The sequence below is a fragment of the Rutidosis leptorrhynchoides genome, chromosome 2 (assembly GCF_046630445.1).
Source record: "Rutidosis leptorrhynchoides isolate AG116_Rl617_1_P2 chromosome 2, CSIRO_AGI_Rlap_v1, whole genome shotgun sequence".
Lineage (NCBI taxonomy): Eukaryota > Viridiplantae > Streptophyta > Magnoliopsida > Asterales > Asteraceae > Rutidosis > Rutidosis leptorrhynchoides.
Window position 1 is genome coordinate 634,226,613 of NC_092334.1, and position 72,089 is coordinate 634,298,701.

At 33.7% G+C, this 72,089-nt stretch overlaps 1 long non-coding RNA gene, 1 other non-coding gene and 1 pseudogene across 2 annotated transcripts; all 3 read right to left on the bottom strand.

The window, feature by feature from the left end:
* Window positions 1-11,494: 11,494 nt before the first annotated feature.
* LOC139890101 (uncharacterized) lies at window positions 11,495-43,902 on the bottom strand (annotated as a pseudogene).
* LOC139894869 (small nucleolar RNA R71) lies at window positions 28,578-28,684 on the bottom strand. Its single transcript, XR_011775348.1, has one exon. It is a non-coding gene; the product is annotated as a small nucleolar RNA R71 (small nucleolar RNA).
* Window positions 43,903-51,116: 7,214 nt separating the features above from the next.
* Window positions 51,117-52,142, bottom strand: LOC139893655 (uncharacterized). Its single transcript, XR_011774645.1, has 2 exons — window positions 51,516-52,142; window positions 51,117-51,371 (listed from the first exon to the last, which is right to left on the bottom strand). It is a non-coding gene; the product is annotated as an uncharacterized lncRNA (long non-coding RNA).
* Between the last annotated feature and the right edge of the window lie 19,947 nt (window positions 52,143-72,089).

The window sequence follows — 72,089 nt, forward strand, 5'->3', positions numbered from 1 at the left end:
CTAACTATTCCTAGCTAACTGTTCCCAGCTAACTTTTCCTAATTCCCTGTTACATTTTAATTATCGCAATTTAATTATCGCAATTTAATTATCGCAATTTTAATTCACGCAATTTTATTTATCGTCATTTAATTTCGGTTATTTATTTTACGCACTTTATCAGGACACGTATACAATGTTTTGACATATCATATCGACGCCATCTATATATATTATTTGGAATAATCGTAAGTCACTCTATATGCTGTAATGTTCGAGTTCGCATATAAAGGGTCGAGGTTGATTCTCAAATAATATATATACCTTGAGTTGTGATCGAGTCTGAGACTTGTATACAATGGGTCACGACATGTATTAATTAATTCGAATATTATAGATTATATATATATATATATATATATATATATATATATATATATATATATATATATATATATATATATATATGAATTATTGAATTGCTAACTGTGGACTATTAACTGTGAACTGCCAACATTGGACAATTAAAATGAATTAAAATATTAATTATAACATATGAAACTAAATAATTCTTCAAGTTTGCCACTTGATTTCATCTTAAACCTCATTTGTATCTTGACGATTACAATCTGCGATTCAAACCTTTCATATTTCTTGAAAACACTTCAATCGATAGGATGAACCAATCGCATTTCATCTACGGAAGAAGACATTGATGCATATAGTTATGCACCTGAAAACACTCGGAACCTGCGTAAACGTTTAACATGTGTCTGTGCTAGCTCCTTTGGCATTGTTATTACCGAAAATAACATTGCAACTCTTTTTCAAATTAGCCAATTTTTGTCACAGCTTCAACAAATCAACTTCGACTTCCATTCGAATTAGCCTTATTATAACCTCGATATATAAGTTGCCTGTCGTCATCGTTACTGGGAAACCGTTTATATTCCACCACATTAGCAGAAAACTTACCAGCAACTTCAATGAATTTGGACTTTTCGAAAAATCATTATATTCATTGAAACCCCATCGTGTATTCATCTATACTCTGTAACAATAATTGCCATACCAATTACCGAGAATCAGCAATCAGTATTTCAAATCTCGTAGCATTTCTACATCAATAGTTATATGTATACATATAACAATTATCACCTAGAATTACGATCTTCAATTCTGAACTTTTAAAAAGCACCCAGCCTACGAATCAATACATTGAACTTTGAAAAAGCTGAATGAAGCAGCAGAAACTGTAGACAACCGTAAACGACCTTAACAGCCAAAAGTTTGATGATAAAGAATGGAGTGTTGGAAACACTCAATGGAAAATTTGTACTGGAAAATGAATTAAGCAAACCATGAAGGAGACTCTGAACAAATCACAAGTACTAAACTTGTACACAAAGAATCCCGATGACTCTATTTCTGATGAAATCTTTAACGAATACCTTGCTCCTGACTCTACACTTTTACGGACAAATCTTCATCATCATCCATCGATATTTGAAATTCAAAGATATCATCGTATCTTTCATTATAAATATCCTCGATATTTCTGAAGATATTTTCATAACTATTCTTATCTGAAATCATCTATCTTCTCGCAATATCAGTGTTACATCAGAAAGGAACCTATTTTAGTTTCTAAATTCTGAAGAATTCGAATTTAAAATATGAATGTTATTGAAGTAGTGTTGGGAACTGAAGCATGAGTTAGTATAATATAATGACACTTGATCAACGTGATTATATTACAGTAAGTCATGCTGAGTTTTTAATGAAACGTGATGATTCACAGACCATAACGTCATCATGTGCCATGTTACACGACTCTTATATTCTACCTAATCATCGAACATATCAAGAACATGTCTTCCTGATCGTTCTATCTTTCTCTTGAATTCTGGTAATTTAACCAATCAAAATCATGCTATTACAATCTCTCTCTTAGAACATTAGTCAGATTCATTCGAAACTTCATATTTACGAACTCTGGATCATTATTCGCTTGACTTAAAGTCGGGAAGAGAAAATAAAAGGATGGAACTCCAAAATATAAAGGAAATGAAGAGAGTGGATTTATAGTGAAATATCCAATCGAGCAATCAAGATAGATTATTACATTTAACCAAAGAAGATCCTAATTTTCTTAATCACCGAAGAACCGAATCTTATATAGATTTCGAAGATTATCTTTAAATCCCTTGAATTCTGGAAAATAATCAGTGACTACGTCAGAAATTAAGACGAATCTTATTTACCTCATTTCACTCTTTTGTAATAGCTTCACCTATACTCTTCGAGAAATCGAATTGTTTTATCTATATTACTCAATGATGATAAAATTCTAATTTCTAGCTTGTATGTGTCATAAAAACATACTTATTGTCAACCATAACCATCCCAATCAAATTTCGGGACGAAATTTCTTTAACGGGTAGGTACTGTGACGACCCGGAAATTTTTGACCAAATATAAACTTAATCTTTATATGTTTCCGACACGATAAGAAAAGTCTGTAATATTGAAATCTAAAAACTTTGAACTGTGTTTACATATATACATTTGACCTTTGCCTATTCCCAACGATTCACGAACAATTGTTTGTAAATAAAATGTATAAATATAAATGTAGGTATATATAATAGTTCAAAATAATAAAATATAATTAAATATGTAAAATAAGATATAAAATCATTAAATTGTAATTAAAATAAAAATTTTATTTAAATATATGAATTCTATATAAGATTATAGTGATATATGTTAAATTTTAATATTCAAAATAAGTTATTTGATAATGCATATGATACAGATATGTTACATAATCAATAATATGTAATACTCATATATTAAATTTAAAATGGTTATTATAATATCATTATTATATTCAAAATTTATATCAATAATAGTGTTATGAATATTATTACTTTAAAGATATAATCTATAGATGCGAATTTGATATATATAATGTAATATAGTATTATTGTTGCTAATATTATTTATCATTAATAATAATTCACATTATTAGAATCAGTATTATTATTTTTATTAATATTAATATCAGTATTATTAAAATAATCAGTTGTAATGAAATTTGAAATATATAATCTGTTATGTTTAATAATGTTATTATTATTATTATCATTTTATATTAATATTATTATTATTCTATTATTGTTGTAATTAATATTAGTATTCTTATTATTATAAATGTTAACAATATTATTATCATTAATACATTAATAATCATTAATATTAGTTAAATTAGAATTATATAACTATATATATATGATTACAGACATATATATAAATACATATACATATATAAAAATACAGTATATATATAAACATAAATACATATACAGGTACGCATATATATAAATACTGTATATACGTAAATAAATACACAAAATTTCGTAGCCTGTTTTCAATCATTATCAAGCTGTGTCATAAAGTGTTTCCTACATACAAATTGGTACTAACGATTTCAATTAAGTCATACTAACTAAAAAATTCTGTTAGAGAGGAATCTGCTTTTTATTTTTTTATTTTATTTCTGTACTGGACAAATTATTCTTGTCGACTTGAATCCCTATTATAATTGATCAATTCCAGTGGTAACCAATTCATACGACTTTCTAACATCAGACATAACTCATACATTTCATTTATTCAACTCACACTGAACGAATTAAATCAAAAATTGAAGAACACAGGCTTACGGCCCTGTTCTTACTTCATCTTTCAAATCAATCGATTTCATAATCAGTTTCAAATGTGTAAATGCCATGTTGTTAGGAATCTTTACTTCAAACTATCTGGAAAGTTTCATTTTCCAATTTCTAATAACGAACGTGAATTTTTGAGTCAAACTTTTATTTTAAAAAGTCAAACGGATTGTTCTTGGCAAAATTCGAAGTCAATTTGATGTTTTAGTTTCAATTGAGTTTACATAAAGTTTCTATGATGAATTTGAAACCATTCTCATTTAGGAATCGTGGTCTAAAACGTATTACAAAGTCGATTTTGATTTTGAGTCCTTGAGTTCTTCATAGGTCTGTTATAGAATCGAAATTTTAAATTCCTTCTTTTGGTTTCTGTTGATTAAAACTTATTAAACACAATTGATTCTGTTTCTTTGGTGAATTTAAAACAATAACAATATATGTCTGTACGAATAAAGAATTATGGTCGATGGATATTAGATGAAGAAGATGAAACAGTGTAATGGGTTAAATAAATTTGGGTGGGGATTAAATCAGGAAAGACAGAGGTAGAAGAGTGGTTGTGGGTGTTGTCGGGTATACGAGAGGTCACGGGTTTGAGCCCGGTCCAGGGCAATTCTTTTTAAATAAAGCTTTTAAGGGTATACACAATTCCTTTTATTTTTTTTATTATTATTATGATTATTATTATTATTGTTATGATTATTATTATTAGTTATTAAGGTTATAATTATGATTATAAATTGTTATTGTTACTAGTGTTATTATTATTAAAGATATTACTAATAATACTAGTATTATCATTATAATTATTATTATAAGTATTATCATTATTATTATGATTTTGATTATTATTATTATCAGTAATATGAAAATAATAAAATTTATTATTATTTTCTTTAATTAGTATCATTTTTTATAGTTATTAGTATTATTATTATCATTAGTAACAATATCATTACTATCAATAGTATTATCATTATTAATAATGTTATTATTATTAATAACTCACTAATGTAAAAACTATCATTTTTAACAAATAAATAATTTTGTATATAAAATGTATTTTGTACATATACAATAACTATATTGATATTTCATATAACTACATATTAACATTATCTAGATAAACAATTATATGTAACAAACTATTAACTTTCAAACATAATAATAAATATACATATATATATATATATATATATATATATATATATATATATATACATATATATATATATACATATATATATATATATATATATATATATATATATATATATATATATATATATATATATATATATATATATATATATATATATATATATATATATATAACTAAATTAATAGATATTAATCATTTCAAAATATGTATATACAAAATATATATATATATATATATATATATATATATATATATATATATATATATATATATATATATATATATATATATATATATATATATAACATATAATTTAAGATATAATATAAGTATATGTTTTTAAATGGAATTTAATATAAATCCTATATAACTACAAATATATATAAATAATAGATATTAATAAGTAAAATTATGTGATTTCCATTATATGTTTTAATAGATATATAAATAATATAGGTTCGTGAATCCGAGGCCAACCCTGCATTGTTCAGTATCGTCGTATGAATATTTTTACTACAAAATATTGTAGAGTGAGTTTCATTACTCCCTTTTTAAATATTTTTGCAATATATATATTTTTGGGACTGATAATACATGCGCTGTTTTATAACTGTTTTACGAAATAGACACAAGTACTTAAAAACATTCTACGATTGAGTTATGAGTACACCGGATATCACCCCTTTATAGTCTGGTAATCTAAGAATTAGGAAACCGAGCTCCTAATTGACGCGAATCCTAAAGATAGATCTATGGGCACTTACAAGCCCCAGTCAGAGAATTTGAACTACTTTAGTACTTCAAAATAGGTATACAACCGCCAGCTTTAAAAGATATGATCTATTTGTGAGGTGTACACAACCATCATATTTAAAAGAGTGGCCTGTTTGTATGCTTTTGCATGACCGTGCGGAATGCCGGTATGCGGGGGATATTCTATATGCATCTTGTTAAGGTCGATTACCAGGTGTTTATATATCGTATGAATGATTTTCCAGCAGTGAGCAGACCTGCACAGATTGTTTTCGAAATATGAGTATCTTGTGGTCTATTATACTATCTGAAATGATTATTTATGATAAACTAATGAACTCACCAACCTTTTGGTTGACACTTTGAAGCATGTTTATTCTCAGGTATTAAAGAAATCTTCCACTGTGCATTTGCTCATATTAGAGATATTACTTAAGGTCATTCATGACATATTTCAAAAGACGTTGCATTCGAGTCGCCGAGTTCATCAAGATTATTACTAAGTCAATTATAGTTGGATATATTATGAAATGGTATGCATGCCGTCAACTGTCGATGTAATGAAAGTTTGTCTTTTAAAAACGAATGCAATGTTTGTAAAATGTATCATATAGAGGTTAAGTACCTCGCGATGTAACCAAATGTAATGTATTCGTCCAGATGGATTAGGACGGGTCATGAAAAAAATGACCCACCTTTTTCTAATGCATCGACATATAGGCACCAACTTTATTCCATCTTTCTTCCAAATTCATGCATGTGGTAATATAAATAAATATTATATGTGCACTCTTATTTCCTTTTTGAAAAACAAGAACTGGGACAAATTTATATCTTTACACGTGAAAGTATGATGACTAGTACAAACCGATAGCTACCTTATTATTTTTTTTATTTCACACGTTAATATAACATATATTTCTATATTTCTATCTTTATGATGTGAAAAGAACATACACATATTTCATTTTTATTTTAAAACCACTCATACACATATACAAGTTCATAGATCAAGTTCATGTTTTTGTGGCATGCACGTCAAGACTTAACCCATTTGTTTATGTGTTTTGGATACAAGAAGCAACACAACAAACCATAACTCTTATCATCCTATTGTTTGATCAATCCCTTACAACCACCATTCAATCACCGAAAACCACCATAACCATCATTTCCATTAAACTATCATTGAACACCATCGTTACTGTTACACGCTTACTAAATCCTTTTATTCGATGAGACCCAGAACCAAAACCAACGAACCTTCTGTTGTGTGCATGTTCCTGTTCCGATCATAACAAACAACCACCACCTACGAACCATCTCCTTCATAAAACCATCACTAGCTATTTTCCTTTTCCATTTCCTAATCAAAGTCATCAAAGAAGTCACCATTTTTCCAAGATCAAGAAAACCTTCGATTGCTTGCTCGTTTGCTTGATCGTTTATATATTCGTGATCCTCTCATCGTGCTCTACACATCTATACCAACAATTGTATGATTAGGGTATGATTTAAAAACTCTATTTTTCCAGATTTAATTGTTAATTATAAGATTTAGATGTCCTATTGCTCAATTGGTCACGTTTGTACATGTAATTAGTCGTTATTTTGTCCGATTTGCGAGTTAGGATTTTAAAAACAAATTGTATTGCTATGCTACTGGTTTTGTGATTTTGTTTTCTGTAATTGAAAAGTGTTTAGATGGATAGCTATTGAAAAACTATTGAGTTTGCTCGCTTGAATTGCATGATTTTGTTTAGTATAGCTTAAGTTATGATCGTTTGAAGTTTCGGTATGTAATTATGCTATAAATCGAAAACCGTTATTTTGTGTTTTAAATTGGCTTATGAACTAATTCTATATGGATATAGAATTGAAAAACACATAAAATGGACTAAAATATCATAGTAATTGGATTTGTAAAAATCGTTTTATGACTACTAGAATGTTCGTGTTACAACGTGTTGACTAGTGAATTGTTCATGGACCAAACGACCATTTAATATGCTTTTTGCTAACTAAGCTTTGTATTATGAAAAGTAAATGATTAGTACTTGACGTTTCATATAGACTTAACATGCTAATTATTTCTAGACATTTGTATATTCGATCCCGAAAATGACTACTTAAATTGAATCGAATATGTCTAGTTTTCACAAATAATTGTCTAGCATGAAGTAGAAGTGGAATTGGACCTTGTGCTTCTGATATGATTTTAAATGTATGTTTTCTTAGCATATCTTGTTTGTATGTCTAGCCCTGAATGCTTTATTTTTCTATGTGTTGTATGCGTGCCGAAACCGAAGGTCTGAATTCTGTCTAAATTAGAAAATCTGATTTATTGGCCAAAACTGTACAAATTGGCTACATGGTTTTCTTAGATCTTTTTACCACTGATAATTGGAGGTGTTAAGAACCATCTTCAATTGGCCGTTTGTTAATTGCTATTTTCTAGATTAAATGAGAATTAAAATGAAACTGATGCGCAAACAGAAACTGAACTTGAATGTTTTTCATGCTACATGAGTTCTAGGAAACATATGATAGCGTGCTTGGTCTTTTTAGAAAGCTTATGACATGAAATTATGATCTTGAGCTTCTCATAGTTGTTTGATGTGTCATTTGTAAACTATGCTTGTTCAATTGCATGACCGTTGCGAAAACGTACGATAGCTAAACTAGTAAACGTTAATTGGCTAAATGAATGTGTGAAACTCACGAATTAACCTTGGTTTGGCTTTGTGACAACATTGACATGACCTACTGATGTAGTTGACTTAGGTTGACCAAATTGACCATGTTTGACTTTTGTTGACTTGCTTGACTAGTTGACTTCTGTGTTGACTTTTACTATACAATGGCGTCGGTCTGAGCAATAGGACAACTGTACTGTGAGTCTGTCTTTTGAAACATAAGTGTGTAACTATATAATGGTACATTTAGGTTCCATTACTCGATCGTTGTAATTCGACTACTATTTGCTTGTGAATTGTCAAGTGCACTCAAGGTGAGTTCATAGATCCCCTTTTAAACGCTTTAAATATTTTTGGGCTGAAAATACATACACTTTATTTTATATGCAATGGACACAAGTACATACTTAATTCTACACTGAGTTTGAACCGAAAATCCCTTAGCTTTGGTAACTAGTAACTACCGGTTATAAGAACTGGTGGGCGCGAGTAGTTGTATATGGATCCATAGGGCTTGACATCCTCGTCCGTTTCAGGTATAGAAACCCTAGCCTGAACTATAAAGCGGACGTATGCTATTTGAGTTTAGTACACGTTGGTTTGCGTGTATTGTACATCTTAGTTACATGTATGTTAAAACAAGGGTACTTATTATATATTACGTTTAGTAACCAGGGTGCTCAATTTAGTAGAATATTTTGATAAACGTTTTGGATGAAACAACTGAAATCTGTGTTCCACCTTTATATACAGATTATGCGCAACATTAAAATTATGAACTCACCAACCTTTGTGTTGACACTTTTAGCATGTTTATTCTCAAGTCCCTAGAAGTCTTTCGCTGTTTTCTTATACGTTATACAAGCTATGTGCATGGAGTCATACATGCGTTATTCGTGAAAACTTTGCATTCACAAAATCATCACCATGTATCTTATTTTGACTGTATTGTCAACGGATGTATTATTAAAAAACTATTATTTACGGTGATTGTTTATACGTAGAAATCATCAGATGTCGAAAACCTTGGATATATATATATATATATATATATATATATATATATATATATATATATATATATATTCAATTGATAGTGTACCTTTTCAAAAGAATGCAATGTTTACAAAACGTATCATATAGATGTCAATACCTCGCAATGAAATCAATGAATGATGTACTACGTCTAAAGGGATTTGGACGGGTCATCACAGTAGGTATCAGAGCGTTGGTTCTAGGGAATTAGGTGCATTAATGTGTCTGACCTGGACCGTTAGGATACATTAGTGATCCAGTCTAGAACTGTATCGTTACACTTATATGTGATTATGTGCATATTCTGATAATAATATAATATTATTATTACTATCGGTGAGAAAGTATTTCTCCTTTTGATTACAAGTCTTCTCCTACTCAAGCGAGTTCATTTTCAACACCCCGATTATTGAAAAACCAGGAAGCGTCATTCAGGACTTTCGAAATTCCCGACATTCGTATGTGAGTTATTACTTATATAATTTTATAGATATCATATGTGTTATATTATGTGCTTATGTGCTTCGATTCAAAAATTCCGGACATCTCGAATTGTGAATTGGAAGAAGTCTTTTCCGACTCACGAAGATTCTCAGTAGTTTCAAAGACATTCTTTCGACATTCCCTTTCAATATTATTAATTATAATATTATATTCCCGTACTATTTTTAGTACACCTTTTTTTGAAATCATTTTGATTTATAAATTCTAAAAAACGACACTTGTTTCATATCCATAAATATTTTGGAGTAGTGTTGGAATGGAAGCATAAGTTAGTGTAATATAATGACGCTTGATTAACGTGGTTATATTACGGTAAGTCATGCGGAAGTTCTAATGGAACATGATGGTGGTAATGCTTGATCAACTTTACCTTCACTACGTACCATGTTATATGAATCCTTTATTTTCTTTGCTGTCATCTGAATATATTGAGACTCTATATGTGACATCATCGGATGTCACACATAATTTCTTTCTCATCTTTGTTGTATCATACTTGTGCTCCGAGTGGTTTGTTTGAAGGTATTCGTCTTCAAAGAAATACAATCTCATTTTGCCAAACTCTCACACCCAGCTACAAGATGCTCGCTTCTACTACATCAAGACGGACACTTCTATCCTCATTATATAACACAACGTCGTCCTATCATACCAACCAAAATTTCGGGACGAAATTTTTATTAACGGGTAGGTAATGTAATAACCCAACTTTCTCCGTTAAATACTTAACAACCATTCGTTAAATTCAATTTTTTTTCACGCCAAATTGTTTATTTTTTTATTATTATTATTACACTAGTTATATAGGTGTTAAATAAAACACTATGTTAGTAAAAACTGGGAAAAACGTCTTTTAAGACAACGTAACAAACGATAATTTATTTTAATAATTATATATATATATATATATATATATATATATATATATATATATATATATATATATATATATATATATATATGTGTGTGTGTGTGTGCATGATATGTCCAAGTTTATATTATTTACATATATATTAAATGAAAACGTGTGTAAACAAGTAGCCTCATTTAACACTTGTTGCCGACACTTTACTTTTTCACTTGAAAACAAATTCGGGAGATGTAGTGTTAGTGTACATAACACTAGTAGTAGTAATGATAAAGAAAATACATAAAGTGAATTACTTGTGGATACATCCATCAAGCAAGTTGATTCATTGATTGTTCACCTAGTAATATAAAATTCCCATATGAAACTATGTCCCACCCCTGTGAAATGACAAACAATTCCAAAGTTCTTGTGATTTTAATTTGTATTAACATGATGAAACTATCACCTATATATATTTATATTTATATTATATATATATATATATATATATATATATATATATTATATCAAATAGGAAAAGTTGGATGATTATGGATGTTTGTGTGTGTGATATCTTGTTCAATGAAAAAGACATATATAAGTGTAGTGTATTTAATTGCAAGTTGTGAAGGAACAATAATTTAACTAGCCATCTATTCAGTGGCGAAGCCAGAAATTTGAGTGAGTGGTGTCATAAAATAATATCAAAATGTATCAAGTCTCAAAAATTTAAATGGCATAGTATGTCAATAAATATATAAAATAATTAAGTTATCGTCTATCACAAATGTCCTCTACGATATTTCTGTCGCTGAAAACGCTCCATAATTGCTTCATATGTAACACTAGCTAATGCATCTCTTTCTATGGCACCAAGTAGACAACCATTAAGGAATTCATCATTCAATCTATTATGCAAATCTGATTTTACAATCTTCATTGTCGAAAAACACCTCTCGACCGTTGCAGTTGCAATAGGTAAAACCAAAGCAAGCTTTAATAACCGATAGACATAACGATATGAAAGATGTTTCTCATTTTTAATCATCAGTTTTGCAAGCTCGGCGATCCCTTTTAAGTTAGCAAATGTTTCATCTCGTCGCGCAACCTCATAGTAGATATCAAGTTCACGCCTTAGATGATTCCTTTCTTCTTGATTAAAATCCATAGGATACATTTCACTCAGCTTCATTAACTTTGATGCATCAAACATAGAAAAAGAATTACGTGGGCTTAAAGCCGCCATATTAGTAAGCAATTCGGTGCTTACCTCGCTAAACCGATCACCAAACTCATGAATTATCATATCCAAAACCGTATTAAAAATGTCAAACTTGAAGTAATGATGATTGGTAATATTCCTCTTTCGATTTCTTGAAACAACATATGCTTCATCCATGTTCAACATTTCAAGGCCATATTTTTGACAAAATGAACATACATCCTTCAATAATTCATCAAACCCATTCAACCTAAAGTTTTGCAATGCCGATTTTGTTCCTTGCACCAATGAAACCGCTTCTAAGATATTTTGATCCTTTCTTTGAAGAGCTCGTGACAATACATTTGTGAGCCCTAAGATGTGCAACATCAAATGCAAATAGAACACAAAATCAAATGTGTCAAAATATATTAGAATACCAGATGCTTGACACCGACTCAAAGGATTATCACCTTCTTTTTTAACATACTCGAGAACCTCGACAACTTCTGGAAATAAGGATTTCAAACTCAACGTCGTTTTATGATGAGAACCCCATCTTGTATCTCCTGCTCTTATGAGAGAAAGTTCTTGATTTTTTCCCGTTCCTGTTTCAACTTCAGCATCTGCAATCTCCTTTTCTATTCTAACTTTATGAGCGTCTCGGATCATATCCTTTCGTTTACACGAAGCAGAAACCACAGTTACCACCAATGCTATTTTATCAAAGAAATCCCTAACTCCATCATGGTGCTTCGCGACTGCTACAACCACTAATTGGAGTTGATGAGCTAAACAATGTATATAATAAGCCGAGCTATTATCTCTCAAGATCAAAGCTTTCAAACCATTAAACTCTCCACGCATATTGCTTGCTCCATCGTATCCTTGACCTTTTACCTATTCAGTAATAAAAAGTTAAGAGAAGCACAATATATTTACAAAAGAAAAGGTAAGAGATAAATATAAATAACTTCATCTTCTTACCTGTTTCAAACTCACGTTATGTTCAGCAAATAAGGAATCGATGGCAGACTTCAGAGTTAAAGAAGATGTGTCTTTTACATGCACAACACCAACAAATCTCTCCTTGACAACCCCACATCGATCAACATATGTCAAAACGACGGCCATTTGCTCCTTTTTAGACACATCACTAGACTCGTCAACTAACAAGCCAAACACGTCGTTACCGATTTCTTCAAATATAGATTTAAGTATTTCTTTCACAAAACATTCAACAATGTCTTTCTGAATATCGGGTGAAGTTAGTTTACAATTCTTCGGAGCTTTTTGCATAACCTTACGAGCATTCTCATTTTGACTTTCAATTAACTTTAATGTTTCTAGAAAAAATCCTCTATATATAGAATTTTTACTCTCGTCATGACCACGAAATGGTAAGGCATTATGCATTAAATATCTAACAGCATCAATGAAACCTTGTAATCGAACTCGATACTCTTGCTTCTCAATATCAGATTGACTATGAAAAGCAACAGCTATAGATTGCTTTGGTTTCATCAAATCTTCACATTTTTGATGTGCTCTATTGTGAAAGCTATTAACATCACCCTTATGAACATCAAATCTATATATTTTGTTCCAACTAGAAAAGCCATCGGTCACAAATGCATCACTTCCAAATTGTTTTCCAGCTTGTTCTCTACATAGATAACACCACAAACAAAATGCCTTGTCTACTTTTACGCTATACTCTAACCACTGATACTCATCAAACCAAGTTGTAACAAAACGCCTATCTATTGACCCTACTTTTTTTTGACGGAAATGTATGACTGATGTGTGAAATCTAGTATATAATTTATCTCTGGAAAAATGCCGGTTTAAAGATTACTACACACTAACGGGCAGTGTACCCGATCGTGCAATAGTATAAAATTGGTAATTTCAAGTATCGTTCCAAGGACAGTTTAACGTGAGAACTAAGATTGCAACTAATAAAAATAAACTAAATTAGTCTATGAAAATCGAAAGTACGAAATAATTTATTTTGTGGCTATTTAACGATTAGCCAAATCAAAGATAGATTAAAGTAAAAGATAATGTTTTTGTGTTTTTAAGTTTATAGAATGTAAATGCAGACTCAACGAAAAGTAAAGATATTTGAATTCAATAGATAAAAGAATGTTCGCCTAGATCTCCAATTCGCAGTGTCGGATGATTTGTTATTAAGCACTAGTTCAATTTATCAATACATGCAACTACAGAGTCGGTTTACCCAGAGTTCTCTTTTAGCAAACACGTCAAACTAGGAATTATTGGCTTAGGGTTCCCTTTCACCAAAGACCTCTTTCGTTTGTGACTTAGTAATTAGCTAATTATAATATTAAGATTCAATTGGTTACGCGTTCGCTCCACACAATTCACCCCTATTTTGTTCAATCTATGTTACCCGGTTTACCCCCTTGGTCTAGTAAGCACCCAATTGGTTAAGACAAAGCAATTGGAAACTAGTGTACTAAATTGAAACAGGGTTCCCTTTGTTCAAACCAGATCACTAATCAACCTAGTAACAATAATCAACACCCACAAGAATGGTTCTTAATCAAAACTCATAATTATCATGCATTAATCAAAATAAACATTAAAGTATCATCCAAACACATACGAATATTCAATCTAGACAAACATTAAAGTGCTTAGCCAACAATCATAGCTAAAGCCAAAATCACAAATAAACAATTAAGAGTATTCATTATGATGATAAGAATTAAACCTAATGAAAATTGTGTTCTTGAATGATGAACGGATCGAGAAGCGTTTCCAGAATTATTGATGTGTTATAATGATCTTGGGATTCCCCAAAAATCACCCTTTTTCGTCAAAAAGCTGCTGGAATTCGTCTGGATGCAATAATGAATAATTAGGGTAAAAATTCGGCCTTTAAATAGTAAAGTTCTGAAACCGACAGAAAGTGGAGCGGCGCTCCATATAGCTGAAATTTGATTTCTGGACTTCTGAAAACTCTCGAACTGAAATTCCTGCCTACTGGAGCGGCGCTCGATGTTTCTGAGCGGCGCTCCAGGCCCTTTTTGCTGATTCCGGACTGTAAAACTCAGTAAAACCACCCAAACTCGAATCGGACCAATCACTTTCACTCGTTTACATAGAAAATCACTAAAACCATCAAATAACTTCAAATTTCATCTACTTGGTCTTAGAACTTGAACTTTCACAACACTTATCGAAATAACACAAAATCGTATCCAAAAGGACCAAAATGTGCCCGATATCGCTAAGGAAAACGTGTATAAAATATGCGATATCAAACCAACCCACACTAGAGTTTTGCTTGTCCTCAAGCAATAGAACTCAAAATTAATCTTCTACCATGAATTAACATCTTCAAAAGTATATGTAGAACCAAACGAACAACCAACAAACCATCATCTAACAAGGGCACGATTTAGAGTAATCACCAACAATACCTCCCACTTGCATTCCCCCGAAATTAACTTCCCAATCCTCAAGAAATATGAACAAAGTAGCTAAATAAAGTCTTGAATAGCGTACCAAATAAAATGAGGCAAACAATCTCGAACCATAATGTAAGTCTTCAGAGGAACCGGGAATCAAGTGGGAGCCAAACACCAAAGATATGACAATCGAACGCATGTGCCAAAAAGAACACACGGGCTACCCCGCAATTGGTGAAGCCAATGCCTCCCACAGTACCTAACATCGTGAGATGTCGGTAAGAAAATAATGTGCTTAGGAAGATACACATTACGTCCAGATATCATCGATAATCATGAGGTAATCATCTAATCCGTTAAGTCAATCATAAAGATTGAAGTTCATCAGGCTTAAAAGCTGATATCTTACCTTTCCGGAGGTTATCCAACTGGGAATCTGATCAATCACAGAATTGTGTATCATGGTGCACTTCCCATTTGACGAGACAGATCTCCCTCATCGAGATAAGTCTGACTAACAGTTTCCTTGTTTGACGTTGAGGCCTGGTAGATTTCCAGTCGATTTTAGCAATGACTTTTCAAGATTTTTCGTCACCCTACAACTGGTCTGGACTACGACTTCTGAAATAAATCAGCAAATGTGTTGATTTGGAGACTTTACTCCTCGGGTTATATAAAGTGTTCGGGTGAAACATTGTCCTTGTTAGGAGAAACAATGAGGATCGCCCTATTTAAGTTTTCGATCTAGCGCATGGCCCGATTTTGACCACACGATACAATCACCGTTCATACGGTTGACACCTGCCTTGGTGCAAGTGACCTACGATTGAATTCCTAAAGAATTCGTAGGATTTCACATTCAATGGTAATGAAGGTGATTGGAATTAATTCCAAGTTGCCTACTTCCCACATGACAAGCTTTTCTGCTTGTTTTCAGAAAGGTATGAAGTAGATACTTCCCTTCCGATAAATCCCAAAAACCTTTGGGTGCCATAGCTTTTGGCTATGGGTTGTGTTGTCTAAGTAAACACAAGCACGTAGCTATTGTTCCTAAAAAGGACAACACTGGCCAAAACCATTAGATGATGTAATAATAAAATGATATAGTTTCAGAAGTCTGCTATACCAAGTAACCAAAAGTTTTTGATCCGGCACGTGATTCGGTCACAATCACGCTATGCAATCACCGCTCTCTCACGGTTTACACCCGTTTTGGTACAGGTGACCTACTATTGAGTTCCCCGAACTCGTAGGATTTCATGTCCAAGAAAATGAACATATGAAACAAAGGTTTTGGCTTCTTTGAAATCACGAAATATGCCATAAAATACCAAGCCAAATCAAAACCAATTTTCATAACAAAGGTTTTGGCCAAATTTTCAATTGTTTTTCTACTTTTTTTTAACTAACTTTTCTATTTTTTTTATATTTTTACCCTAACTTTTCAATTTTTTTTACGACCAAAACCCGTGAAATGTCAAGTCTTTTTAAATCAAAACTAATATGATGATGATTCCATTAACAACCAACCCGAGAGATTTTACATCCCCCACCCCACACATGAGATCAAGTAATGTCCCCATCACTTGAGATCAAAAATAGATAAAAATCGAAAGGGTTATGTGAGAAAGAAAATATAAAAACTTATCGAGCTTAACCACTGATCGCGGAATGCCAGTGACAGATGGCGCTGAACTGACTGCCAGCATAAGAACATCGTCCATTCCCGATCATCACACCAATATCATCAATCATGTAGTTTTGCTGAACTTAATGCCAGACTTGAAAAATCGTTTCACCAACAAACCTAAGAAAAGAAAAACAAACGAACTACATAACAGGACAAGGTGGCACCACCCGATGCCGAAATGCCTTGCCCCCCAAATTAAGTTTCAAAGTACATAAGCAGAATACATAATTATCCAAATACAGACCAACGAAAAGGAAATAGTTTTAAACAAATTACAACAAAAAAATGCGCAACAAATCATCTCACGGCCATAAATCTCTTGTAGGGTCCAATCCACACCATAGGTATCCTGGCAAGCCTGGTACGGGTCGTATGAAGGATCTAGCCTCGAAGGAGTAATGGAGTATAATCAGGGATGGTAGTCCGTGTCGGAATGTAAGCTTCCGGATTCTGACGCATTTATCTCTGAATTTGCCTCTGATGCATCTCCCACTGATTGTGAGCCCTAATACCCCTCACATCATACTCGACCCTATTAACACGCTCACCCAAGTTACCAACCACTGTTCCAAACTGTCCAAGCGCTGTGTTAATCGACGCATAACTGTTCTCATGCCAAACCCTCATATCGTCATTATGTCTGCGCTGCTCCTCCAGCATCCTCTAATTATGCACAACCTGATCGTTATACGCTGACCGACTATCCCGATACTCCAAATGCATCTCATCAATGCTGTTAACCAGAGAATCCCAACTTTCTTCACTGAAGGACCACATACCCGGTACATTTGCACTCGAACTACCTGCCTCATACGTGGATCAACTACCTCCACGTCCGCGTCTGCGTCCACGTCCAGCACCGTCACCTGGTTATTGTTGCTCATCCTCCCATAAAACCCAACCTGTTGGCCCTCTTCGGATAAACTCGGCTTTTGAGAAAAATAGAATATTAGTGGGCATCGCCTCAACCCCCAACATATCACACCTACTAGTCGGGACTAAAAATGCCCGAGCAAACCTAGTGACCAAATGCCCACCTAACAACGGGCGTTCCGTTCGTTTGTCCGTTCCAGTCTCTTGTAACCACACTCCTAACATACAAGGGACATCAATTCGCTCTCTCGATTTATTCTACTGTAGAATCCAAAGGTCAAGTCGCTGAATCTTATTCGCATTTCCTCTAGCCATGAACATATGAGCAATCATCTTGAAAATAATTCGGTCCTCTGGAAGTCGAAGCATTGACTGAACACTTCGACTTGAACTAAACGGACCCGCAGTTTCCTTCGCCACTGTTGGCCAATAATCACTCTCACTAAAAGCCTCTTGCCCAAACACTTTGCATTGAATCAAAAACCACTCTAAATCATTATCATTCAACTCGGGATACAAATCTAATGCCCGAGCTACCCCAATCTTACTCATGCTACGCTCCAACCCTCCTAACCTAAATGTCAAGAAATCTGCCTTGGTTGGAGAGGCTCACGGTCAACAACTCACCATTGAAAAGAACTCGATAGTCAACTGTTCAAAAATATCTTCACGAATATCAAATAACCTCTCGTATGGCCTCAACTCTTGACCCGCGTATGTTACCCACAAATACTGACGCAACCTTCTAACAATATTATTACCCAATGCTGTAAGTTGCGTCCAATCCAAATAATAAGTTCGTTCGATCGGACGGGCGCTAACTAGTGTAAAACGTTCTTCTAATTCCTCATCATTAGCAATTTGGGACAACCAAAGTTCTGGGTTATTTGGTGGTTGTCGTGGTTGTTCTGTGTTTCCTCTCGATCTCTGCACACATTAAACAAATAAAAAAAACAAAACACCAAACTCAAAAGTTAGTGTTAGTCAAAATAATAAACACCAAATTCTCATCACAACCAAAACATGTTGCACTTTAATCCACCTTAAAGACAATCACCAAATTAACCAAGTAACACATGTAAACATGCCAAGAGCTCAAATCTATGCATATTGCATTATCTCTTAAACATAGCTCATAACAACCATACTCTCATAACAACACAACCAAAACATGAGAAACATGATTTCATATCACTCTTTTAAATTTCACAAATCTAATAAAATTCATCATGTTTGCAAACTTTCACCAATTTCAAATTACCACTAACACAATACTCATCACATCACAAAATACATGTTATGTTCTCTCTAGCATGGCATTATAAATAAATACCCCAAATATAGCACAAGTCATTCAAACCAATATGACCCGCCCATATGAACACAACCCCACACTAGCTCAAAAACATATCAACAACTCAAGAACAAGAACAATTTCAAGCAAGCAACTCTTCTATCACTTACAAATTCGTATTCTCAAACACACAAACTCTAAGTTCAAGTATAACTTCTAAAAACACAAAATTAATCATGAATTCAAAGTAAACAATCATAATCTAACAAAACCCATTACTAATTAGAACACAAAACCCTAATTAGACAAACCCCACATTAATTCATCATGTAAATCAAAGATTAAGCAAGTAACTACACCTAATTAGATGAAATAAGCAAGATAGAAAACAAATTCGGACCTTAGTGGGAGCTATTCTTGCAAGATGTGAAAGTATTTAGATAAGAAATTGAAGTTTAGAAAATTAGGGTTTGTAGATCTAGGTGTTTGAAGGTGTAAGAAAGTTGAATGGAATGAAAAGAATGAAAAGGTTTGGAGTAAAATACAGCTGGTACCCATCCTTCTTTGTGTGGTTGTGAATATTGGGGTTTTTTTTATATTAAAAAGCAAACAGCCTGCCCGACAGTGAAATGGAGCGGCGCTCCAGATATGGCGCGGCGCTCAAAAAGCTCGCGGGCGCTCCATTAGGCATAAAAAGCATGTCGAGGAGTTTCAAAAAACTGGCACATCAGGTACGTACAATCTGAGCAGCGCTCCAAATGCTGAGACCCCAGTATTTCGCAATTTTAAGCCATTTTAACCCAATTTCTCAACTTAAAAACCAACAAACACCCCAAACAAAAAGCCGAGCACAATCACATTGCACATATTATCAAACAAGCACAAAAACATACAAACTCTACAACAATGTGAAGTTTATTACCGAGTCATTCACAAGACTCGTTACCAACTTCAAGTGACGTTAGGGTCGGGTTCGACGTGAACTCCATCATTAATCTCAAACGGACCATCGAAATATTTCTTCACTCGATGTCCATTAACCTTAAAGGTAGTACCACTCGCATTTTTCAACTCAATCGCACCGTATGGGTACACCTTAACAACCTCAAATGGTCCCGTCCACCGGGACTTAAGTTTTCTCGGTAAAAGCTTCAATCTAGAGTTAAACAAAAGCAATCGATTGCCCTCATTAAACTCTTTCGGACCCTTTAACCTTCTATCATGCCATTGCTTGGTTTTTTCCTTATAAATCAACGAATTTTCATACGCATCAAGGCGTAATTCACCAAGCTCATTCAATTGTCCAGCCCTTAGGCATCCAGCTTCCTTCAAATCCAAATTTTACTTTTTAAGTTCCCGCATCGCCTTATGCTCAATCTCCAATGGGAGATGGCATGCTTTTCCATAAACCAACCGATAAGGAGTGGTACCAATTGGTGTTTTGTAGGCTGTTCTAAACGCCCACAAAGCTTCATCGAGCTTATTCGCCCACTCCTTCGGATTCGACCCCACAGTTTTCTCAAGAATTCCTTTAAGAGCTCGATTGGTATTCTCAACTTATCCGCTAGTTTGGGGATGGTATGAAGTAGAAATTTTATGGAGAACTCCATATCGCTTCAATACCTTCTCCATTTGGGCGTTACAAAAATGAGTACCCCTATCGCTAATTAAAGCTTTAGGAGTTCCAAATCGAGAGAATAAATGCTGAAGGAAGGAAATCACAACTTGTGCATTGTTTGTGGCTAAAGCTTGCGCTTCGACCCATTTAGACATGTAGTCAATGGCAACGAGTATGTAACTATAATTATGAGATTTCGGAAATGGCCCCATAAAGTCAATTCCCCAAACGTCAAATACCTCACATACTTGGATGCTTTGTTGAGGCATCTCATCCCGTTTAGTGACTTTACCGGCCCTTTGATAAGAATCGCATGATTTGCAAATCAGGTGGGCATCCTTGAAAATTGTCGGCCAAAAGAAGCCGGCATCATAAACCTTACGCCCCGTGATTTGGGGTCCAAAATGCCCACCGGTCGGCCCACTATGGCACTCGGTTAAAATACGCATACACTCCTCACCGGAAACACACCGGCGAATAACCCCATTGGGACAACAACGAAAAAGATAGGGATCCTCCCAGAAATAGTACTTAAGGTCATTGAAGAATTTCTTCCTCTTTTGATGTGACCACCCTTTTTCCAAGAATTTCCCAACGAGATAATTAGCAATGTCCACATACCATGGCTCGTCCACCTTTTCCATCTTCATGATATATTCATCGAGAAAATCATCATGGATGCTCGACTCATGAAGGACTTTGAGATTTGGATTCTCGAGTCTGGATAAGTGGTCGGCTGCAAGATTCTCGGCACCCTTCTTATCTCGGATCTCGATATCGAATTCTTGCAAAAGCAAGATCTAGCTAAGCAGTCGAGGTTTGGCATCTGGTTTGGCGAAAAGGTACTTAAGAGCAGAATGGTCCGTAAAGACTATAGTCTTAGCTAAGACTAAGTAGGACCAGAACTTATCGAACGAAAAGACCACCGCAAGGAGCTCTTTTTCAGTGGTAGTATAATTTAACTGTGCTCCTTGCAAGGTCTTGCTGGCATAATGGATGGGTCAGAAATGTTTCTCGACCCTTTGGCCCAAAACAGAGCCAACAGCGAAATCAGATGCATCACACATAAGCTCGAATAGAAGGGACCAATTCGGAGCAATTATGATAGGAGCATTGATGAGTTTCTCCTTAAGAAGTTCGAATGCCTTTTGGCATGCCCGGTAAAAATCGGCATGCCCGAGAAAACTCCGAACACCCTTAACATCGGTGGGAGGTGGCAGGTTCTTAATAGTCGTTACCTTTGCGGGATCCACCTCAATACCGTTCCTAGAAATCTTGTGCCCGAGGACGATGCCCCCTTGTACCATGAAATGGCACTTTTCCCAGTTAAGCACAAGATTAGATTTCTCACACCTTACCAACATCCGCTCTAAATTAAGAAGGCATGAATCAAAAGTGTCACCGAAGACCGAAAAATCATCCATGAACACCTTCATGCAATCTTCTATCATATCATGGAATATGGCCATCATGCACCTTTGAATAGTGGCCGGAGCGTTACAAAGGCCAAAGGGCATGCAACGGTATGAGAATGTGCCATATGGGCACGTGAAAGTGGTTTTCTCTTGGTCCTCGGGAGAGATAGGAATTTGAAAATAGCCCGAAAAACCATCAAGAAAACAATAAAAGCTGTTTCCCGCTAACCTCTCTAGCATTTGATCCATGAAAGGTAACAGGAAGTGGTCTTTGCGTGTGGCGTCGTTCAACTTACGATAGTCAATACAAACACGCCACCCCGTGACTGTCCGAGTGGAAATTAACTCGTTTTTATCATTAGTGGTAACAGTCATACCACCTTTCTTAGGTACACAGTATACCGGGCTAATCCACGGACTGTCAGAAATTGGGTAAATCAGACCTGCATCGAGGAGCTTAATGATCTCTTTCTTCACGACATCTTGCATGTGCGGGTTTAACCTCCTTTGACGTTGCACCACAGGTTTGGAGTTATCCTCCATAAGAATTTTGTGGGTGCAATAGGATGGACTAATACCCCTGATGTCATGAATTTTCCACGCAATGGCCGGTTTATGGGCCTTTAGCATGGTCACAAGTTCAGTTTTCTGACCTGTAGTAAGAGAAGAAGAAATAATTACCGGGAGCTTAGATTCCTCCTACAAATAAGCGTATTCCAAATGATCTGGAAGTGGCTTCAATTCTAACTCGGGAGGTTCTTCAATTGAAGACTTGCTCCGGTAATCCACATCACGTTCGAGTTCTTTGAACTCCTCCTCAGTCGGCTCATAACCGTTTTCCATCAAGGCGGTTAAAATATCCACCTCCTCAACCTGCAACTCCTCATCAATTTCCACCAATGAGCATTCTCCTGAACCCTGTAACTCTGGGAATTCCTGCAAAACCTCAGACTGGACATCCACAGTGTTAAGAAAATAACATGTATCATCAGTGTAGGCAGGGTACTTTAAAGCATGGTCGATTGAGAATGTTGCACTCAAGTCATCTATCCTAAGGGTCAACTTTTGGCCATAAATATCGATGATACATCTAGCAGTATTCAAAAATGGCCGACCTAAAATAAGTGGAATCCTGTCATCCACTTCCATATCCAAAACCACGAAATCAGCCGGGAAAACTAACGACCCAGTCTTAACTAGCATATTCTCTATGATTCCATGAGGGAATTTAATAGAGCGGTCAGCTAGCTGAATAGCCATACGCGTGGGTTTTAACTCCCCGGGGTCTAGCTGTAAATAAATAGAATAAGGCATTAAATTTATGCTAGCCCCCAAATCTGCCAACGCCATCACACAGTCCAAATTACGAAGTAAACAGGGAATGGTAAAACTCCCAGGATCCTCAAGCTTCTCGGGAAGCTTGTTAGCAACTACCGCTGAGCATGCGGCATTCAACCTAAATGAAGACACGTTCTCCAGCTTCTTCCTGTTAGTTAGCAAATCCTTCAGAAACCTTGCATACTTTGGCATACCTGCAATCACATCAATAAAAGGCATATTTATGTTAACTTTTTTAATCAAGTCCATGAACTTGGACTTTTCCGCCTCAAGCTTCTCCAATCTCTGCTTCCTCGGGAAGGGGAGCGGTGGTTGATACTCTTTAACTATCGGTTTAGCGGCAACGGTTTTCGGTACCCTTACAACTTTCTCAATCACCTGTTCTGGCTCCTTTTCCCCTCCGGTTCACTAACAACAACCGGTTCACTATTCTTAGCTAACGGCACTCGCAAATCATACTCATCGGGCTTCCGTGGTGAATCATATGCTAAACCACTTCGGGTGGTGATAGCATTAACGTACCCATTCTTCGGGTTAGTATCTGTTTTGCTCGGTAACTCCCCCGGTTTTCTCTCATTACTCTGATTAGCAAGTTGACCAATTTGTTTCTCCAGATTCTGAATAGCCGCTTGTTGATTTCGAAACATTTGATCGTTCTTCTCATTGTTTTGAGTAACAGTAGTAACAAACTGAGTTTGAGACATCACAAGCTTTTCAATCATAGCTTCAAGGTTGGACTTTTTCTCTTCGGCTTGGGGTTTCTGAAAATACCCGGGAGCTTGCTGTTGATATCCTCCACTAGATCCTGGCTGGTACCTCGAACCTTGATTACCTTGAGGATTATAGGGATTGTTGAAATTCCTATTAAACTGAGCACGTCCCTGAAACTAATTGTTGTTCTGTTGACTAATGTAAGCAATCTCTTCTTTCTGGTTCATAGTCAAACCTGCATCACAATCTTTTCCTAAGTGTAATCCCCCGCAAAACTCACAACCAACATTTATACCATGCATGTCCTTTTCCAACTTGATAGTGCTCCAAATGAACATATATTTAGGCACAATATCCTTCCAATATGTAAAGCTTTTAGTGGTAATTGTTCTATTTTTATGTAATATTCGTTTAAATAAATAAGTGCGAAGACAAAAGAAGAAAACGACGATTTGAAGACGCAAATGACCAAAAAGCTCAAATGTACAAGATATAATTCAAGTGGTTCAATTTATTGATGAGAAATGTCCAAAAATGATAAGAGTACAAGCCGCGAAACGCAAAGTACAAGATATCTCCGCGTACGAAAGGACGTTCGAAAATCCGGAACCGGGACTTGAACCAACTTTCAACGCGCGACTCAATGGACCTAAAATTACAAGTCAACTATGCACAAGAATATAATATAATATATATATATAATTAATATAAATTATATATATTATATATATTTAAATAAAACGTCGGCAAAGAAGAAAACAAATGAATGTTAGCAGTCATAGAGGGCCATGCGATCGCATGGCCTGGTGGCACGATTTCCATGCGATCGCATGGCAGCAGTTTGCTGGTCATGTACTATAAAAAGGCAACGAATTGGACGAAACATACATATCTTTTTATTTTCCTTCTCTGTAAGAAACATATATATATATATATATATATATATATATATATATATATATATATATATTTATAATTTGAAGTTTAATTTAAGTTTAATAATAATTGGGTTAATGTAAGAAATGTTTTAAGGTTTCGTAAGTCGGAACTCTGTCCGTGCAATGCTACGCAATTAATCACCACTGTAAGCTATGTTCTTCCTTTTTAAATTAATGTCTCGTAACTAAGTTATTATTATGCTTATTTGAGCCGAAGTAATCGTGATGTTGGACTAAAATATTAAGATGGGGTTATTGGATTTTGTACCATAATTAAGGTTTGGACAAAAGACAGACACTTGTGGACATTTGATTATTGACTATTAATAGATATGGGGTATTGTCTAATCGAATGACAACTCATTAGAATCTGTTGAACCTATCTTCAAATTAGTTAAACTAATAATTATTAAAATGATTATGTATGTTCTATTTAGTGACGTTTATACAACATCTTTTACGATCATTTAATTAATTATTCGGGTTGGGTAATTGATTATTCATTCTGATCAAGTGGGTAAATTAATATTCATATCTCATTAAAACAGGGGTGGATTACATACAAGGATAACTGGTGTAATTGTTAACAAAGTAATAAAACCTTGTTACAGTTCGAATCCCTAATTAGTTGGAATATTTGACTTCGGGAATAAGGTTAATTTGACGAGTATTTTATAATTATGACCGATGGACTATTATGGACAAAAACCAAATAGGTATCAAATAATCCAGGACAAAGGACAATTAACCCGGGTAACAATTAATTAAAATCAAAACGTCAAACATCATGATTACGGAAGTTTAAATAAGCATAATACTTTTATTTCATATTTCATCGTACCTTTAATTACTGCCATTTTAATTACTGAAATTTACTTTATCGTAATTTAAATTCTATCATTTATATTTTTGTCATTTATTTTTACGCTTTATTTAAAATCGACAAACCGGTCATTAAACGGTAAAACTCCCCTTTTATAATAATAATACTACTACTTATATATATATATATATATATATATATATATATATATATATATATATATATATATATATATATTTATTCAAATATAGTTTAAAAATATAGCGTTAAACTTGGCTAGCTCCCTGCGGAACGAACCGGACTTATTAAAAACTACACTACTGTACGATTAGGTACACTGCCTATAAGTGTTGTAGCAAGGTTTAGGTATATCCACTCTATAAATAAATAAATAACTTGTGTAAAATTGTATCGTATTTAATAGTATTTCGTAATAAAAATATATCTATTTCGTATACGCTGCTGCACACATCAAGTATTTTTGGCGCCACTGCCGGGGACACGAAAGCGAAACGCTATATAAAAAAAAAAATTTTAAAAAAATTTTAAAAAAAGGATTTTTATTAAGTCTTAATTTACTTTTGTAAAAATACGTTTTAAATATCAAAAATATAAAAACAAGAAAAAATAAATAAATAAATAAATAAATATATATATATATATATATATATATATATATATATATATATATATATATATATATTACTATATATATATTACTATATATTTTTACGTTTTTAAAATTAAAAAGTTTGTATTTTTTTTAGTTACAAAAACTAATAGGTAGTTTTTAAAATATAAGTTTTTATTTATATAAATATTTTATATAAGTTAAAAACAGAAAAAAAGTAAAAAGAATCGGGCTTGGAAATTGTAGCAACCCAATTTGTGATCTGAACATCTGGGCCATGCGACCGCATGAACCCATAGGCTAAAATCCATGCGACCGCATGGTACTCTCTGACACGTCTGAAACCTTTGACCATCAGAATTAATTACGGAGTATTATTAATTATTATTATTATTTAACCCTAATTAGGGTTTAGTTATTTAATAATTAAGTTTAGTTTATTTTAATTTGTATTTTTAAGTTATAATTAGTTTTATTAAATATATAAACTTAACTTCTATAAAATAATAATATAAAAATAATATTTTTATAAAAATAAGTAATATTATCATTTTTATTTCTTTTTATAAATTGTATATTTTAATCGTTTAATTCGTAATTTGTATATTTTTCATTTGTAATTAGTTTTAAGATTAGTATTTTGCCATAGTTAATTTTTATTTCTAGATTTTAAGACTTTGCCGTAAAATCCCTTAAGTGCTTTTTCTTTAGATTAAGATTTAGGTGCTTTAGAATTTTGCGACGCCGTTTATATATTTTAGTGCCTTTTAAGTTATTGCCGTTTTGGATATAGATTTCTTTTTAAGCTTTAATACCTTTAGGCGCAACTTTTTAGATTTAGTTTTTAGACTTCTAAGTTTCGACATTTTTCTTTCTTATTTTTATTTTTCGACCTTTTATTTTTCGACGTTTTTCAGCGCGCTCTTTTTCTTTCTTATTTCTCGACGCTCTAGTTTTTAGGACATAGAATTTTCTATTTCTTCTCTAAAATTTCAAAACGAAAAATTATTTTAAGCGGTTAAATTGATAGACATCCAAAATTTTCTGGTTCGTAGTAATAGTTGGATTTTTTAGTGGCGAGTTGTGGGCTTCCGATTTAAAGGGTCCTGGCTACCTGCTGCATCTATTGGCTATTCGAAACGTGGGTAAAATCAGAAAAGTCTATTAATTTGATAGCTTATATAATTTTTATCTTTTATAACTAATAGGATATTTAGTGAATGCACCGAGCAAAATGTTCATCACCTTTCATACGTTCACCACCTGTAACTCGATCAAGACATCTAGCTAATATTGCCGCTGTTGATTTTTCTTTGGAATTATCATCTAGTCGACCAAGTACGCCAATTCAAATTTTCGATAATCCATTTTTTGAACCCGACTTCACTACCGAGAACCCGGAGAATATTCAAGGACAATTCCAAGATCCTGAACCACTAATCATTCCTCCTGAACCACAAATCGTTAAATCAGAATCCTATAGTGATTCGTATTCAACAATTTCAATTATGGAAGTAACGAAACCTCTAAGTATGGAAGACCGAATGAGAGCCACACGCACGGGCCAAGGTTACGCCGTTATTAAGCCAGACATTAATGCGCCAGATTATGAAATCAAAGGACAAATCCTACACATGGTAACTAATCAATGCCAATTTAGTGGTACGCCAAAAGAAGATCCAAACGAACATCTTCGAACCTTTAATAGGATCTGTACTCTATCCAAAATCAGAGAAGTTGAGGATGAACAGATCTATCTCATGTTGTTTCCCTGGACTTTAAAGGGAGAAGCCAAAGATTGGTTAGAATCGTTACCTGAAGGGACGATTGATACATGGGATGTCTTAGTTGAAAATTTTCTTAAACAATTCTTTCCAGCATCTAATGCCGTGAGACTTCAGGGAGAAATTGTTATGTTCGCGCAAAAGTCAAATGAAACATTATATGAAGCATGGACAAGATTTGGAAAGTTATTGAGAGGATGTCCGCAACATGGTTTAGACACTTATCAAATAGTACAAATATTCTACCAAGGATGCGACATTAGTACACGAAAAGACATCGACATAGCAGCTGGTGGTTCCATTATGAAGAAAACCGCAACCGAAGCTCACAAAATCATTGATAACACAGCCTCCCACTCACATGAGTGGCACCAAGAAAAAGATATCTTTCATTCATCTAAAACGGCTAGAGCCGATTCTAGCCATGACTTTGATTCCGTTTCCGCAAAAATAGATGCTTTCGAAAGACGAATGGAAAAGATGAATAAAGATATTCACGTAATACGAATCAGTTGTAAGCAATGCGGTGGACCACACTTAATGAAAGATTGTCACATTGAGCAAATGATGGAACAACGTGAGAATGTTTCTAACATGAACCAGACGCCAGGAAATAATTATCAAAATAATTATCAACCGCCAAGGCCAAACTTCAATCGAAATCAAAACATTCTTTACAATCCAAATGGACCCAACAATAACTCGTACAACCAACAAGGTCCGAATAACCAACCAACTCAAAACAACACTTTCAATCAACAAAAACCTAGCTTGTATAAACTACCACAACAAACCGAAGAGAAAAAGCCAAATCTGGAAGAAATGATGGCAAAGCTAATAGAATCTCAAACACAATTTATTAAATTTCAAACCCAAACAAATGAGAGGTTTGATCAGTCATTAAGAACTCAACAAGCTTCCATTTTGAAGCTAGAAAAACACGTAGGAACTCTTGCTAGCATGATGAGTGAGAGGGAACAAGGAAAGTACTGAGTAATACTGAAGTAAATCCTCGGAATGAGAATGTTAATATGGTTTCAACGAATTCAGAAAAACCAGCACAAGAAGATGGGAAGGTTTTCGATGTGAGTAACAATGAAGAAGTTACACCATCACCACCACCCGAGTATGTAAAGCCAGTGGTGGCACCATACAGACCACCCATCCCGTTTCCAAGAAAAGGAGTTGAGTATGAGCAAGTGATAGGTAATAAAGAGTGTGATACCTCTGGAAAGAAGAAGAAGAAGAATAAGAAAGTGAAAGAAACAAAAACCGTAAAAGTAAACCCGGTAAAGACAGTTCCACCAAAACATCCACCCAGGGTGGGTGATCCGGGTGAATTTATTGTTCCTTGTCTACTTAGTGATTGTGTCATGTATGATGCACTAGCAGATTTAGGTGCGATTGTGAGTGTTATGCCTCTTTCTTTATATAAGAGATTAGGAATAGGTGAGTTAAGTCCAACAGAAATGAGTGTTAGACTCTTTGATCAAACCATTAGGCACCCAGTTAGAATTGTTGACAACCCACCCGTTCAAGTGGGTAATTTATCCTTTCTAGTCGAATTCATTGTCATTGACATAGAAGAGGACTCAAACATTCCTCTAATTTTAGGTCGACCATTCTTAGCATCCACCAGGGCGTTATTTGTAAGTCGAAAGTCTAAATCTCTACCAACCAAAACCGTTGAACCGACAAAAACGATTGGTAAGAACCATGTTGTTTTACCAACTCCAACGGTAGTGCTTAACAATAATAAAACGCCTAAGTGTGGGGAAAATGAAGTAACACCTAATGATGACCTGATAACAAAGAACCCCGTTGTTGATACGAAATTAAATGATCCCGTTATTAATAGTTCAATGAAGAAACTTATTAAACCGATTCGCGATGCTAGAACCAAGGGGAACTTTAAGTTATGTAACCGATTAGTATCCAATCTATCGCCTAAAGAAAAGGCAAAACTAGATAAATTTGTGGAGATTACACAAGAATCCGACCAATGGCTTAAAGCAAAAGTCACAGATATGCAAGTTAATTATAGTCCAATAGAAATTGACAATGAAGTTAACCACAATTTTGACACCACAGTTACCTAAGTGTGGGGAGATTCAAATGTTTTAAGAAAAAAAAAATTGATGTCTAGAGTTAGTTGTTCTGTTCTCATGTAGTTCCGAGAATGGAATCCGATTGGTCTTTTCCGCTAGCAGACACTAAAGAACTAGTTTTCTCCCCCATTCTAAATTTTTTTTGTTTTGTAGGTTTTGTATGAAATTAATATGCATTTTTAAATTTAAGTTTTTTTGTGAATTTAAAAACAAAAATTACTTTATTTCATTAAGTTTAAAAAAATGATTTCTAAAATTCATCGTAAGTTGAAGACTAGGTCATGGAACCGAAATTGGTTTACCCGAGGGAGGGGCGAAAAATTTTGTTATCATTATTTTTAATTTTATTGATCTAAAGTATACAAAAAAAATTAAAAAACCCAAAAATCTTTGCTTTTAAAACAATCGCTTTAAAAACGACAAATTTTAAATTTTGTCGAGGGACAGACTAGGTAAACATACCGAAACTACCTAAAGTAAAAGGAAACAAAATTTAAAAAAAAATTATTGTTCATTTAAATTGTTTTAATAAATAAAGGTTTTATAAAAAAAATATAATAAAAATATTATGTATGTTTATTGTTTATCTTATGTACAAAACAGGGTAAAACAACGCATTTTCAAAGACTGACATTAAAGTTCAGCAAAAGCTACTAATTTTGACGACAAGACGCAAAATATTAAATGTGATATAAGATAATATGTTTGCAAACTCGGTATTTTTAATCACTTTTCTACACTAATCACCCTCATGAATTTATAATTATAGTCTGATTTCATGCAAATAAGGGCATTGCATGATCTCAAGTGTGGGGAAGGGTTATAAATTATCTCGGGTTTACACTTAGTATAATTGCCAAATTTTGTGAAAATTTGAAAAATTTTCAACTAAATGAATTCAAAATCATGTTTATACATATTTATGAACGATAAAACTAGGTGTTAATGCCGAAATTATTGTTACCTCGGAGAGAACATAAATGGAGAAACAATCCAAAACGTTAGAATTCATTTAAAATGGAATAGAGGAGAATAAAAAGGCAAAGAAAAATAATAATAAATAAAAGCTAAGTGTGGGAAGAATTTACCAAGTTATTTAAAACACATATCACATATGTTTGTACAAGATTATTACAGGTACTTTTGTTTTGGACGATTTTAATCAGTTTTACCTAATTTACTATAATATATTTGAAAGAATAGATGGATCTACACGATAAATCAATTCCATCATTAAAAGGAAGTAAAGTCTTCCGAAAAAGACAAGCACTTCTTGATTTAGGTCAGGAAGTTGTCGTCCAGACCAGCTGTAGGTTGACGAAAAATCTTGAAAAGTTTTCTCGAAAATCAGCTGGAAATCCACGGACCTCAGCATCAAACAGGGTCGCCAAGTGGTCAGACTTATCCTAACCATGAGAGGATCTGTATCGTAAAATGGGGAGGGTGCCGTGCAAATTAGCTTGATAATACTAATGAATCAGACCCCCAGAAAGGATAATCTCCTTAAATATTAAAAATCAGCTTTTAAGACTGATATTACTCAATCCTTGAGATTGACTTTAAAAGATTGAGAATTACAAACTCATGGAATTCGATGATATCTAAACTCGAGCTTGAACGAGAAAATATTTTTGATCAAATTAAAACCGATTTGTTTTCTGAAAACCTATTTTCAATGCGTTCATTACCATTGAACGTAAAATCCTAAGAATTCACATGGAATTCATTAGGTCACCTGAACCAATTCGGGTGTTAATCGTAAGAACGGTGGTTGCATAGCATGGTTGAACATAGGACCTTGTGCCAGACCGAAAAACTATAGGGTGATCTTTACTATTGCTCCTACAAAGGATAGTAATTGCATCCGACACGATATAGACCATAATCAAAAGCATGTCACGGGACATTGCCTTAACAGTTGCTTGTTCAACGCTTTCCTTTACAACCGGACGGTAGTTTACCGAAAGGTAATATACAGAGCAAGTATACTGGACGTGTGCTTTCCTAATACAAGGTTAGCAAGCGGGTGACACAAAACCGCAAGTTTTGAGCTAAAATTTTAAAATCTGAAACCCATAAAACCCACAAAAATATTTTGCAAACACCGGTGAAGGGTTATTCCGAAAAACTTATCTAGGGTAAAATCTAGAATGAATTTTCAAAAAATCAAATGTTTTCATAAAGATCCAATTTCCTTAAAGGATCTAAATTTTCATAGTCATGTGGGACTGTAAACCACATTGTTACTATCATTGTTTATACCGCCGTATCAAAATCACTGATGTATAAAGTGTGAGAATAAAAAAAGTGATTCGAGTGATATGTGATTTAATTTCAAGTTCTGTATTGCTTGAGGACAAGCAACGCTCAAGTGTGGGGATATTTGATAGTGCTCCAAATGAACATATATTTAAGTACAATATCCTTCCAATATGTAAAGCTTTTAGTTGTAATTTTTCTATTTTTATGTAATATTCGTTTAAATAAATAAGTGCGAAGACAAAAGAAGAAAACGACGATTTGAAGACGCAAATGACCAAAAAGCTCAAATATACAAGATATAATTCAAGTGGTTCAATTTATTGATGAGAAACGTCCAAAAATGATAAGAGTACAAGCCGCGAAATGCAAAGTACAAGATATCTCCGCGTACGAAAGGACGTTCGAAAATCCGGAACCGGGACATGAACCTACTTTCAACGCGCGACGCAACGGACCTAAAATTACAAGTCAACTATGCACAAGAATATAATATTAATTAATTTTTAGGACTGTAAACCACATCGTTACTATCATTGTTTATACCGCCGTATCAAAATCACTGATGTATAAAGTGTGAGAATAAAAAACGTGATTTGAGTGATGTGTGATTTAATTTCAAGTTCTGTATTACTTGAGGACAAGCAACGCTCAAGTGTGGGGATATTTGATAGTGCTCCAAATGAACATATATTTAGGCACAATATCCTTCCAATATGTAAAGCTTTTAGTTGTAATTGTTCTATTTTTATGTAATATTCGTTTAAATAAATAAGTGTGTAACGACCCGTCAAAATCGCTATTGACGCGGCACGTTAATCATTGATTCCACAGTGAGGTTTTGACCTCTATATGATACGTTTTGATAAAATATTGCATTCATTAAAATAAGTGACTTTCTAAACATAGAAAGTTATAAACATGTGGGCAAGTGCTTAGGTATAAGCAAAACCCCGAAATACATAAGTCTTTAATTTACAGGTTAACATCACAGTCCAATTATTTATTACACAACGCAGTTTTATTTTGAATGCAATAAACTTTGTACAAAGCATGAGAGACTCCATGCAGGCAACAAGCACATCACAGCGGAAGCATTCTAAGGACCTGAGAATAAAACATGCTAAAAAGTCAACACGAATGTTGGTGAGTTATAGGTTTAATTGCTCGAGTCATAAACATGTATAAAGATAGACCACAAGATTTCATCAAAAGTTTATCAATAGATTCTACGTAACAGAGCACCCTGGTAACTAAACTTAACGCTATAGTGATAATTACCCCATTCGTTTTAATACACGCAAACCAAAGTGTCTTAAACTCAAATAACATACGTCCGTTAAAAGGCTAGCGCTCTAGCTCGGACGGGGATGTCAAGCCCTATGGATCCATATACAATTATTCGCGCCCACCAGTCCATATCCTATGTACTGGCAGCTACTAGTTACCAAAGCTAAGGGATTTTCGGTTTAACTCAGTGTAGAATTTTGTATGTACTTGTGTCTTATTGCGTTTAAAATAAATTGCATGTATTCTCAGCCCAAAAATATTTAAAGTATTTAAAAAGGGAGACTATAACTCACAGTTCAATATTGCGATTCAATATTGTAGGCAAATTGCGTAGACGTAATGATGGTAGATGACTGTATGGTTGATCTTGGATTCAAGAACAATACCCCGAACAATACCCAATATTTTCTTATTTTAAAACGGTTTGAAACCCGAATTAAAAATACCCTCGAATATACTTTATTATTATTAAACTTAAAATTAAAATTATAATTATAATTATAATTATAAAATTTACGTACATATATATTTATGAAATATTTCGTCGAGCAAAACTGACCTTTTATAGTACTTTTCGATTTACTGTAGCTCATGCGATCGCATGAGTTTTCAGTGTTTTTGCCATGCGATCGCATGGCCGCCTTTTCTGTTTTTGTTTGCTAGTTCGTCGACATCAAATAGTGTTTACTGTAGCAAATAGTGTGTTACTGTAGCAAATAGTGTTTTACTGTAGCAAATAGTGTTTTACTGTAGCAAATCACTGTAGCAAACTCGTTTTCACTGTAGCACTATAGCAAAATACGGTTTCACTGTAGCAAATAGTGTTTTACTGTAGCAAATTAATTTTTACTGTAGGAAAGTCGTTTTTACTTGTACATATATATATACATACATATAATTGTTCATGAATCGTCGAGAGTAGTCAAAGGTAATTGTATATATGTAACAGTTCTAAAATTTTGAGACTCAATCTAACAGACTTTGTTTAACGTGTTAAAATAATAAATCGTATAGAGAATTGGTTTAAATAAGTCAAAAATTTTCGGGTCATCACAGTACCTCCCCGTTAAAGAAAATTTCGTCCCGAAATTTTGAGTAGTACCTGTTTCATGAGCGATATCAGTGAACAAATGTGGATACTTTTGCTTCATCTGATCTTCACGTTCCCAAGTAAACTCGGGTCCTCGTCTTGCGTTCCAACGAACCCTAACTATCGGTATTTTACTTTGTTTTAATTGTTTGACCTCACGGTCCATGATTTCAACAGGTTCTTCGATAAAATGGAGTTTATCATTGATTCGTATTTCGTCAAGAGGAATTACGACATCCTCTTCAGCTAAACATTTCTTCAAATTTGACACGTGAAATGTGTTGTGAACACTACTAAGTTCTTGCGGTAGCTTTAATCGATAAGCAACTATTCCAATTCTTTCGGTGATTTCAAAGGGTCCTACATACCTAGGACTTAGCTTTCCTCGTTTACCGAATCGTACAACGCCTTTCCAGGGTGACACTTTCAACATGACTTTGTCGCCCACTTGAAATTCTAGCAGTTTTCTTCTTACATCAGCATAACTCTTTTGGCGACTCATGGCCGTTTTCAATCGCTGTTGTATTTGAATGATCTTTTCGGTGGTTTCATGAATAATTTCTGGTCCAGTAAGTTGTCTTTCTCCTACTTCACTCCAACAGATAGGAGATCTGCACTTTCTACCGTAAAGTGCTTCAAATGGTGCTGCGTTGATGCTCGTATGATAGCTGTTATTGTATGAAAATTCTGCCAACGGTAAGTGTCGATCCCAACTGGTTCCAAAGTCAATCACGCATGCCCGTAACATGTCTTCCAATGTTTGTATTGTTCTTTCACTTTGACCATCTGTCTGTGGGTGATAAGCGGTGCTCATATCTAATCGAGTTCCCAATGCTTTTTGTAATGACTGCCAGAAACGTGATGTGAATCGGGTGTCGCGATCAGATATGATAGAGATGGGTACACCATGCCTGGAAACTACTTCCTTCAAATATAGGCGTGCTAATTTCTCCATACTGTCTGTCTCCTTTATTGGTAGAAAGTGAGCTGATTTAGTTAGACGATCAACTATCACCCAAATAGTATCATGACTACTTGCAGTCCTTGGCAATTTCGTAATGAAATCCATGGTTATTCTTTCCCATTTCCACTGCGGAATTTCTGGTTGTTGCAGTAATCCTGACGGCTTTTGGTGCTCAGCTTTGACCTTTGCACACGTTAAACATTTGCTTACATAAGTAGCAATTTCTGTTTTCATATTAGGCCACCAATAAAACTTCTTGAGATCGTGGTACATTTTTCCGTTTCCTGGGTGAATTGAGTACCTCGTTTTGTGTGCTTCATCCAGTACTAGTTGCCTTAGGTTACCATGTTTTGGTACCCATATCCTACCAGCAAAATACAGGGTTCCATCGGCTTTTTCTTCAAGTTGTTTTTCTAACCCTTTGCTTATTTCGCCTTTTCCGTTTTCTTCTTTTAAAGCTTCTAACTGTGCTGCTTGAATTTGCTTTGTGAGATCAGTACGAATTGTAATATTCAAAGCTCGGACCCTAAGAGGTTTTACTCTTTCTTTTCGACTTAGGGCATCAGCTACAACATTAGCCTTTCCGGGGTGGTAACGGATTTCACAATCGTAATCGTTTAACAACTCTACCCAGCGACGTTGCCTCATATTGAGTTGTTTTTGATCAAAAATATGCTGAAGACTCTTATGGTCGGTGTACACTGTACACTTGGTGCCATATAGATAGTGTCTCCATATTTTGAGTGCAAAAACTACTGCTCCAAGTTCTAAATCGTGCGTCGTATAGTTCTTTTCATGAATTTTTAGTTGTCGTGAGGCATATGCGATGACTTTTGTGCGTTGCATTAATACACATCCTAAACCTTGGCGTGAAGCATCACAATAGATCACGAAATCATCATTTCCTTCTGGTAATGACAAAATGGGTGCAGACGTTAACTTCTTCTTTAATAACTGGAATGAGGATTCCTGTTCCGTGGACCAATCATACTTCTTTCCCTTTTGAGTCAATGCAGTTAAGGGTTTGGCGATTCTAGAGAAATCTTGAATGAATCTTCGGTAGTAACCAGCAAGACCTAAGAATTGGCGGATTTGTGTTGGAGTCTTCGGTGTTTCCCATTTACTAATGGCTTCGATCTTGGCGGGGTCAACTTTAATTCCATGTTTACTGACAACATGGCCCAAAAATTGTACTTCTTGTAACCAGAAATCACACTTCGAAAATTTTGCGTACAATTCTTCTTTCTTGAGTATCTCTAGTACCAGTCTTAAGTGTTGCTCATGTTCTTCCTTGTTCTTCGAGTAAATCAATATGTCGTCGATAAAAACAATGACAAATTTGTCTAAATACGGTCTACAGATGCGATTCATTAGATCCATGAATACTGCTGGAGCATTAGTCAATCCAAAAGGCATGACTAAAAATTCATAGTGACCGTAACGGGTTCTGAACGCTGTTTTAGGAACATCTTCTTCCTTCACTCTCAGCTGATGATATCCGGAGCGTAGATCAATCTTAGAATAAACACTTGATCCTTGCAATTGATCAAACAAATCATCAATCCTCGGTAATGGGTACCGATTCTTGATCGTTAATTTGTTTAATTCTCGGTAATCTATGCACATTCTCATAGATCCATCCTTCTTCTTGACGAACAGAATAGGAGCACCCCAAGGTGAAAAACTAGGACGAATAAATCCACGGTCCGATAATTCTTGCAACTGGTCTTGTAATTCTTGCATTTCTGAAGGTGCAAGTCTATATGGAGATCGGGCTACAGGTGCAGCTCCTGGTATGAGATCAATCTGGAATTCTACACATCTGTGTGGAGGTAGCCCCGGTAATTCTTCTGGAAATACTCCGGGATATTCTCTTACAACCGACATGTCATTAATGCTTCTTTCTTCAGTATCGATCTTCTTTACATGTGCCAGAATAGCATAACAACCTTTTCTTATAAGTTTCTGGGCCTTCATACAGCTGATAAAGTTCAGCTTTGAGTTGCTCTTCTCCCCATAAATCATTAATGACGTTTCATCCTTACGAGGGATGCGGATTGCTTTCTCAGCGCAAACAACTTCCGCTCTTGTTATGGACATCCAGTCCATGCCAACGATTACGTCAAAACTTCCTAGTTCTACGGGTACCAAAGCTAAGGGATTTTCGGTTTAACTCAGTGTAGAATTTTGTATGTACTTGTGTCTTATTGCGTTTAAAATAAATTGCATGTATTCTCAGCCCAAAAATATTTAAAGTATTTAAAAAGGGAGACTATAACTCACAGTTCAATATTGCGATTCAATATTGTAGGCAAATTGCGTAGACGTAATGATGGTAGATGACTGTATGGTTGATCTTGGATTCAAGAACAATACCCCGAACAATACCCAATATTTTCTTATTTTAAAACGGTTTGAAACCCGAATTAAAAATACCCTCGAATATACTTTATTATTATTAAACTTAAAATTAAAATTATAATTATAATTATAAAATTTACGTACATATATATATTTATGAAATATTTTGTCGAGCAAAACTGACCTTTTATAGTACTTTTCGATTTACTGTAGCTCATGCGATCGCATGAGTTTTCAGTGTTTTTGCCATGCGATCGCATGGCCGCCTTTTCTGTTTTTGTTTGCTAGTTTGTCGACATCAAATAGTGTTTACTGTAGCAAATAGTGTTTACTGTAGCAAATAGTGTTTTACTGTAGCAAATAGTGTTTTAATGTAGCAAATCACTGTAGCAAACTCGTTTTTCACTGTAGCACTGTAGCAAAATACGGTTTCACTGTAGCAAATAGTGTTTTACTGTAGCAAATTAATTTTTACTGTAGGAAAGTCGTTTTTACTTGTACATATATATATACATACATATAATTGTTCATGAATCGTCGAGAGTAGTCAAAGGTAATTGTATATATGTAACAGTTCTAAAATTTTGAGACTCAATCTAACAGACTTTGTTTAACGTGTTAAAATAATAAATCGTATAGAGAATTGGTTTAAATAAGTCAAAAATTTTCGGGTCATCACAAAGTGTGAAGACAAAAGAAGAAAACGACGATTTGAAGACGCAAATGACCAAAAAGCTCAAATGTACAAGATATAATTCAAGTGGTTCAATTTATTGATGAGAAACATCAAAAAATGATAAGAGTACAAGCCGCGAAACGCAAAGTACAAGATATCTCCGCGTACGAACGGACGTTCGAAAATCCGGAACCGGGACATGAACCAACTTTCAACGCGCGACGCAACGGACCTAAAATTACAAGTCAACTATGCACAAGAATATAATATAATATATATATATATAATTAATATAAATTATATATATTATATATATTTAAATAAAACGTCGGCAAAGAAGAAAACAAATGAATGTTAGCTGTCATAGAGGGCCATGCGATCGCATGACCTGGAGGCACGATTTCCATGCGATCGCATGGTAGCAGTTTGCTGGTCAGGTACTATAAAAAGGCAACGAATTGGACGAAACATACATATCTTTTTCTTTTCCTTCTCTGTAAGAAACACACACACACACACACACACACACACACACACACACACACACATATATATATATATATATATATATATATATATATATATATATATATATATATATAATTTAAAGTTTAATTTAAGTTTAATAATAATAATAATTGGGTTAATGTAAGAAATGTTTTAAGGTTTTGTAAGTCGGAACTCTGTCCGTGCAACGCTACGCAATTAATCACCACTGTAAGCTATGTTCTTCCTTTTTAAATTAATGTCTCGTAACTAAGTTATTATTATGCTTATTTGAGCCGAAGTAATCGTGATGTTGGAGTAAAATATTAAGATGGGGTTATTGGATTTTGTACCATAATTAAGGTTTGAACAAAAGACCGACACTTGTGGATATTGGATTATTGACTATTAATAGATAGGGGGTATTGTCTAATCGAATGACAACTCATTAAAATCTGTCGAACATATCTTCAAATCAGTTAAACTAATAATTATTAAAATGATTATGTATGTTCTATTTAGTGACGTTTATATGACATCTTTTACGATCATTTAATTAATTATTCGGGTTGGGTAATTGATTATTCATTCTAATCAAGTGGGTAAATTAATATTCATATCTCATTAAAACAGGGGTGGATTACATACAAGGATAATTGGTGTAATTGTTAACAAAGTAATAAAACCTTGTTACAGTTCGAATCCCTAATTAGTTAGAATATTTGACTTCGGGAATAAGGTTAATTTGACGAGCATTTTATAATTATGACCGATGGACTATTATGGACAAAAACCAAATAGGTATCAAATAATCCAGGATAAAGGACAATTAACTCGGGTAACAATTAATTAAAATCAAAACGTCAAACATCATGATTACGGAAGTTTAAATAAGCATAATACTTTTATTTCATATTTCATCATACCTTTATTTACTGTCATTTTAATTACTGCAATTTACTTTATCGCAATTTAAATTCTATCATTTATATTTTCGTCATTTATTTTTACTCTTTATTTAAAATCAATAAACCGGTCATTAAACGGTAAAACCCCCCTTTTATAATAATAATAATACTACTTATATATATATATATATATATATATATATATATATATATATATATATATATATATATATATATATATATATGTATGTATGTATATATATATGTGTGTGTATATATATGTATGTATGTATATATATATATATATATATATATATATATATATATATATATTCAAATATAGTTTAAAACTATAGCGTTAAACTTGGCTAGCTCCCTGCGGAATGAACCGGACTTACTAAAAACTACACTACTATACAATTAGGTACACTGCCTATAAGTGTTGTAGCAAGGTTTAGGTATATCCACTCTATAAATAAATAAAAAACTTGTGTAAAATTGTATCGTATTTAATAGTATTTCGTAATAAAAATATAACTATTTCGTATACGCTGCTGCACACATCACAACTTCTCCAGGTGTCTACCAAATTTGTCTAACTTAGCATTAATAGACCCATAATCATCAAACACACTAGTGGTTTCGGTTCTCTTAACTGAAGCTGAAAGGGTTGACTCATGATCTTGGTGACATTCGTATGTCACACCCCTTATAGAAAATCTGGACCTTTTGTAAATCATTCAACCCGTGTTGAGGACACGAGCATAACATATTAGCATAATGGTCCCAAGCATCAAATAATGTCTCACTGCTCTTTTGCTTGAATTGTGAAATTTCTGCTTGAAGTCTAGCAGCTCGAGACGCAGGGAAAAACTTTGCTAAGAACTTATCTACCAAAACTTCCCAAGAGGTAATTGCTCCCTCTGGTTGCTTATCTAACCATCGCTTAGCTTATCCCTTAAGAGTTCAGGGAAAAAGCCATGTCTTGATCGAATTATCAGCAACCTGATTCAGCTTGAAAAATTTTCAAACATCATTGAAAACACGAAGATGCTCGTTAGCATCGTCAGTATTCTTGCCATGGAATTGGAAATCCGTAGAAATCAAACTCAGAATCGGACCTGTGATTTGAAAAGGCTGAATGATGTTTGGTTGAGTAATCGAATTGCCTTGGCCAGCTCGGGTGGCCTTTAGCTTTTATGCCATAGTCTGAGGACGATTTGGTTGTTCAGCCATCTCTTCAGTATCGAAAGTATCAAATGAAACGTAAGAGTCTTCTGCTTCCTTGATTACAGGTGGTGATTCGGGCACCACAGTCTCAGTACTACTACCCAAATTAATTATATTATAACTTGAAGAAGCTGATGAATCCACTGTAGACTGTTGCTCTTGACTTGACGCTCTGAATAACTCTCTTTCAGGTTCGTCAAACGGTTGAAGAATCGGAGAATTAGAAGAACGCGTATGTGGCATGCACTACCTGTTATCTGCGAAATCACAACTAACAACTGATTAAACGCACCGATTCAACTGAGAAAAAATGAAAAGTAATAATAAACTATAATTAAAACTAAACTAAGAACAATTAGATAACAATCTTAATTTTCGACACAACTGTCCCCGGCAGCGGCGCCAAAAACTTGATGTGTGAAATCTAGTATATAATTTATCTCTGGAAAAATGCCGGTTTAAAGATTACTACACACTAACGAGCAGTGTACCCGATCGTGCAATAGTATAAAATTGGTAATTCCAAGTATCGTTCCAAGCACAGTTTAATGTGAGAACTAAGATTGCAATTAATAAAAAATAAACTAAATTAGTCTATAAAAATCGAAAGTACGAAAGAATTTGTTTTGTGGCTATTTAACAATTAGCCAAATCAAAGATAAATTAAAGTAAAAGACAATATTTTTGTGTTTTTAAGTTTATAGAAAGTAAATGCAGACTCAACGAAAAGTAAAGATATTTAAATTCAATAGATAAAAGAATGTTCACCTAGATCTCCTATTCGCAGTATCGGATGATTTGTTATTAAGCACTAGTTCAATTTATCAATACATGCAACTACAGAGTCGGTTTACCCAGAGTTCTCTTTTAGCAAACACGTCAAACTAGGATTTATTGGCTTAGGGTTCCCTTTCACCAAAGACCTCTTTCGTTTGTGACTTAGTAATTAGCTAATTATAAGATTAAGATTCAGTTGGTTACGTGTTCGCTCCACACAATTCACCCCTATTTTGTTCAATCTATGTTACCCGGTTTACCCCCTTGGTCCAGTAAGCACCCAATTGGTTAAGACAAACCAATTGGAAACTAGTGTACTAAATTGAAACAGGGTTACCTTTGTTCAAACAAGATCACTAATCAACCTAGTAACAATAATCAACACCCACAAGAATGGTTCTTAATCAAAACTCATAATTATCATGCATTAATCAAAATAAACATTAAAGTATCCTTCAAACACATACGAATATTCAATCTAGACAAACATTAAAGTGCTTAGCCAACAATCATAGCTAAAGCCAAAATCACAAATAAACAATTAAGAGTATTCATTATGATGATAAGAATTAAACCTAATGAAAATTGTGTTCTTGAATGATGAACGGATCGAGACGCGTTTCCGGAATTATTGATGTGTTAGAATGATCTTGGGATTCCCAAAAAATCACCCTTTTTCGTCAAAAAGCTGCTGAAATTCGTCTGGATGCAATAATGAATAATTAGGGTAAAAATTCGTCCTTTAAATAGTAAAGTTCTGAAACCGACAGAAAGTGGAGCGGCGCTCCATATATGGAGCGGCGCTCCATATAGCTGAAATCTAATTTCTGGACTTCTGAAAACTCTCGAACTGAAATTCCTGCCTACTGGAGCGGCGCTCCATGTTTCTGAGCGGTGCTCCAGGCCATTTTTGCTGATTCCGGACTGTAAAACTCAGTAAAACCACCCAAATTCGAATCGGACCAATCACTTTTACTCGTTTACATAGAAAATCACTAAAACCATCAAATAACTTCAAATTTCATCTACTTGGTCTTAGAACTCGAACTTTCACAACACTTATCGAAATAACACCAAATCGTATCCAAAAGGACCAAAATGTGCCCGATATCGCTAAGGAAAACGTGTATAAAATATGCGATATCAATGACCACGTGGTTAAAAATGCCCTCTTTGCAAATAAAGTCTTCTAATTTCGTCTCTTTGGTTAGGGTCATAATGTAATATATTTTTTCTATCTGCGGGATCTCAAGGAAGATCATTTATATCGATTTTTTTAGGCATTGAAGGAGTAGAACTAGATCTTGGAAACTTGTTAAAATCATTTGTATTTGAAGGTTCTCCCCCATCACATGACACTTTTCTTTTTACAAATTTTCTAGTGTGCCTTGCATCTATATATAATTATAAATTTCCTCGTAAAAAGAAAAAAAAACATCTATTAAATAGAATGGACAAATAAATAAAATAAACAATACATGATATAAACTTGATTTATTGAATTATCAAATTAAAATAGGCATATAACTTAAAGCCTAATAAGTAATAAACCCTAAAATTTTAGATAGCCTAAAAAGATAACTAATAAAAATTGAAAATCACCTTAACAATTGCAGTGGTGATTCTCCTATTTACGGTTTTCGTTAGCTAGTTGCTTTGTTTCGATCAAAAATACGAATGAAAGATATGCCAAATTGCCAATTGAGTTACAGAGACTATTTTTTGTTATTATAATATAATAACTTCAATTCAATTTCAATTGTCAATTAGTAAACTATAAAACTAGTACGGAGCGGTTTTCTTTTAGTATTTTTTAATAATTATGATTATTAATTAATGTTAATAATAAAATATTTGGGCCACATACATATGTTATACAATTTGTAGGCCTTTGGGCTGTGTCTAGGTGTTTGATTTGAAAGGAATACGAGACATTACATATTACATTATTATTGTGTTTTCATATATAATGGGTGAGTGGGGTCTTTACCAAATTGAATGGGGTCAAACTTAACATGCTCAATATTTCTACCTATTAAATATAGTATATTAAAGGCTTTCTACAAAATTCCAGTGGTTTCAATTGACACCTCCTAGGTGTATGTGGCTTCGCCACTGCATCAATTATAACCCGTGCATGTTAAATAGATAGATAAGGGATACATCTAATTATTCTCCATGTGATTTGAATTATTAAAGATATGTTACTATTTTTGTCTCTTGCACATTGGACAAGAAAATAACCCACCTTATTCTAATGCATCGACATATAGGCACCAACTTTATTCCATCTTTCTTCCAAATTCATGCATGTGGTAATATAAATAAATATTATATGTACACTCTTATTTCCTTTTTGAAAAACAGGAATTGGGACAAATTTATATCTTTACACGTGAAAGTAAGATGACTAGTACAAGCCGATAGCTACCTTATTATTATTTTTATTTCACACGTTAATATAACATATATTTATACATTTCTATCTTTATGATGTGAAAAGAACATACACATATTTCATTTTTGTTTTAAAACCACACATACACATATACAAGTTCATAGATCAAGTTCATGTATTTGTGGCATGCACGTCAAGACTTAACCCATTTGTTTATGTGTTTTGGATACAAGAACCAACAAAACAAACCATAACTCTTATCATCCTATTGTTTGATCAATCCCTTACAACCACCATTCAAACACCGAAAACCACCATAACCATCATCTCCATTAAACTATCATTGAACACCATAGTTACTGTTGCACGCTTACTAAATCCTTTTATTCGATGAGACCCAGAACCAAAACCAACGAACCTTCTGTTGTGCGCATGTTTCTGTTCCGATCACAACAAACAACCACCACCTACGAACCATCTCCTTCATAAAACCATCACTAGCTATTTTTCTTTTCTGTTTCCTAATCAAAGTCATCAAACAAGTCACCATTTTTCCAAGATCAAGAACACCTTCGATTGCTTGCTCGTTTGCTTGATCGTTTATAAATTCGTGATCCTCTCATCGTGCTCTACACATCTACACCAACAATTGTATGATTAGGGTATGAATTAAAAACTCTATTTTTCCATATTTAATTGCTAATCATAAGATTTAGATGTCTTATTGCTCTATTGGTCGCGTTTGTACATGTAATTAGTAGTTATTTTATCCGATTTGCGAGTTAGGATTTTAAAAACGAATTGTATTGCTATGCTACTGGTTTTGTGATTTTGTTTTCTGTAATTGAAAAGTATTTAGATGGATAGCTATCGAAAAACTATTAAGTTTGCTCGCTTGAATTGCATGATTTCGTTTAGTATAGCTTAAGTTATGATCGTTTGAAGTTCCGGTATGTAATTATGCTATAAATCGAAAACCATTATTTTGTGTTTTGAATTGGCTTATGAACTGATTATAGATGGATAGAGAATTGAAAAACACATAAAATGGACTAGGATATCATAGTTATTGGATTTGCAAAAATCATTTTATGACTACTGGAATGTTCGTGTTACAACGTGTTGACTAGTGAATTGTTCATGGACCAAACGACCATTTAACATGCTTTTTGCTAACTAAGCTTTGTATTATGAAAAGTGAATGATTAGTACTTGACGTTTCATGTCAACTTCACATGCTAATTATTTCTAGATGTTTGTATATTCGATCCCAAAAATGACTAATTAAATTGGATCGAATTTGTCTAGTTTTCACAAATAATTGTCTAGCATGAAGTAGAAATGGAATTGGACCTTGTGCTTCTGATATGATGTTAAATGTATATTTCTTAGCATATCTTGTTTGTATGTCTAGCCCTGAATGCTTTTTTTTCTATGTGTTGTATGCGTGCCGAAACCGAAGGTCTGAATTCTGCCTAAATCAGAAAATCCGACTTATTTGTCAAAACTGTACAAATTGGCTACATGGTTTTCTTTGACCTTTTCACCGCTGATAATTTGAGGTGTTAAGAACCATTTCTAATTGGCCGTTTTTTATTGCTATTTTCTAGATTAAATGAGAATTAAAATGAAATTGATGCGCAAACAGAAACTGAACTTGAATGTTTTGCATGCTACATGAGTTCTTGGAAACGTATGATAGCGTGCTTGGTCTTTTTAGAAAGCTTATGACATGAAATTATGATCTGGAGTTTCTCATAATTGTTTGATGTGTCATTTGTAAACTATGCTTGTCCGATTGCATGACCATTGCGAAAACGTACGATAGTTAAACTAGTAAACGTTAATTGGCTAAACGAATGTGTGAAACTCACGAATTAACCTTGTTTTGGCTTTTTGACATCATTGACATGACCTATTGATGTAGTTGACTTAGGTTGACCAAATTGACCAAGTTTGACTTTTGTTGACTTGCTTGACTAGTTGACTTCTGTGTTGACTTTTACTACACAATGGCGTCGGTCTGAGCAATAGGACAACTGTACTGTGAGTCTGTCTTTTGAAACATAAGTGTGTAACTATATAATGGTACATTTAGGTTCCATTACTCAATTGTTGTAATTCGACTACTCTTTGCTTGTGAATAGGGATGGCAACGGGCGAGAAAAAACCCATGACCCGCGGGTATCCGATTCGCGACGGGCGGGTAACATCATAAATTCTTACCCGCGGGCACGGGTACGGGTAAAAAATTGTACCCGCTAACGGGTCGCGGGCGGGTCGTGGGTATATGCTACCCGTCATGGGTAAAACCCGGTCCGCAAATCCGTGCACTTTTTTTAATTTATCCGCGAGTTTATACATATAATTATTAAATTTAAAAGTGATTTTAGTTATAATATAATAATTATTAGATAAATAATATTATATATAAGTAAAAAAAATTAATTTTTAAGTCATTTTACATGTAGCTTGTACATATATAGTTTATAATTAAATGTATAGCTTTATAATTTTTTTACTATGTTATTTATTTTTATTACCCGCGGGTTACCCGCGGGTCACGGGTATCCGCGGGTCATGGGCATGGGCTAAATATTTTTACCCGCGGGCGGGTAACGGATCTCAGTGAGAAAAAAAACAACCCGTGGGCGGGTCGCGGGTATATAAGATCCGCGCCCATTACCCGCGGGCGCCATCCCTACTTGTGAATTGTCAAGTGCACTCAAGGTGAGTTTATAGATCCCCTTTTAAATGCTTTAAATATTTTTGGACTGAGAATACATGCACTTTATTTTATATGCAATGGACACAAGTACATACTTAATTCTACACTGAGTTTGAACCGAAAATTCCTTAGCTTTGGTAACTAGTAACTGCCGGTTATAAGAACTGGTGGGCGCGAGTAGTTGTATATGGATCCATAAGGCTTGACATCCTCGTCTGTTTCATGTATAGAAACACTGGCCTGAACTATAAAGAAGACGTATGCTATTTGAGTTTAGTACACATTGGTTTGCGTGTATTGTACATGTTAGTTGCATGTATGTTAAAACATGGGTACTTATTATATATTAAGTTTAGTTACCAGGGTGCTCAATTTAGTAGAATATTTTGATAAACGTTTTGGATGAAACAACTGAAATCTTGTGGTCCACCTTTATATACAGATTATGCGCAACATTAAAATTATGAACTCACCAACCTTTGTGTTGACACTTTTAGCATGTTTATTCTCAGGTCCCTACAAGTCTTCCGCTGTTTGCTTATACGTTATACAAGCTATGTGTATGAAGTCATACATGCTTTATTCGAGAAAACTTTGCATTCACAAAATCATCACCATGTATCTTATTTTGACTGTATTGTCAATGAATGTATTATTAAAAATTATTATTTACGGTGATTGTTTATACGTAGAAATCATCAGATGTCGAAAACCTTGGATATATATATATATATATATATATATATATATATATATATATATATATATATATATATATATATATATATATATATTCAATTGAAAGTGTACCTTTTCAAAAGAATGCAATGTTTACAAAACGTATCATATATAGGTCAATACCTCGCAATGAAATCGATGAATGATGTACTACATCTAAAGGGATTTGGACGGGTCATCACAGTGCGTGCGTTGCACTGATATGTAAAAATCCGTATAAAAATATAATTTGTAGTTCATATTGGTATGTAAATAGCGATACCTAGAAAATAGAAAAAATATAATAATTATTTAAGAGCACGTGGTGTTGATAAATTTTATTGCGCAATGGGTAAAATAATCGTGCAAAATTAATTGATTTTTTTCAAATTATTCTTTTGAGTTTAAGAGTCCGTTGTTCATAAATTTTAAAAGTTCTTTCGAGTTTAAGAGCCTGCGGTGTTGACAAATTTTCAAAGTTCTTTTGAGTTTAAGAGCCTGTGGTGTTGACAAATTTAAAAGTGGTTTTTGTAGAAATCAGGTATGAAAACAGATAATCGGATTGGTTCTGAATTGTGAAACACTTTCCTAATTAAGTATTTTGTTGCTCACAAGACTTGGGTTAACACGAAATCCTAATTGGATAAGACAAGAACGATTTTGTTTCCAGGCAAGAAGAAATCAAAATCACGAATTAGAGAGTTTGTATGTTTTCTGTGTTGTTGTTATGAATGCAGGGAAAAATGCCAAAATGTTTTCAATTAAACAGTTTATTGGCAGTTATGGTGTGAAAGGTTGTAACCTTTCATTTGAGCGGGAAAAGCTGTTTAAATGACACCCTTTCATTAAAACGTATAGCAACAAATAGTGTCATTCCTGTTGAGGTTTCGGGGCGTTTCGGGGCGCTGCCACTCAAAAAATTATAATTAACAAGGTTAAGACACATATTTCACTTATGGTAACGACGGGTTTGTCGCGGATCGCTAATCATAAGCTATTTAGGTAGGTAACTATATTACCAATTTCATCCATTATGAAACTCTTAGATTTCTGAGAGATTCAATGATAATCCATTATATCACTTGGCATGTTTAATCCCTTCTACGCTAATCCTCTCTCGTGGCGGGTTTGCCGCGAACCACAAGTTCAGATTGTAAACCCGTCCGTGATAGATACACGTGAAATCCGGCCCAAGACTCTCGGGTATTGCGAAAATCACCTCACCTTTCCCAGCACCCAATTAAAGTCTGGCCCAAGACTCTCGGGTATTGCGAACTCTAACAGGTATGTGTGTACTACTCCTGGATAGCGTAAAGTTTACATTTAAAACGGGTTTTTATTTTCTTTTAGTAAAAGTAGTTTTATACCATTTTAAAACATTTGCTAATTTAGTATTGCGTGATGCGTTTGTTAAACCAAATTTAACCAAACCGTTTTATATGATTATAGTCTTTTTGTTTTAAAACAATTTTCTAGCTAGCATGGCATGGACAAATAATAAAACAATAATAATCATAACACGCAATCATCGGTAGTATGCCTCAAATCCTATGCGTTCTTCCGGTGAGCCAACACACGGAAAAACAAGGTCAACTATGGACATAAACCTTGTGTGAGAATCGATTCCCACTAAAACCGCCATCTCCATTATATGCTCGGATGGGCCGCATTGTAAACATCATCTTCGTTATTCCAATCTTGGTTGCATTTTCTTTGTATACATTTATAAAATAACTATTCTATTTTCTATGTTATTACAAATACAATATCAAAAATAGAATACATGTAAGTCGTTTAACACCAAGGGTATTTTCATCTTTACACCCTAAAGCACATCTTATTACTGTTCACGATATTATTATATTTAAAAAGGGCATTTTGGTCTTTTTCCTACTAGATATTTCTTCCAGATTCTTCACATCGCCCCATTCTATCCATCTTCGGGCCTGTTTATTTATGACTTAATGGGCTGTGTTGAGCCCTATGATTATTCCGTCAAATTTGAAGTTGTTTACTTGCACCTTAATTATTAATATTGTCTACATAGAAGCCTGTTTTGGTCAGGCCAAAAACCACACTAGCATCCATATAGCACCTCATATTTCCACAACTACCCACCCACTTTATTCTCTCTTTCTATCTTCTTCCCATCTTAACTTATTAAATTATAATTATTCTATACATAATTAATAGATCATCAAACAACCTTCACTTAATACTCCAATGACCACCGCCATGTTTCCGTCGACCGCCGTGATTTTGTCGACCGCCACGGTTCCGGCGACCGTCGCGGTTGTGGCGACTAACGCTTTCGTGAACAAATAATCAATAATTATAGTATTTGAAGAAAAACAAGAACACTGTTATGTTGATCTTTCTACATTTTATCTATTTTGTTTGAAATTATTATGTAAAAAATGAATTGTGAACTCTTGTATTAAATTTTAGGGGTAAAAATGATGGAGGAACATTCTGAATTTCATGTTTTTCTTTTACAATTATTGTTGTTTAATTGCTTATGATTAGCATTACATGTATATTACAATTATTATTACTTGTTTATATTTACAGTATTATTTACGGAGTATTTTTATGAGATAATAATAAGACAAGCAGGTGATAGCTTTTTTATATACTAAAAAAATAACAATTAAATTTAAGGGTAAAGTAGTCAATTTTACCATTCAGTCTTTTTATTCAGCATAAAAAGTAAACAAAAATGTTACGCCTGATTATTACGTATAGTCTTCATATCCATATTGGACTTATGTGAAAAAAAGTAAACAGGTACTTCATCTCTCTCACCCTCCTTCACATCCTCTCACCACTTGCCGATCACCAGGCGTCGACGAGTAGCCACCGTCCACGAGTAACATACCACCACCAACAAATAATAACAAGAGCTTTATGCTTTAGATACAAAAACAAAAATTAACAGGATCTTTAAGATAAATTAAAGAATAAAACACTACTATAATAAACAAGTTCTTTTAGCGATTAAAAAAATAATAATCATCAAATAAGTATAAAAAAATCATCATAAACAATTTCAACCTTTAAATGAAAACCTTAAACCCCAAATATCTTCTTAAACACTATTTTTTCACAAGTAGCAACCTACGTCAGCAACCTACGTCGGTGACTACCACGGAGACCCGGATCTGAAAAAAAGGTTGTTAAAACAAGAAAAAAGTAACTAAAATACAAAAATGCTATAATGAACACACACAAAATCAGATTTGAAAAAAAAAAAAATTCGGATCTAAAAAGAAATAATGAGATCTGGAGGAAAAGAATCGGATCCATAAAAGAGGTAAACTTATCTGAACATCATGGGCGGTGAAGTGCTTTGTTGACGGTTTAATTCGCCGGAACAAATGAGCGACGAAGACTGGCGTCGCCAACGCCGTTGGCCACCAAAAGTATACATCAAACGTTGTTTATTTAGTGGTTTCTTGGTGTTTAGTGGTGGTTAATTAATGATGGTCAAATAAGGAACGGGCGGAGTTTAGATGGGATGGTGTTGAAGGACTTTTTTTATTTTAGGGTTTGTTGAATAGATATTTGTGTTATATGCATTCGGTTAACATACATGGAGTAAAAGACCACCGAACAAAAACTGCACACATTAATGGGCTTGTTTGGTATTTTTTTGGGCTTAGAAATCAATATAGCCTGAATAAACTTGAAAAAATGATTGATACTAGAATAGTTGACTAATGTGCATATATATTTCTCGAATTTGTATCTTTCTTTGCGTTACATTACAGAGTTATCGCGGTTTGTTCGATGAAATTACTTAACTGATTTTCCAAGTTTAGTACACTATTTATTAGCGTACCAATACCAATTTTAGAATTCAATGACTTTATCATTATTGTTGTTGAAAGGGTTTTTCTATTGTCAATGTTTTACGTGTTGTACTGAGCGATTACGTAATAACTTGAAAATGACATTTTTTATTTTTTACAGTTAATTTATACACGTTAACGATATCCCTTAGAATATCTAAAGGAAAAAATGAAAAGAACGTTACGTTTTGTTTACAATTATAATAGGTATTTCATATTTGTATTGGTATGCTATAATAAATTATTGCCTCTTAGGTTATGTTATGCTCATTAACTTTAAAGTATTTTTTATCAAAAATTATAATTATATACTACAAACATGTTTTCTATAAACAACAGGGTGGCCTCCGCAACGCGCGGCTAACCACACAATGGTCTAATAGAGGCACATACTACCGAATACATACAACAAGCACACATAACAAATGGAGTGCCAACCGTCCATTTTCATATAACATGTTTCGATAAGGATTGATTTAAACAACACTTAATGGCACTTATAATAATCAATCATTATTTACATAACATATATATGTAAACCCACTTCATATTTTGTAAGTATGGTTCTCATGCCAAAATCATCCAAACAAACATATTAAGTGAATTAAAACATGTTGGAGATTTGCATTCAAAAGTCTATAATACACAAATTTCATTTCCTTATTTCATGAAAAACATGAAATGAATTTATGTACTTTATTTTCCTAAACTTTGAATCTCTTTTAGTCAGCATGCAAGTTTCTTTTCCAATTTTCAAAATGATTTTGGCAGATTCAACACCCAACTTTAAATGGTCATATCTTACTCATTTCTAATCCGTTTTTCGATGATTTTTTTTTCAAATTTAAGTTCTTTCAGTTAGTTTTCAAATACGATTGGTCTCATACAAAAATACTGAGTTTAAAGCCTCGAAACAGTCCTTGTAAAACGGACTGTTCATGCTGGAAAAAAACTTTTAAGATGAGATTAACCCATTTAACATTTTTTCAAACCCAAGATTCAAATTAGCATTTAGTAAACATAAAAACATAAATCTAGATATGTGTTTTGCATGTTTGTTATACATAATCATCTCCAAAATTATGTACAACACATCCATCAAAACTAAATATCATAAGAAAAAGTTTGCTAAAACTTGTACAAGATAGCTCGAATACCACTGTTGGAGTATGATACAAACACAAAGGGAGCGGAAGCAATTTCAAAACATTACAAAATCATACTCTTCCAAGGATCCGTGTACAAAACTTTTAGCAAACAAATATAAAAACTATGTACAACACACATCCATCAAAACTAAATATCATAAGAAAAAGTTTGCTAAAACTTGTACAAGATGGCTCGGATACCACTGTTGGAGTATGATACAAACACAAAGCGAGTGAAAGCAATTTCAAAACGTTACAAAATCATACTCTTCCAAGGACCCGTGTACAAAACTTTTAGCAAACAAAATATAATGAACAAGATAAGTTTAGATTACAACCTTTGTAGCCTTTTGAAGATCGGAGTTGAGAACCCAAAGAAAAGTTCCTCTAAAAGGTAGGCACCCAAAGTTCCAACCTTGTCCGATCTATACCTTCAACTTTAACGAATCCTTTCTTATTACTTTCAAAATCACCAAAACACACCTTATAGAACTAGTTATTTTTAGTGATCAAGAAGAGAGGAAAGACTAGGAGAGTTCTTAGAGATTGCATTCTCTTCTTCCTTTTAAAGATGAGATTTGCATGCATGCAAGTTACACATATCTCTAGATAGCATGCATCCATAACACATTAGCTAGCTAGTTTTCATGCATGCATGACACATTAGCTAGTTGTAACTTACATATTATTTAATTAACTAGTTAATGAATTAACTAGTTAATGAATTAACTAATTAATTAAAATAATCTCAAAATTTATTTAATTTATTAAATCATTAACAAATGATTAATAAATTAATTTTCGATTAGAATGTATATCAAACAATTAACGATTGGCCTTTGTGTGTGACCGAATAGGATAAATGAACTTTATATTATTTAATGTTATGGGCATATCTTCTGAACATATTACCACGGTCAAACTATTAGCCAACCCGAGAACATATTTTCAATATTTTTTTCAAAACAATTCTCTAACCTATAAGTTAAAACAATTAACGACCCGTTCCCTACTAAAATATACGTCGATGGAGGAATAACACCTCGTTGCACGAGGCCTTCTACGAAACCGAGTTCAACCTCATTCACTTCAACCTTCACTACATATTTTTCTATATTTTTTTCAAACCGTACACTCCTCAAAATTATGCTTTTCTTGGGAAGAGTAGATGTAGATACACTAAATGACACTGTTTTCTGTTTAAATGAGTGTCTAGTCATCCCCTTAGACAATGTCACACCACCGTCTCAGCACTTATGATGTGGTGTGTCTTCGCATGTGCCAATTATAGTTAACGATCTCTAAAATGAGCATTGCAACATAAGACATTGTTTACTACAATCTAATGTGTATTACAAAAGACATAATACACATTCAAAACCACATGTGGAAAATCTTTAATACTTATAATATGCAACCATGATATCGACCTTAACCATATACGGAAAGAGTGGACCTATAGACCTGAGAAACACATGCTAAAATGTCAATATAACATTGGTTAGTTCATAGGTGTATTGTATAAATAAGTTTTGGACCACAAGATTTGTATCGTTTAAAACATTTATAAAAACATTCTTAAATGCCATGAGCACCCACCATCGAAGCTTAACATTGTATCTTCAACCCATGTGTAACACTTGTAATCCAGAGTGTCAAGGATCAAATTAAGATGCACCCGTTTGACTGACAATCTAGATAGCAGCTGACTAACTGAGTGAGTGTCTTAACCCTGAACAATAATACGCGCTTAAGTCCATAACTAACGATATTGAACTAGAGGATTTGCGTGGATTACAGAACGAACAACTAATGCATAAGAATAAAGTAGTGGTACTTGTGTCCATGCGTCAAATGTAAAGAAGTATGTGTTCTCATTCCGTATATAAAAAAGTAAAAGTGGGGGTTATGAAGCTCACCTTAGTATGAGAGATGAAAGCTAACATGTAAACAAGAAATCGATCCGAAAAGAGTATGCCCTGATAATTGTATAAATACTTTATAAGTTCTCTTAAATAATTATATTTAGAGTTTTCAACTACCTAAAATGTATTATTGAATCAGTTTATTATGGTTTGTGTTATACTATACAAATTACAAATACAATATATAGAATCTGCTACAGAATTCGTTTAACCCCTACTCTAGGTAATTATCGCTAATCGATAACTATATTACAATCCTTGAGAGAGAAACTAGTGGGAGAGTGAGTTGGTGATTGTGGAAAGTATGTGAAATATGGATGACAAATGAGCCTTTCAATAGGAAAAAATACACTGGGAAACCCGGGTACAGAAGCCGTGTAAACTGGGCAACACGGGTGCGCCAGCCGTGTGTGGATGTCGGGTGTGGTGTGCCCGGGTGTGACAACCAGGTACATCAACCACGTAGGCAGCCCGTGTGTGGCAGCGGCGTGAAATGGGCACCTCGGGTATGGAAGCCGGGTGACTCATTCTTGCTTGTTTCGAGCTTGTTTCCGGGATCGAAGATTGATTTATGGGATTGTAACTTAGTTTCCATCGTTTTCACACTAGATTATTTGTTTTAATTCCTTTTTTAGATTATTCTTGCATCATCTTCATAATCGCTTGATCTACAAAATAAATCAAACGAATGCTTTAATCTTCGATAAAGTTAAATAAGTGATTATTTTAGGTCTCAATATCGGGATAAAAAACGTGACTTTTTAGCCGATATCATTGGCAATGTCACTACATTCTGTAATGCCACCCTCGGTAGCTGTGGTGACATCTCGGTGATTGTTTTTCGGCTAACGGTTTGCGTTCCTCATTATTATTGGAGGTGTGGCATTTGGTTTCGTTATCGCTGATGCGTTTATGTGACGATCGCTCCAAATCCATATGGACGAACACGTCATTCATTGATTTCATTGCGAGGTATTTGACCTCTATATGATACGTTTTGTAAACATTGCATTCTTTTGAAAAGGCACACCATAAATGTATATTTAAATCAAAAGTTTTCAACATCTGATGATTTCTACATATAGACAATCACCGTATATAATAGTTTACAATAGTGCTTTCGTTGACAATGCAGTCAAAATAAGGTACATGGTGATGAATTGGTGAATGCAACGTTTTCTTGAAAAATATGCCATGTAAGACTCCATGCACATAGCTTGTATATCCTATAAGCAAACAGCGGAAGACTTCTAGGAAACCTGAGAATAAACATGCTAACAAGTGTCAACACAAGGTTGGTGAGTTCATAGTTTTAGTATTGCGCATAATCTGTATATAAAAATGGATCACAAGATTTCAGTTGTTTCATCCAGAAATGTTAATCAAAATGTTCTACAAGATTGAGCACCCTGGTAACCAAGCCTTAACGTCTATAATAAGTACCCCTCGTTTAACATGCAACCAACATGTACAATACACGCAATCCAACGTGTACTAACTTCAAATAGCATACGTCTGTTTTATAGTTCAGGCTAGAGTTTCTTTCTATACCTGGAACAGACGGGGATGTCAAACCCTATGGATCCATATACTATTATTCGCGCCCACCAGTCCATACTCTATGTACTGGCAGTTACTAGTTACCAAAGCTAAGGGATTTTCGGTTCAAACTCAGTGTAGAACTAAGTATGTACTTGTATCCATTGCGTTTAAAATAAATTGCATGTATTCTCAGCCCAAAAATATTTAAAGTATTTAAAAAGGGAGACTATAACTCACGCATATAAATATTGTAAATCAGTTAATAAAGCATTTGCATGTATTCTCAGCCCAAAAATGTAGAGAGTAAAAGGGATCGTATGAAACTCACCTTAGTAGCATATAAAGTCGTTCACCAAAATGTGATAGAAACACAGAATATCAAATAACCGTAGTCCTCAACGTATCAATATTGAGATTCAATATTGTAGGAAAGTACGTAGACGTAACAGAGATGATAAACACTAGGTTCGATTCACAAATATACCCCCGAACATTACCCATAACCTCCTTGGCAATAACCCATAATTTCCTGAGTTCTATCGCATTTGAACACCATTTTGAAAGTGACACGCTCATGACTTCGTCGTAGTATTTTATGTGTAATACTTAATAATATTACTAATAATAATTAGATTAATAATAATATTAATCTTAATAATAATTATAATAATAATAATAATAATAATAATAATAATATAAATAATATAAATATATATGTATATACACGGGAGAGATTGAGATAGATAGACAAACTGGAACCAGAATCGGCCTTTTATAGAACCTGAATTGATACAGTACCCCATGCGATCGCATGAGGTTTACTCTATTTGGCCATGCGATCGCATGGCAAGGATTTCCAGCTCACTTGTTTTTGTCTCGTTGTTTGTCGACATAATATAATATTAATATATAATATAAATTTTGAATCGTAAAATTATTAAAAGTCGTATTTATTAAATACTTCAGGGGTATATTATGTAACTTATAATTAATAATTTCTATCATGTCACTTTCATGTGAATAGTAAATTAATTAATTTTGTTTAATTTACTATTCAATGAATAGTAAATGAATTAATTTAAGTTCAACTATTTAAGCTACACGTTGTAGTACGTTGTGCTTTACAAATTGTACATTTTTAATTTAACTTCGTTTCTTAAAAAAATTTACAAAAATTATATCATAAAAATAAAACGACTTAATACGTAAAATTTTTAATTTGAAATAGCATCGTTTAGTAGTAAATTTTTAATCATTTCGTATATAAATATTATTCGCATGATTCCGTATATATCGAAAACTCTTGTATTTATTTAAAATATGTATATAATACATGTTATGACGTTCGTGAATCGTTGCACAAATAGGGTGGTCAACCGTTATATAAAAACTCTTTTTAAAAGTTTTGAAACTTGTCAAAATTCATTGCTTATCATATCGGAAACGTTAAAGATTAAGTTTAAATTTGGTCAGAATTTTCCGGGTCATCACAGTATCCCCCCGTTAAAGAAATTTCGTCCCGAAATTTGAGTGAGGTCGTCGTGGATAACAATAAAAATGTTTTCATGACGTATATGAGTCGATAAATAGAGTTTTATCACCGTTGAATAATATGGATAAAACAATCCAATTACTCGAAGCGTATGAGGGAAGTTATCGTAATCGAGTGAAATGGATAATAGAGATGCGTCTCATCTCTTGACGTGGTAACGATTGATTTCCGGAATTTAAGGAGTAGAAAATCTTCATCATCCAAATAAGATTTGATTCTTCGGAATTTGCGGGAATTAGGATTTTCTTTGATTAAATGTGTAATCTGCCTCGATTGCTATGTCTGATACTTTGCTATAAATTGACCTCTTCCGTTTCATTATTTTCACCACTCCTACATCTTCTTCCTCATTTCATACTTTTAAAAGATTGTGAAATGCTTCATCCAGTTCTGATTCTTGATATACTCCTAACTTTCATATCTGTCATTCTTCTTTTTCATCTACCACCAGAGGAAATAACTTTCTTCTACCATTACCTTGGGGTTATAGTGTTTTTCATTCTGCCGTGTCTTTATATTGCTATACGCATTGATATACACGGTTTGTAAATTTCGGGGTTGTTATCGGACCTATATTCTCCTTTATATTTCGGAGCTTCATGCTTTCATTTTCTCTTCCCGATTTCAAGTCAAGCGAGTAATGGTCCGGAATTCGTAGGTATGGAGTTTCGAATGATCATAATATATAAAGTAGAAAGGAAAGGTAATAGCACGATTTGATTTTTCAAATTACCAGAATATCTAGAAAAGACCGAATCATCAAGAAAAATATTTTCTTGATATATTTTTTTTTTTAGAGATTATATAGAATGAAAGAGTTATGTAACATGGTTCATGATGAGGGTGGGATCTGTGAACCTTCATCACGTTCCATTAGAAACTCAGCATGACTTACTGTAATATAATCACGTTGGCCTGACGTCATTATATTATACTAATTCATGCTTCAGTTCCCAACACTACTTCAAAACATTCATATTTTAAACTTGAATTTTTTAGAATTTAGAAACTAACACAGTTTCTTTTATGATGTAACACATATAGCGTGAAGGAATGAATAATTTCAGATAGTCACGAAATTATCCTCAGAAATATTGAGGATATTTATAATGAAAGATACGATGATATCTTAGAATATTTAAGATATGATGATGATGAAGAATATTGTTCGAAAAGGTTTAGAGTCAAAAGCAAGGTTTTCGTTAATGACTTCAGCAGATACTGAGTCTTTTGTATTCTTTGAAGGCAGGTTCAGTCTTTGTGATTTGTCCACAGCCTCCTTCATACTTTGCTCAGTCCGTTTTCCAGTTCCAAACCTTCTCTTTTTCTCAGCTTTACCACCATATTATTCTTTATTATCAAATTTTTGACCGTTAAGGTCGTTTACAGTTTTTGCTGCTTCATCAGCATTGTTCCAATTTCGAAGAACTAGTTCATAGTTCAGGGTGTTTTTCAAAAACTTCATATTCGAAGTATGTACGTCCAGGAGGTAGACGTTATATGTACTCATATAACTATTGTCGTAGACGTGCTTCAAGATTTCAAAATATTGATTGCTAACTCCTGCTAATTCTTATGGCAATTCTCGTTACAAGATGCAGATGAGTAAATGATAGAGTTTCAATGAGTAGAAGGATTTTTTTTTCGAAAGGTCAAAGATCAATGGAGTTGTTAGTAAATTTACTGCTAATGTGGTGGAACATGAAAGGTTCCCCGGTAACAAAAACGTATATGCCAAAGTTACCGATCTGAAAGGTCGTCGTTGACTGGTTGAATGGTTGATAATACTGGATACTTTGAAAAGGAATTGCAAGATTATTTTTGTTAAAAACAACGCTAAAGGATCTTGCACGGTTTTGAAGTCAAGGTATAGCTTTGAAAGATGTAGAGATCTAAGAATGATGTCACCGGTTCAGAGTTATGAATTGGATTCTGATCCGTCGATATCAGAATGTGTAATTGAATTTGTATGAGATGATTGGGTATCATTGTGAGCATGATTAATAGATTTGTGAATCAAAGTTGAAGAATGTACAATCTAACATATTAATTGTGAACTTATATATTTCCCGAGTATTATCTACCCGTTAAAGATTTCACAATTAATATTTTGTACAAAAGAATTTTCATTACAGTCTTTATGAAAATATATGTATGTATATTTTCTTCAGATGTAATACAGATTTAATGAGTTAATATCATATTAAGCTCATTTGATTTTTGGCTTGAATTAGAAATGAATAATCTCTAAAACATTAGAGATTGCATAATCTTCGCGGAGTATTTCACTAATGAAATCAATACTTCATTATTTATTCTTATTGAAACTCCTCGATAAAGGATGTTGGTATTCGTGGAATTCTTGCTAACTTCGCAAGGTGCAAATGATGTTTTCTAGAAAGTGCATCGAAGATGAAAGTGTAAAATTAACCATGTTATTGAATAATACACTTGGTTTATTATGAAACGAAATTCATTGAATTGAAACAGAGATTGTAGTTAACGAAGGTTGTACATCATAGCATATTAGTAATATGAATTAACCGAGTAGTTAAGTTCCATACATAATAGCTTAGTACAGAAAGATTTATTAGGGTTTAAAATTTATATATATAAGATATACATATAAATTCTTCGGAGGGAATGAGTTATTATTTCATAACTCGTTGATTCAATATACGCGTTATTTATTCGTAATGATGTCCACGGTAATTCTTGAACTGGCGGAGCTTTGTGATGTTAGAGGTGCTGACGATTTTAATGATATTGGCAGCACTGACTGGGTTGGTGAAGCTAAGGGTATTGATGATGCTGTTGGTAGAACAAGTCTAGCTTGTACATCATACACCATTCTGATCAAGGTTTCTACTCTATCTGATTTATGGTTAAGGCTAGAATAGATAATCTCTAAACTTTAGAAATTACATAATCGCCGTAGAATGTTTCTCCGATGAAGTTATGAATCCATACTTCATTGTTTGTTGTTGCTGATACTCCTTGGTATCTATGGTGCGTATGATGTTGATGTTCGAGGTACAGATCGTGATGTTGAGGCGTGTGATGTGGATGTTGGTGGTGGTGGTAATGGTATTGTTGGTGTTGTTATCAGTGGTACTAGTGTTGTTGGTGCTGAGGATGGTGATGTTACTGGTGTTGGTGATACTGCTGGTGTTTGTAAATTGTATACCGTGCTCTCTAAAGTTAACACTCGAGCTCGAAGTTCTTTAACTTCTTCTACTAACCCTGGTTGGTTATCGGTGTGAGGTAGAGGTCGGATATCTTTTCCAGTTCCGTTAATGGTAGCTTCAAGATGAAAAATTCTCGCAAAAAGAGTATAAACGGTGTTACGAACAGGTTCGCCGGTAAGCGGATCGAGTACTCCGACGTTAGGCGGTAAGTTCGGCTCGTGGTATGGAGTACCTTCTTCATTTCTCCATAGAGTAAGTATTTCGCGAACCCATCCCCATTTTCTAAAGAAATCACGGTAGTTGATCGGTCGGTGCGGTCCCGTCACGCTGTCTTCGGAGTTGGAGGGACTTGGTCTATTCGAGGAGGCCATCTTACGTGTTCGCAGAAAGTTATGAAATGATTCTTGGTATGAATTGAGGGTTGAAAACTGGATGATATCTCCGTCTTCTCGCATACGTATATATATAGTAAAAGGATTCCGTAATTTACGGAGGAAATTTCGAAAAACGTCAAATAAAATTTACTGTAGTAGATATGATAGGATATGATTTGTCTATACACAGTGTATTCAATAAATGCAAAAACACGTGTCAAGATGTAAGATTGATAAACAGGTAATTTCCGACAAGAAATGATAAGCAAAACTTTTGACATGCAGACACGGTCGAAGTCCAGACTTACGAATGCATCCTAACATCTATCAGTAAGACACATTAATGCAAGACCTGATTCGCTAAGACCAACGCTCTGATACCAACTGTGACGATCGCTCCAAATCCATATGGACGAACACGTCATTCATTGATTTCATTGCGAGGTATTTGACCTCTATATGATACGTTTTGTAAACATTGCATTCTTTTGAAAAGGCACACCATAAATGTATATTTAAATCAAAAGTTTTCAACATCTGATGATTTCTACATATAGACAATCACCGTATATAATAGTTTACAATAGTGCTTTCGTTGACAATGCAGTCAAAATAAGGTACATGGTGATGAATTGGTGAATGCAACGTTTTCTTGAAAAATATGCCATGTAAGACTCCATGCACATAGCTTGTATATCCTATAAGCAAACAGCGGAAGACTTCTAGGAAACCTGAGAATAAACATGCTAACAAGTGTCAACACAAGGTTGGTGAGTTCATAGTTTTAGTATTGCGCATAATCTGTATATAAAAATGGATCACAAGATTTCAGTTGTTTCATCCAGAAATGTTAATCAAAATGTTCTACAAGATTGAGCACCCTGGTAACCAAGCCTTAACGTCTATAATAAGTACCCCTCGTTTAACATGCAACCAACATGTACAATACACGCAATCCAACGTGTACTAACTTCAAATAGCATACGTCTGTTTTATAGTTCAGGCTAGAGTTTCTTTCTATACCTGGAACAGACGGGGATGTCAAACCCTATGGATCCATATACTATTATTCGCGCCCACCAGTCCATACTCTATGTACTGGCAGTTACTAGTTACCAAAGCTAAGGGATTTTCGGTTCAAACTCAGTGTAGAACTAAGTATGTACTTGTATCCATTGCGTTTAAAATAAATTGCATGTATTCTCAGCCCAAAAATATTTAAAGTATTTAAAAAGGGAGACTATAACTCACGCATATAAATATTGTAAATCAGTTAATAAAGCATTTGCATGTATTCTCAGCCCAAAAATGTAGAGAGTAAAAGGGATCGTATGAAACTCACCTTAGTAGCATATAAAGTCGTTCACCAAAATGTGATAGAAACACAGAATATCAAATAACCGTAGTCCTCAACGTATCAATATTGAGATTCAATATTGTAGGAAAGTACGTAGACATAACAGAGATGATAAACACTAGGTTCGATTCACAAATATACCCCCGAACATTACCCATAACCTCCTTGGCAATAACCCATAATTTCCTGAGTTCTATCGCATTTGAACACCATTTTGAAAGTGACACGCTCATGACTTCGTCGTAGTATTTTATGTGTAATACTTAATAATATTACTAATAATAATTAGATTAATAATAATATTAATCTTAATAATAATTATAATAATAATAATAATAATAATAATAATATAAATAATATAAATATATATGTATATACACGGGAGAGATTGAGATAGATAGACAAACTGGAACCAGAATCGGCCTTTTATAGAACCTGAATTGATACAGTACCCCATGCGATCGCATGGGGTTTACTCTATTTGGCCATGCGATCGCATGGCAAGGATTTCCAGCTCACTTGTTTTTGTCTCGTTGTTTGTCGACATAATATAATATTAATATATAATATAAATTTTGAATCGTAAAATTATTAAAAGTCGTATTTATTAAATACTTCAGGGGTATATTATGTAACTTATAATTAATAATTTCTATCATGTCACTTTCATGTGAATAGTAAATTAATTAATTTTGTTTAATTTACTATTCAATGAATAGTAAATGAATTAATTTAAGTTCAACTATTTAAGCTACACGTTGTAGTACGTTGTGCTTTACAAATTGTACATTTTTAATTTAACTTCGTTTCTTAAAAAAATTTACAAAAATTATATCATAAAAATAAAACGACTTAATACGTAAAATTTTTAATTTGAAATAGCATCGTTTAGTAGTAAATTTTTAATCATTTCGTATATAAATATTATTCGCATGATTCCGTATATATCGAAAACTCTTGTATTTATTTAAAATATGTATATAATACATGTTATGACGTTCGTGAATCGTTGCACAAATAGGGTGGTCAACCGTTATATAAAAACTCTTTTTAAAAGTTTTGAAACTTGTCAAAATTCATTGCTTATCATATCGGAAACGTTAAAGATTAAGTTTAAATTTGGTCAGAATTTTCCGGGTCATCACAGTTTAACTCCGTGGTATTCTGGTTTTGGCTACTGGTGGTTGCATTTTTCTTTGTGTGTTTATTTTTTTTATTTTTGCGTTTATAGGTGTGTAGTTCTAGGAATGAGAAACCTATGATTGATCTTTAGTTCGTAACGGATGGCGCTATATGATCAAGCGTATTTCCATGACCCGGTAGTGATACGGTTCGCGCTCATATTCTTTAGTGCAAAGTGTTAGTTGAGTGGTTAGGGTATTGGTTGAGTGGTTAGGGGTTGGATGTTCGCTCTCTGGTCCAGATACCATGAGTAACATAGTTAGAGATGAGGTCATGAGGATCTCAAAGGGGTGTCACACAACCAAGCCGGATGTATTCGAATCGGGGATGAACCGAGTGAGTGAGTTAGTGAGTTAAATAGTGATTGTTTACGTAGAGAGAGAAAGTATCAGCTCCCATGATGTGACTTATCATGTGTGTCTCAGATAGGGATGGCAGTGGATATACGATCCATCGGATATTCATCCGATCCGATCTATTTACATAGATATGTATGATCTAAATAGATGATAAACGGATATGGATATGGATATGGATGATGTGAAAAATTAGTGGATCGGATATGGATATCAATTTACCATCCACTGATATATCCATTTACCACCCGAAATACACATATACGTATAAATATATACATATTTGTATTAATATATGTATATATATACATATCCTTATACATGTAGACTATAATAAACTATTAAAATGTTTTGATAATATTAATTGTGAAGATATAACTATATGACTAGTAGTAAATTAACATATCTTATATATATTAAATAACTTTGTTAAAAATACTTTGATAATTTCATTATAAAATAAGACTATTTTTATAAAAACTTAACATCCGGCTGATATCCATCAACCCGCTTAATTCAACGGATATGGATATGGATGGATGATTTATATTTAAATGGATATGGATATGGATTTAAAAAATTAAATGGATATGGATATGGATATGGATATGAGACCACCCGATTCATATCCGATCCATTGTCATCCCTAGTCTCAGAGTGTCTTTCTTGAGATTGACAGTAGCATATTTATAGGCAAACAATAGGTTTAGTGTTTTTCATGGGCCTGACCATGCTGACGTGTCATTTCTTCTTGGGCTGGCCAACATTGGTAGTTGGGCCCAAACCTTTTAGGCCTTATTCGTTGGGTTTATGTGGCACACTGTTGGCACGTGTGTGCACTACCATTGGTAGGGCTTGCGTGACGTCACAACCTTGTATTGGGCTCACATTTAAACACTGTCGTAGCCCGTGAGCCGTGAGCCGGACACTGACTACTGCCGTATTTGGTCTTACTGACGGTCCTAATGCTGACGTCATATATACGTCACCTGAGAGCCGTATGCCGGCACCAATGTACTTGTCATCTTTTGCTTGCCATAACTTCCTTAGTTCAATTATGGTTCACTCCTAAACAGAGGTTGATCGTTAGTCAAATTCTGTTTAGCGTGAGCTTAGATTAGCTATTTACGGGTATCGAATATGATATCTAGTCACGTATCATGTGTTTCTCAAGGTTGATTACACACATAGCCTAACCTATATCAATTGTTCGGTCGGTGGAACATCTTTAATACATGCAACGGATACGATCACGTCGTGAAAATTCCATTGTTTATCTCGTCGACGCCTTTTTTTTTGTTCAATTAATAACGTAATTGATAACTTCTTAAGCTATAGTAATTGATCCAGATTTCTAGAGGCGTTTTCCTTTGGCACCACATGATCCAGATCCAAATGGATCGTAGGCACATGCTAAATTTGTATGCCCTGCCCGTTTTCAAAGATAACGGATTTCCTTGTTTATCTCATAGTCATCCTCTTTTTTCTAATGATATTGCTATTGATAACTTTAAAATCTCCTGAAACTCGAGCATCTTCTTCACACGTACCCACTGGTCTGTAATAAATGCTTATAAAACGGAATATACAGATCCAGTCACAAACAACTCCAAATAAATGACAAATCTTGTTACCAGAAATCATGGTATGATTCAAATTTCACTACTTTAGGTATGGTCCAAATTTTTAAGTTTTTTTATTCGAGTTATATATGATATAATAAAAAATACTATGAAATATAATATAATATAATATATATATATATATATATATATATATATATATATATATATATATATATATATATATATATATATATATATATATTAATAATAATATAATGGGGTGCATGAGCTCAAAAGGAGTTTCAGCCAAAGAACGATATAAATCAAGACAACATTTGATGAGAGTCCTTGGTGTGTCTGAGTTGCAAGAAAAACAAATAAGAGTCAGTTTTCAAGAGAAGACTCGGTCTGAACAGGAACAAATATTAAAACTTATTTACAGGAATTGGAAGACTCTACAACACGAATCTTCACTCATTGAAGCATTAAAGGAGATCACTTTTGTAAAAAGTGGTGACCCACAAACAGCAGATTTACTATACAAACCTAATGAATTGTTTGATCCTGGTGATGCACTCTTGAAATCAGTTTTTACTGGTGAGGTTCATAAGTTTACTGCACAAAGTTTTGCAAAATCAGATAAATGGCTACACATACTTAGGAAAACAGGGATTAGAAACAATGGTGATGCTAACGTCCTACTCGAATGTGCCCAACGGGTAGAGTTACTCGGAGCAGCTGAAAGTAACAATATCACGACTTTTGAAGTCTCTATCGAAATTTGGTCCTTGGCTGAAACTGTTGTGGCTGCAATATGTAGAAATTCTGATATATTTCGTAACAAGAAATTGTGCAAAATCCTTAGCGAGATTGCATGCATTCCTGCAGAAAAAGGGCACCCATTTGAGCGGGAATATAAAGGTGTAAAAAGAGTGCTTTGTTCATACAGTGAATCCTTTTTGTTGAAAGATTGGGCGCTTGCGTGGACCGTTGCTCCCATTATTTTCAATCAAAGATTCGTTCCACCAGAGTATTCATGGGAAGCACTTCAATTAAGAAGCCCACCTCCTTTTAGTGTTGTTTTAAACCACTTGCAGGTTAATTACACATCAAGTACAGTGAAGCAGGTCGATGGGTCACGTACCACATCAACCGTAGCAACTTTAGAGGAAGCTACTCTTGAGGTACTTGAGTATCTGGATCGAATTTGGGATACTATATCTTCCTCAGGTAATTAATTAATTACTTGTAAATTATAGTAGTATTGATGTTCATGATGGAAGTGAGCAATGATCATTACTCTAAGTCGGTCAATCGGATTAACAATGGGAGTATCTAAATAATAAAATAAATAAAGAGAAAATGCATTTCAGATTGTGCTTTAATTTGAACCCACGACTTTTTTTTTAAAATAGTAATTTTTTCAAACCAATTTTTAAAAATGGAAACTGAATCAAAATTGTTACAAAAATGGTAAAACCGAAGTTTGGAACTTCGGTTTTGCCATATCCGAAGTTTCAAACTTCGGTTTTGGGTGATCTGTCAGCAGAAACCCTAAACCGAAGTTTGGAACTTCGGTTTTGCAGGCTTTTCAGCAAAACCGAAGTTTCAAACTTCGGTTTTGCAGTCTGCATAACCAGTCACAATTATGAACTGAAACCTGCAACCCTAGTCTCAATTATGGACTAAAACCTGCTAACCTATCATGTCAAAATCTAATTTATCATCTTTTTTCATTTATTTATGTCACCCTTATCATGGACTCAAACACAAAACATCACCAAGAACACAATTCAAGCATTTCAAAGTCAGTTTCAAACACCAACAACACAATTCAAACTAATCTTAATCAGTTTCATACATCAATAATTAAAAAATGTCTATAATTCGTCCATTCATGGTTCATTTTCTTTGGGGAGGGCAAATTTCATTCCAAAATGGTTGGCTTACTGGTGATAACACAATGATTAGAAGGAGTTTTGTGTTGACTGAAATGTCCCGTTCTTATTGATTAAAAACGTTCCATATTAATTGATTTCGTTGCGAGGTTTTGACCTCTATATGAGACGTTTTTCAAAGACTGCATTCATTTTTAAAACAAACCATAACCTTTATTTCATAAATAAAGGTTTAAAAAGCTTTACGTAGATTATCAAATAATGATAATCTAAAATATCCTGTTTACACACGACCATTACATAATGGTTTACAATACAAATATGTTACATCGAAATCAGTTTCTTGAATGCAGTTTTTACACAATATCATACAAACATGGACTCCAAATCTTGTCCTTATTTTAGTATGCAACAGCGGAAGCTCTTAATATTCACCTGAGAATAAACATGCTTTAAACGTTAACAAAAATGTTGGTGAGTTATAGGTTTAACCTATATATATCAAATCGTAACAATAGACCACAAGATTTCATATTTCAATACACATCCCATACATAGAGATAAAAATCATTCATATGGTGAACACCTGGTAACCGACAATAACAAGATGCATATATAAGAATATCCCCATCATTCCGGGACACCCTTCGGATATGATATAAATTTCGAAGTACTAAAGCATCCGGTACTTTGGATGGGGTTTGTTAGGCCCAATAGATCTATCTTTAGGATTCGCGTCAATTAGGGTGTCTGTTCCCTAATTCTTAGATTACCAGACTTAATAAAAAGGGGCATATTCGATTTCGATAATTCAACCATAGAATGTAGTTTCACGTACTTGTGTCTATTTTGTAAATCATTTATAAAACCTGCATGTATTCTCATCCCAAAAATATTAGATTTTAAAAGTGGGACTATAACTCACTTTCACAGATTTTTACTTCGTCAGGAAGTAAGACTTGGCCACTGTTGATTCACGAACCTATAACAATATATACATATATATTAAAGTATGTTCAAAGTATATTTACAACACTTTTAATATATTTTGATGTTTTAAGTTTATTAAGTCAGCTGTCCTCGTTAGTAACCTATAACTAGTTGTCCACAGTTAGATGTACAGAAATAAATCGATAAATATTATCTTGAATCAATCCACGACCCAGTGTATACGTATCTCAGTATTGATCACAACTCAAACTATATATATTTTGGAATCAACCTCAACCCTGTATAGCTAACTCCAACATTCACATATAGAGTGTCTATGGTTGTTCCGAAATATATATAGATGTGTCGACATGATAGGTCGAAATATTGTATACGTGTCTATGATATCTCAAGATTACATAATATACAATACAAGTTGATTAAGTTATGGTTGGAATAGATTTGTTACCAATTTTCACGTAGCTAAAATGAGAAAAATTATCCAATCTTGTTTTACCCATAACTTCTTCATTTTAAATCCGTTTTGAGTGAATCAAATTGCTATGATTTCATATTGAACTCTATTTTATGAATCTAAACAGAAAAAGTATAGGTTTATAGTCGGAAAAATAAGTTACAAGTCGTTTTTGTAAAGGTAGTCATTTCAGTCGAAAGAACGACGTCTAGATGACCATTTTAGAAAACATACTTCCACTTTGAGTTTAACCATAATTTTTGGATATAGTTTCATGTTCATAATAAAAATCATTTTCTCAGAATAACAACTTTTAAATCAAAGTTTATCATAGTTTTTAATTAACTAACCCAAAACAGCCCGCGGTGTTACTACGACGGCGTAAATCCGGTTTTACGGTGTTTTTCGTGTTTCCAGGTTTTAAATCATTAAGTTAGCATATCATATAGATATAGAACATGTGTTTAGTTGATTTTAAAAGTCAAGTTAGAAGGATTAACTTTTGTTTGCGAACAAGTTTAGAATTAACTAAACTATGTTCTAGTGATTACAAGTTTAAACCTTCGAATAAGATAGCTTTATATGTATGAATCGAATGATGTTATGAACATCAATACTACCTTAATTTCCTTGGATAAACCTACTGTAAAAGAGAAAAATGGATCTAGCTTCAATGGATCCTTGGATGGCTCGAAGTTCTTGAAGCAGAATCATGACACGAAAACAAGTTCAAGTAAGATCATCACTTGAAATAAGATTGTTATAGTTATAGAAATTGAACCAAAGTTTGAATATGATTATTACCTTGTATTAGAATGATAACCTACTGTAAGAAACAAAGATTTCTTGAGGTTGGATGATCACCTTACAAGATTGGAAGTGAGCTAGCAAACTTGAAAGTATTCTTGATTTTATGAAACTAGAACTTTTGGAATTTATGAAGAACACTTAGAACTTGAAGATAGAACTTGAGAGAGATCAATTAGATAAAGAAAATTGAAGAATGAAAGTGTTTGTAGGTGTTTTTGGTCGTTGGTGTATGGATTAGATATAAAGGATATGTAATTTTGTTTTCATGTAAATAAGTCATGAATGATTACTCATATTTTTGTAATTTTATGAGATATTTCATGCTAGTTGCCAAATGATGGTTCCCATATGTGTTAGGTGACTCACATGGGCTGCTAAGAGCTGATCATTGGAGTGTATATACCAATAGTACATACATCTAAAAGCTGTGTATTGTACGAGTACGAATACGGGTGCATACGAGTAGAATTGTTGATGAAACTGAACGAGGATGTAATTGTAAGCATTTTTGTTAAGTAGAAGTATTTTGATAAGTGTATTGAAGTCTTTCAAAAGTGTATAAATACATATTAAAACACTACATGTATATACATTTTAACTGAGTCGTTAAGTCATCGTTAGTCGTTACATGTAAGTGTTGTTTTGAAACCTTTAGGTTAACGATCTTGTTAAATGTTGTTAACCCAATGTTTATAATATCAAATGAGATTTTAAATTATTATATTATCATGATATTATCATGTATGAATATCTCTTAATATGATATATATACATTAAATGTCTTTACAACGATAATCGTTACATATATGTCTCGTTTAAAAATCATTAAGTTAGTAGTCTTGTTTTTACATATGTAGTTCATTGTTAATATACTTTATGATATGTTTTCTTATCATAGTATCATGTTAACTATATATATATATCCATATATATGTCATCATATAGTTTTTACAAGTTTTAACGTTCGTGAATCACTGATCAACTTGGGTGGTCAATTGTCTATATGAAACATATTTCAATTAATCAAGTCTTAACAAGTTTGATTGCTTAACATGTTGGAAACATTTAATCATGTAAATATCAATCTCAATTAATATATATAAACATGGAAAAGTTCGGGTCACTACAGTACCTACCCGTTAAATAAATTTCGTCCCGAAATTTTAAGCTGTTGAAGGTGTTGACGAATCTTCTGGAAATAGATGCGGGTATTTCTTCTTCATCTGATCTTCACGCTCCCAGGTGAACTCGGGTCCTCTACGAGCATTCCATCGAACCTTAACAATTGGTATCTTGTTTTGCTTAAGTCTTTTAACCTCACGATCCATTATTTCGACGGGTTCTTCGATGAATTGAAGTTTTTCGTTGATTTGGATTTCATCTAACGGAATAGTGAGATCTTCTTTAGCAAAACATTTCTTTAAATTTGAGACGTGGAAAGTGTTATGTACAGCCGCGAGTTGTTGAGGTAACTC